The sequence below is a fragment of the Colossoma macropomum genome, unplaced genomic scaffold (genome assembly GCF_904425465.1).
Source record: "Colossoma macropomum unplaced genomic scaffold, Colossoma_macropomum, whole genome shotgun sequence".
NCBI classification, from domain to species: domain Eukaryota; kingdom Metazoa; phylum Chordata; class Actinopteri; order Characiformes; family Serrasalmidae; genus Colossoma; species Colossoma macropomum.
The window spans coordinates 30,095-102,183 of record NW_023494912.1 but is presented as its reverse complement, the minus strand read 5'-3'; the positions used below and the strand labels follow the sequence as shown (position 1 = coordinate 102,183).

Sequence of the window (72,089 nt, the reverse complement as noted above, 5' to 3'; positions counted from 1 at the left end):
GACACCAATTTATTTAATAAGAGAACTCTTAGTAGGTGCATCCAGCCATATAGTTATTCCCGTCCATACTTAGATTAATTCTCTAGAGGCTCTTTCATGTCTAAGTTTCGAGCAACTTCCCAAGAACCACACTGTCCTCATACCATTCAACTGTGAATCACTTTACTAGAGCTATTTTGTCCTTTTGACTTTTATTATTATTTTGGTTTTGTTTTTGTTTTATTTTCTGTTGGTTATTATTGAATGTAGTCCAAAAGTAGTTTGATATTTAGCCCATAAATTCCCTTTTATTGAAGCATCCTTGGTGCGAATGTTTCTCTCTCTTGCCCTGGTCTGTAGACTTCAAAAAAATCTGGGTTACCTCAAACCCTTATCCAAGGTTCTAGCAATAATAACATTGAAATTGCAAAACCCTTTACAGATTGGCACCCAACGCGGGGCCCGGTGATCTTTGATTTTTACAGATCATTGTAAGCGAGCGAAGTTTAATTCCTCCATGCTCTACATTCACCCTTCCCAGCTGGGGGCTTGTGTTATCGTGTTAGCCACGTAGCATTAGCCTTGGGCAAGCAGCTCCCGGTTTGTATTCGTTATTGTGACTAGGACCATTGTTTCATTGTAAGCTGCCCAGCGCTAACCTCATAGCTTTGTTTGTTTACGTTTCCTGCGTCCGCCATTGTTCATGCGATAGTAACGCAACATTTGCTTCGGGTTAGTGGCTGCTTGTTTACATCCAATACTGTTGTTAGCTTAGCCAAAGGCCCTTTGTTAGCTTTGCCTGCCGCTAGCATAGCCGAGGCCCCTTGTTATCATAGCCTAGCATTAGCTTTGAGTAACCACAACATCCCCTTCCTCCTCCAACTTTGGGAAACTACCTCACTTAAATTTTCCGATTTGGACGTGAGCTATTTGTTGACTGTAATTTCTTTAACATTAGCTTTAAGTAATTATAACATACCCTCTTTTCACCAATTTAGTGAAACTACTTCATTGAAACATTGGCTTGGGTGTGAGCTATTGTGGTGTGTTGTGTTATTTCTTGTTATTAGTCTGACCAAGATTTTACACTACTGTAGGCACCACCGTGTGTCCAGTGTTTGTTTAAAGAGGTACTGTACAGTCGATTGCGCCACTGTGCGCCTTATTATTGCATGCATTAGCGTATTACATGCTCTGTAAGAAGGCCTTAGTGTAGCCCGGTCACATGATATTCTGTTACCACCCACTACACTCCGAATTCCGGACTCGATCAGCTGTGAGACTCCAGCAATCAACTCCCTTTTGGAACCTCCTGTCGCCTTTAAGTTGTAGGGTCACTACCTACCCAGAGGTGGTCACTTTAGTGATAAGGGGGCATTGTAAGCTTGCATTTATTTCCAATGCCGAGATTCCTGTCCATTAAAATAGGCAAGTTCAGAAACTGCTTAGCTCAGTATCTCTATCATAAGTTGAGTAATCATTTAACTGTTTGTGAAACTCCAGCCGCAAAGGTCAGAGTGTAACCTTTTTTAAGTTTTAAAGCCTACTGCAAAAATTCCAGTATGTTGAAGTATCTGTTACTAGATATAACCTATACGTGAGGTGGCAACTACCCACAACCTGAACTGCGCTGATTGCGATAGTTCCCTAGTAAGCTCTGGGCTCAAACTATCGTGTGTAGTCCAAGTTAATTCGTGTGGCAAAGCGCCATGGAGGCTGGGGTCTGTGATTCCCAGGATTGGTCGAATGAGTTGCTATCTAATGTCCGATTCAGGGTATTGCAGATAGAGGTGCTCTCTAGCGCCCTCTGGCATTAGATTTAATGCGCTGTAAGTAGAAGTTAATCTCGCATCATCTCCTCATAAAAAAATAATAGAAGGAACTTGTGTGTGTGCTTAGCACTGCCGAGGATAAACTGAGAAACATAACTTAAGTACAGAAGTGAGTTGAGTCAGATAAGACTTAAGTTGGGACTCACACGTAGGCTTAGCTTATTGTTACGTCCTGCTTTATGGCTAGATCATAATATTTTATTCAGTTCCCTCCAAGCTAAATCACAGGTTACAGTATTTGCATTTAGTTCACTCAGCCACTACTGATAACCATTCTAACATTTCATAAGTAGAGCTTACCAGGTCAAATTGCTGTAGCATTCACTGGCAGCATCTACTAGTTGTGGCTTCCTCTAGGTCCACCGTTGTGGCTTGTCTGTCTCGTGGTGCTCAGGTCCCTTGGCCTGTGCAGCTCAGCTCTGACACTCTAGGTACTCCCATTGCTGGGGTCTCTCAGTTTTGGTGGTTCATTGTACCTGGCTCTGCTCCTTGCTGAGGGCAACCTAAAGGTGCACTGCCAACAGTGCCTCCTTTAAACTGCATTCAGCTGGGACTCAGCAACGTGGGTGTTTATCCACTCAATTTTGAGTCTCCCCCTTTAGGAGTTGGCGTTTCCATTGGTAGGAGGTTCTCAATCCTGGGTATATTGCACCTGAACCTGGTCTCATCTGAGCCTGACCCCTGAGTGGGGGCCAGTTGGATTCAGTAACATGGGTCTTTATTCCCTGATTTTGTATTCTCTCCGCCTTTGGGCCAAACCACCTGGAAGGACCCTCCCTTTGAGTTATTGCACCTGTGTTTGGTCAAGTTTTGGGGTCTCCCAAAGGTCAACATCAATATGAGTGACACCTCATTAGGGTGCCCAATTCTGATACAGCCCAAGAGGTTTTTAACTGTCAGTCCAGGGTCCCACTCATCCAGGGCTCCACCAGCCTAGAATTACTCACTGCCAGAGTGTGTTGGTCCTGGGAGGGGAGCGCTGTTGGATTGTACAACTGGAATTGTGGCACTGAGGCAGTCACAGTGGTGATTCTGATGGTGAGACTATAACCTTTTTTGGTGATAGTTGTTAAATTTTCTCCTGGCTGAGATAAAATAAAGCCCACATAAACCCAAAGTCTTATACACCAGGGTAAACGTAAGTTTAGATAATTGTGTGTAGAAGTAACTAACACCCACGCAGTACTGCTGGACATCCACCTAATAGCTAAACAGTACCAAAGCAGTTATAGACCGGTGCTTGATTTAAGTAATAGATGCCCATTGTCTTCGAACCAGCTGCCAGGGAGCATTACTAGTAAACTACAATCCATAGCAATAAACATAACTAAAGACCTGGTGACAAATCACACAACTATGATTCCTAATACTGGTGCATACGCCCTTGGAAAACTAGCGGTGGACCATAAAGCCCACCTTGAGGCTAATGATCAACAAAGTCGAGAATACGTTGACACTGTATGCAAAATAGCCATCACAGCTCTAGCTCGACTCACTTCTACTCACAAATAGTTAAAAAATGCCCACGAGCAGGCTGCAGCCACCTCTTGGGTGAGCCAAAAACAATTAGGAGACAAAGCAAGGTTGACATACAGAGCTGAGGAATTAGCCCACCTCCTCTCTGCATATGAGCAAAATTTAGATGCCGCTGAAATACAAGTTGCAAAACAAGATCAGGAAGTCGTTGAAACCCACAAACTTCTTAGTCAATCTCACACTTAAATAGGTGAGGTAAACTGCAGCCAAACCACTGAGCTAGGGATTTTCCCTGATCTGGCAGAGCCCACGTCTCCTCAGCCACTCCACCAGCCGTGGAGCCCCCTTCGCGCACAGGTTCCATCCGATGGGGACCTAGACAAAATTGCATGCAATGTAAACTATTTCGAGCCAATGCCTGATGGTTCCCATGGCATTCATAGTTACCTGAAGGATATAGACTATTATCTGCACAGGTTCCCAAATGCCATGGTAGAGGACAAAATTTACTTAATCAAAAGAACCTCCAGCCAGGAAGTCAGCAACTTTACTTAGCGCCAGCCTAGCAGTGTTAGATTTCACTATGATGTCCTTTGTCCTACATCCCATAAATCCGCCTTAGCCGGCCAGCAGAATTCCAAAATGAAACCTGCTGAGGGAAATCCATCACTCTTTCATTAAACCACTTTATCACTAATTCCTGAGTCATTACATGAAAGAGGAATCGCGTGCAAGTTCTATGCACCCACAACCCTAGAAAATTAATTTGTACATGACGCGCTTCTTGACACATAATAAGACATTACTCTAATTTCATCAACTCTTTTCCAACAAGTGATGGCCACAGCATGGCCACATCGAGACCTGGGTCATAAAAGTAGAGAACAAAAGTAGAGTTACACCAAAGGAGTTGATTGTTAGTGGTCGCATAAATCAAGTGAAATCAGTATTCCTTCAACTTCTCTCCATGTTACCTTCAAAGAATTTGCACAGAAATCCATCTATAATTAGCTGTTGGGTAACATGTAGCTCTCCATCCCTGCTTATAGGCAGTTGTACAGCCTCACGCACTGCATCATTTAAGATACATAAATGAGCCCCGGGAGAGGGGGTGACTTGTAAAATTTATTTCAAACAAGCTGAACATTTTAGTATGGACTGCACCCTAACAATGTATGTCTTTCTCACCATGATAACCTGTCTGCACACTCCTAATTGTCGGCTCATTGATCTCTTGTGCTCTGTTATTGTTGTACTAGGGCCGAGTTTAGGAATTGGTCTGAAAGTGTGATGTATAGATCCTTGTTCTCATGTGAGGTCTACAGTACTGCCTTAAAAAGACGTGTGAACTCCAAAATATACTGTGTGTTCCCTTCTTTAGTAACCTAGATACACCATGCTCACACCCAACTTGTAAAGATGCTCCTGTCTGATATGTTACAGGAAGTCAGGTCCTCAATGAAAAGCTTACCCATGGTTTATCTAGTCTTGCCTCTTGGTACAGAATGTTCTTGTCACCCCATAACCGCTACACAAACAGAAATAATTGGCCAATGTTGATGGTTAAACTCCGCATCAAGGATTAACCTATAACCAGCAAATGACCACATCAACCTTAGTCATGTTTAGTCAGTGACATCCAGGCTTATTCACCCATTATGCATACAGAATGGCATCAATCTGACTGTATAATTGTTGGTGTCCACTAACCACTGTTTACAGCCACCATCAGTACCAGCGGTCCGAAGCTCCTGGTAATAACCTCCAGACCAGAGGGGGGAGTATGTAGTGAACACCACTATCTGGTTGAGCCAAAATCACCCTGTTTAGAAGAACTCTCCACATTACCCAAACTAAAAACTTTGGGTCCACAAAGTCTGAGGTAGAAGCCATAAAACAGGATTAAGTTGCCAACAAGTTTTACAGCTTAAAAGGGCGATACCTTGGGCATCTGGACACTGGGGGAGGTTAGCAACCGCCCTTTGCTCCATATGGCATACCAGGCAGCTATAAATCTTTGCCTGGAATCCAGCTACAGGCCTCACCAAACTTTTAACTAAACTTGTGAATTACAAGAAATTCAGTTTCTAAAGTGTGCACCAATACAGAATTGCCACCATTCAACGTTTCTACATTTCGAGAAGTCTGGAGACATCAAGAACGAGGTTGTTATGAGAATCTATAACAAAGTTAGCCGTTTTAGATTTTATTAACAATTTAGATACAGAACCACAACACCCCCAAGTGGTGAGAATGAGGCACAACACACCACCACCATAAGGACGTACTTATGAAGAACCCCAGGAAACATGTTGCGTTGTCTGCTTGATTATCAACATTTATATAGTCTGTAAGCAATACTACTTTTTTTTATTAATCTTATTGTTATGTGTATTACCTAAATATTACCTGTATCTTTTTTCTACTATTAAGTGCTAGAAATACATAGTGTATAACTTTGATAACAGACAGAGACAACCAATTGATTGTAATGAGTTTAGACCACTGACAAATATGTATAAGTGGTTTTCTTTTCTTTTCTTTCTTTTGTTCCTTTTCTTTTGTTGTCCATTTTATTTCTTCATGCATTGGGTCATATTCAGATATTATAGGCAAATATTACCTGTGTTCTTTAACATGTGTTGTGTATCAGGTAACAAGGGTTAAACTCTCTCTTATAAACATATCTGAATATCCTAGTTGTTCATTCCTTGATTTTGGAAGTTAAACCAATTTGATGATATAAGAATGTTTCTTTTTCTTTGTTTAAAACTAACTGAAACAAAAAAGGCAGTGATTCTGGGGAAGGCGTTCCTAAAATTATACACAACCAATCAGAGATGGAAACAATGAATAGCTAATTAACCATTAGGTGAGGAGAACCTATCAGCATTATGGCTCCACCTCTAAAGGGTAGGGCCTACAGCCTAGCAAAACCGGAGTGCGCTGCAAATTTCGGGGAGCCCTGTGTATTCAACAAGAAGACTGCTAAATTTCTAAGTTTGTGCCGGCCTTGGTCAGAAAGACAGGTCAGAAGTATTAAAACGCTAAAATTTCAGATCTGAAACCTTTGTTTGTTTTGTAACTTGTCTGTTCATCTACACACCTTAAGTTAAACCACCCTTAGAGAAGGAAGGTGAATGGCTCTCATCAGGCCAGGAGAGGTCGTTCATGTTTCCGACTTTGCCAAAGGTAGTTAGTTAGTTAAATTAGTATCACCAGCCTCAGAACCCTGACTGCAATCTAAACTTCGCCAGCGGAGTGGGAGCAGTTCTGATGCCATGGAGACCCGGCATCGCACCCAGAGCCACTCACTAATCTGTGAGCAGATTGACCATTGAAAGGCTGCCCAAGCTCCACCCTCAAACGGCCAGGAGACGCCTCTGCCCAATCACTGACGGAAAGGCGCGTGCCCGCACAGAGATGAACCAACCCGACTAGACTTCGAATAAATCTGGGTTACCTCAAACCCTTATCTAAGATTCTAGCAATAATAACATTAAATTTGCAAAATCCATTTCAAGTCATTTGGTCACTTATTCACTTGATCACTCATTTACTTACTCAGTCACTCAATCTCTCATTCAGTCAGTCATGGACTCAGTCACTAACTTCTAGCTTACTCACTTGACTTAGTTTATTCACTTGATGACTAACTAAATCACTCACCAAGCCACCTACTTTGTCACTCACTCACTTGGGTCACTCATTCGGTCACTCACTCGCTCTATCATTAGCTCACTTAGTCACTCACTTGGTCACTAACTCATTCACTTTTTTATTCACTCATTATTCATTTATTCACTCACTGATTCATGGCCTCATTCACTCAATAACTCAATGACACACACACACATAAACACACACACACACACACACACACACACAAAAACACACATAAACATGCACACACAGTGATGTCGCCCCCACTCTCTCTCTCTCTCTCTCTCTCTCTCTCTCTCTCTCTCTCTTTTTCCCTTTCAAACCTGCAGCTGTGTGGTTTCTCTGTATGTCCAAAAATGGAAGTTTTACAGGAATTACTCAGTTTAACTTCAGCTGGCTAATAGATACTCTAACTGCACATTTCATCTAATATACACTAAATTCTAATTTAACAGATTTACTCTTATTTTCAATACACTGAGAAATCTATATAAAAAAAATAATAATTTGAGAATATTAAATATTGCTTTAAATTACTGGGCAAGACAGCATGCATTGCAGTATAATTTATAATCTCTAATGCCAGTATTTAATACAGTTTAATTTAACACAATAATCTTCATGCAGAACACTCCATATATCACTCACCCCTTTGAGTCGAGTCATTTCTTTTAGTGATGTATCTGCGGTCGATCTCCTCATAGACTGCCTCAGTCAGAGTCTTACGCCTCCTCTTAGAGAGCACTGTGAGGAAGACAGAGAGAAACATGGAGCCAGTTCAGTAGAAGAGAAGACTGATGACAGACTGAAGGACTAATGATGTTTAGAGAATGTACAGAAAGTGGATTGTAGATGATCTCTGAATCTCTCTACCTCTCCTGAGCACTCTGTTCTGGTAAAACAGCACAACCAGAAGCACTAAGGCCAGGAAGAGCACCACTCCCAGAACCAGGAGGGACACTGGATAGATGGGCGGAACAGCAGTTGGAAGAGTTTGTGGAGGAGTTATTGTTCTCTTCACTGCCTGACCAACTGCAAATAAAAATACAGAGCAGAAGCTCTATAGGGCACTGAACGACCTATTCAGAAACATTTAGAAAAATGGCCTAAGAGATAAAAATAGTACCTGTAGTAGTGAAGGTGATGGTTGTTGTTATGGGTGTAGTAGTAGAAAGCACTGATATATCTGTGAATGCAAAAATAATACACAAAATTAAACATCAACAACAAAACACAAAAACACTAAAGTGAAGTCATGTAAACTGGCAATTCTGTATCAGACTTCATAAGAACTGCCTATGTGTTACTAGCATTAGAGGATATCTGCATCAATGCAGTCTTTCAAAGCAAGAAATAGGCAAGCAAAATTGTCAGAAACTCCAAAGTCACTGACCTTTACAGGTGACTCCAGCATCCTGCTTGTGGGAACAGTCAGTGTGCTTCTTCAGGGAATGAGGACAGTCCCACAGGTGAATTTCATTCCCTCTACACTTCACTCTGTTCAGCCAGATAGGCCCTTCACCAGCACCAAAGACAGCACTCCCATCAGCACTCAGTGCCAGCCCACAGCCCAACTGCCTGCAGACCACCTGAGCATCCCTGATGTTCCACAGATCATCACAAACAGAGCCCCACTTAGCGTTATGATACACCTCCAGCCTCCCAGAGCAGCTTCTATTTCCTCCCCTCAGCCTGAGAGGCAGGTGATCTACATCACACACATCAAATATGAGGAGATACAGAAACACTGATTGTGCAGGATACTCTCAGAAAACTTAAATTTTATTATTTATTTGAAAGAGTCCTTACTTGAGCACTGCCTCTGATGGGGAGATGATGAGGAGCATTTCAGATGACTTCGCTGCACAAGATGATATTTCTTATCTATGAATGTGTCAAAATAATTTCTTTACATGGAACTGTTTACATAAACCTGTTTTGATTATACATTTTGTCACTTCAGAGTAAACAGATTTATATACATTCTGTTTGTGTCAACATAGAAAACCACCACAAGCTCCCTACTTGAACAGGTAATTTGAGCCACCTCGTTGCACTTATAATTTCCCCAGGGTGAAGATGGACATTGCCACAGAGTGGAGTCATGTTTCCTACATTTCAGATCATCCAGCCAGTTAGGAGCTGATTTCACTCTTGCTTCATCTCGATTCTCACTGCCAGATCTTCCACAGTTCAGCTCCTGACAGATCAAACTTGCTGTTTCTTCATCTATTCCATTTTCACACACATTACCCCAGGTTCCATTGTAGAACACTTCCAGATTCCCCTCACAGCCCTCGGTGAGTCTGATCTCTTTAAACTCTGATGGGAAAATAATTACTTTGCTTTAAATCAATACATTGCTACATAGTATTACTTTTAATACCTATCTATGATTAAATCATGCTACTTTAGAAATTCAGTGTTTTATCATTAATGTGTTTTGTACAAATTGTCTCCCAGTTTGCATATGAGAAGTGGTGGTGAATGTATCCTTCTAACATTTTCAAAGACTGTGTAACTAGCTACAGCTGGCCCAAATTTTAAACAGCATTTAGCACATTTTACCTGAACACACGACTCCGACATCCTCCCTGTGTTCACAATCATCCTTTCCACACAGCTGAAATCTGCAGTTCAACAGGGACGTCTCGTTCCCCTCACACTCCACCAGCCATGTGGATCCAGTTCCAGGTCCAAACCGGGCTGGTACTGGAGCACTGAGGGCCACTCCACACTGCAGCTGTCTGCAGACTACCTGAGCATCCTTAATATCCCACAGGTCATCACTCACTGTCCCCCATGAGCCATTGTGGAAAACCTCCAGCCTTCCTGCACAATCTCCCCCAGAACCAACCAGCCTGATGGAGCTGTGAGCTGAATTAAACTTACCTACAAACACACACACACCCTAAAATTATTAATATATAAGTTAACAATTACTAATTATTCATAAAGAAAATAAAGTCCTCACTATGAAATAAACAATAAAGATTACAATATATTTTGCTGAGAATTATTTTAGGAAGATTCTTAGCAACTTTTATTATTTAACTGCTGTAATTCCTACCAGAGCAGGTGACTGAGAGCTGTTCTCTCGAGCTGCAGTTGACTGCTTGTGAGCTGCTGCAGTTCCCCAGATGAGCTTCACTCCCAGTACAATTGAAACCCGTCACACACATGTGTCTGTGTTCAGGACTGGATGTAGAGGAGCTGGAGAAGCTGAACACAGAGCCACAGCCCAGCTGTCTGCAGACCACAGAGGCCTCAGACTCACTCCAGGAGTCCAGCAGAACTCTCCTCCAGTCCTGCCTGAAGTACACCTCCACCTCCCCCTCACACTCCATCCCTCCAGACAACCGCACTCTCCCCTCATGAAATGCCAGAGAGGAACCTGAAGGAATTATACAATGAAGAACATATTTTCTTTTTAACTAAAGATGCAACAGATCTAGTTAAACACTTTTTCTTTGTTAGAATAGCAGAGTTTAATAGTTTTTGTAAAATACATTAGGAGCCGCTCACCATTACAGATGACTCCGGCATCCTGTTTATGAGAGCATGCAGTTCGACTCCATGATGAAATGGGACATTTTGACAGGTGGGTTTCGTTCCCCTGACAATCAAACACATCAGCCCAGATCTGGCCACTCCCCTCCCCAAACCAGTCTGACCCCAACACAGCCACAGCACTCCCACACTTCAGCTGACCACAGAGGACACTGGCAGCTCTCATATCCCAGCTTACATCACACACTGTGCCCCACTCACTGAGGTACTGGAGCTCCACTCGACCAGAACAGGAGTCCAAGCTGTTCACCAGCCGAGCCCCTGTGTGACCTTAACGCAGAGCTGAGAGTTTAATGACGTGCAGTGATTTGCCAGCTTGAGGATAAATGAATACTCACTGCTCACATAATTTCACACGTATTGAATTGATTAAAATGCAGTCTTTATAAATAACAGATTAATTACTGATACTTAACCGGTACATGTTAGTCCCACATCGTTGTCATGGGTGCAGATGTTTTTGCTTGTGGATTTTTTTTTACAGGAGTAAAGCTGAGATTCATTCCCTTTACACTGAAACTCCTCTGACCACATCTGACCCTCCCCTCTGCCAAAAGCAGCTGCTCCCAGCACCTCCACAGGAAGCCCACAGCCCAGCTCTCGACACACAACCTCTGCATCCTGCTGGTCAAAGTCAGCATCACACACTGTGGCCCATTCATTCCTTTTTGGTACTTCTAGTCGTCCAGAACATTCGTGGGGACCATCAGTAAGTCTGGGTTTGTCACCTGTTTATTTGATTTTTAGAAACATCATAAATATCAAATTAAAGCATTAATACTTCATATTTTATGTGAGAATATGCTACATGTAAGAGTGTTTTGATGTTAACATTTTAAGTCATTTTACAGAATTGACTCTAATCACCTTCATGAATAATGAGCACCACATCAAAACAGCATGAGTCTCTTTTTGTGATATCATCAATTAAACCAGGGTTGGGTCGTGACGGAATACATATAACATGTCGTTATGCAATCTGTTACAGTTACAGTAAAAAGACAGCTTCAGATTACAGGTACATTATAAAACAGAATGATTACCAGCAGGATTGCACACAAAGCAAACTCATTGTCTTTTGATGATGAATATGTCACATATATCTTGTAGATTTAATGAGTTTTTATTTTGGGGGGAAGGGGGGTGGTCCCGCTGCCAGGAGAGATGTCTGAAGAATCCAGAAAGTGTTTTCAGGGAATGTAAGTATTTTTTTTTCAACACAAGTTGAGCTATTTGTGTAAATACAAATCCACCCTTATATTACTTTAATTAATTTACTTTAATCACCATCTTGTTTCCTACAGCGCAGAACCATTTTGAAGCATGAGTCAAGCTCACAGCAAGTGCTGGCTAGGCTTAAGTACAGCCTCCATACTACAGGGTTAGCTGTGACAGAGCGTTACAACTAAGCCACCTTTAGAAAACAAAGATAAATAAAGACATTTTGTATTTTTGTTCTATATGTTTACACAGATTTTAAAATGAAAAAGAGAAAACATCTGAAAACAGGGACTTTCTTCTACTTTATTAGTGTCTTTCAGATACCAGTATTTTGGTTTAAGTAAGTATATTAATAAAATTGACATTAATAGTTGGCAAAGCTGAAACAATGTCACATATTTTACTGAAACAATGTCACATATTACTATATGTGTGATGTTTGTATTTGCTGTTTAACCTTGTTTGCACTAATTAATCAGACTTTTCTAGCAAGTGTTAAACTGAACCTCTGTCTGTTACAGTTAACCCACCCATGGTGTAAACTGTAACATTGCATTGTCATTTTTGGTGGAATTGTGCATGAACGGTTCACAAAAAAGCAAAATGTGTTAGGTTGTGCACTGCTCTCCCTCTGTGTTATTTTTATTGGTAGTACTGAGATCTGCAGCGTTTTCCAGAAGATAATCTGACTGAGGTGTTCACTCTGGATTTCCACACCAGATTCTACAGTATCAGACTGATCTGATCAGACAGGAAACTCTTTATTCTTGTTTGTTGCTCTGTAAAATTCTACAGTCTGACCAGCTATAAATCACACTGTTGAAACCCTTAACCTGACAGGTTTAAACTGACATTCTGAAAGGTGAACAGAAAGAAATTAATTTAGTTTCGTTTCACTTTGTTTCACGTATGTTTACTGTCTTCAGTAGTTTCTAATGATGTATTCAAAACATATGTGTAAATTACCATTATGTGTAACTGAGACGATCAGCTCCCACTTAATGCCTGTTATAATCCTCATATAAACTCGTGGATATGTGTGGACAGAAGCAGCTTGAAAGTCCACCACGACGCACCAACATGAAACCTTATGATCCAGTTCAGCCTTTTAGCAGATAGGGCACACATGATGGTCAGCCAGAGGTGTTAGGATGACCTTTAATTCTGTTTATTGTTACTGAGGGGTCTCAAAGTAAGATTTATACCAGATAGATCTTTTGAGTTTGGCATGAAAAAAAGCAGGTTTTTAATAAATCTGTCAAAAATGTTCCAAGTGCAGCAGTGTAGTTTTAAACTATTTCGCATTTGATCCAGTGTATTTTATCATTCTACAGTGATTACTTGTTAAAAACACATTTGTAAGCAAAACTTAATTTCTGAATTTCAAGATTTGAGTATGCACGTCTAAACTCAAACAATTTATGCTGTTTTACAAGTTTGTATTCTATCATCTATATATTTTAAATAAATTAGGTTTCACTAAAAGTGAGATCAGTGTCTGTTTCTATGAGACACAACATTTAAGTCACCAATAATCTCTTCTTCTGTTTCATAAAACAGTTCATTTGTTTTTGTGTGTTAAGTTAAATTCTTTAAAAAGTCTTGTTTAAATATTTTTTCTCTTTTTATATTTAAGTAAACATCTTTAATTAAAGACAAGTAATCAAAAAGTAACAGAAGGTAATTAGATTACATTACTTTAGTACAGTTATCCTTTAGGTTAGGTTACAATTACATTTTTAACAGGTAATCAGTCTGTAACAGAGTACATTTTTAAAGAAACTCTCACAACCCTGAAGTAAACTAGTAATCTCACATAGAGTAATGAATATTAAAATACATATTAATATAAGTACAACTTACCTGAACAGTTGACTCCAGCATCTGCTATATTACAGTAACGGTAAGATGTATAAACGAAACAGTTCTTCAGTGAAGACTCTGATCCTCTACAGTGTGCATACCCCATCATCACTGATCCTGATCCTGATCCAAAACTCACAGTGCGTAGAGCGTCCATACAGCCCAGCTCTCTACACACCACTGCAGCATCAGTCATACCCCACTGATAACTACACACTCCTTTCCACTGTCCTTTCTCATTAACCTCCACTCTCCCAGCACAGCGACTTCCACCATCCACCAACCTCACACTGACTGTACAACAAAATAAAATATTTTTATATAATATTTTTAATAAATAAATTATCATAAAAATCATTTTGAAATCCTTAAAACACTTTTTTCTAACACTTTAATACAGAGTAAAGGAGTCACTCACTGAAACTAGACTTAAAATTATTGTTTTTAATACCATATAGTGATTTTAAAAAAGGTTGTATGATTCATGACTCACCATGATTCACCATTTACAGCAAAACATCACAACACACTAAACAAAACATTCTGCTAAAAACATGCAGTTCTTTTCATTTCAGGTATGTGAATTTATTTATATATTAAACAGACAAAATGTGTCCTTACCAGCTGTCGTGAGTGTGATTGTGGAGGACAGAAGAATGAGAGCCACACAGCTGTCCATCTCCCTCTGACCTGCACACAGACCGTTCAACTCAGCAGCAGAACAAGCTTCACCTCCACTCCCCCAGACAGACTGAAGAAACTGACAGAGAGAGAGAGAGGGAGAGAGAGAGAGAGAGAGAGAGAGAGAGAGAGAAAGAGAGAGAGAGAGACAGAGGCTACAGCCGCCAATCACACTCACTATGACCTTATTAGAAAGAGGAGAGGAAATCATCAAACATTTTCAGTGACAAATCAGAGGAGGCATTTTTTTCTTTCTCCATATTTATCAAAAGAGCGTCAGCACTGATGAACAGAACTCCACCTCCGTCTCTAGAGGTGTGTGTGTGAGGAGAGACGCTCGCAGCAGTGTGGTGAGAAACACACCAACATACAGGAGACTGACTTCAGAGAGAGGAAACACTCCAGTGTAATACAGCATTAATGCTGCACCTGCAGAGAGCTGATCCACACACTGATAACCATCGCACACACACGCACACACACACACACATACACACACACACTGATAACCAGCTCACTCACACACACACACACACACACACACACACACACATAGACACACTGATAACCAGCTCACTCACACACACAGACACAAATAAACTACTCACTCATATACATGCACTGGTAAATGACACACACACACACACACACACTAATAAATTACACACACACAGCCACGATAATAGACTACTCATAAACACACACTGATAAACTACTAACACACACATGCACACACACACACACACTGATAAACAACTTACAAAGACTGATAATTCAAACAAATCAATAAAAATACACATGCTTACACACACACACACACACACAAACGGTCTGGAACACAACGGGGAAATTTCACCTCTGCATTCTAACCCATCCATGCAGTAAACACCACATACACTCTAGTGAACACACACACTAGGGGCAGTCAGCACACTTGCCCGCAGCAGTGGGCAGCCCTATCCACAGCACCCAGGGAGGGGTTGCTCAAGAGCACCTCAGGCCCATACTGTCTGCACAGGGGACTGAACTGGCGACCTTCCGGTCACAAGGCTGGTTCCCTAAACTGTCTCCAAAACAGGTCAGTGGCCTGTACGGGTCTGAGTTATATGCAGAGTCATTCTTATAAAAGCATGTAGTAAAACCCGGCCATTTGAAGAAATAAATACAGTTTTGCTTTTATGTGTATTTACAACGATTTATTCCTTTTAGGATTTTCAGTTAGAGATTTGAAACAGCCATCATGTAAATCAAAATTCAGAGCACATGCTTCAAACTTGCAGCTGAAACCCTCAACCAGAATAATCTGCTGTTGTTAATCGACATGTTTAACCAGATTAAATCTAATCTCATCCTTTATTGATTAAGCTTTATAAAATATTTTCATTATCAAGCAATACTGTGTAAGTATTCTAATCAACCTTCTGTATGCAGAAAGCAATCAGAAAGCAATCATCTTTTTATGCAGAAAGCAATCAGAAGGATGGAACCTGTTAACATATTAGTAAAGCAATCATGGATTTCAGTACAGTTCAGTTATTTATTTATAAAGTGACAAACTGTTCATTCAGACTTTAAAGAGTTCTAAGATCAGAATATTAGAAGAAAACTTTGCTTTTATTTTATATGTAGGTATCATGGAAGAGCCTGTGCTTTCATCTTGCTGCAATAGTCTCTTTGTCTGCAGGGCTTGAGTGCAGTAACGGGCTGAGTCCTTATCTGAGCACCTACAATGCAGAACAGAGGGTTCTGCAGACACTACCCCTCTCACTTTTTGATAGAGTCAGTGAAAATGAATGTTTTACCAAGATTACTCTTTTGATTTCAATCTCTACCTGTTTTAGTACCACAGTCTTCATTCAAGCTGCTAAGAAAATGGATATCAAAATTTATTTGGCAAAACAGGAGAATAAGAATTCAATTAAAAATGTTAATGTCCTCAAAAGAGAAAGGAGGTCTGAGTTTACCTAATCTAAAACTATACTACTGGGTGATCTAGCTTTGAGCAGTGGTGGCATGGATGGTCAATGATTTAGAGAATAGATGGGTCTCTATTGAACGAAACTCTATACTAGGAATACCATTATCTACTCTTCCATTCTTAAATCAACAATCTTAGGGAAAAAAAAATAATAATAAAATAATGTATGGATTAAATGCACATTGAAAGTATGAGCTTCAGTCCAAAAGCAATTAAAGGGAGCTATAGTTTTGTCCCGGGCGATGCCCTAGTAGGAAATGTGGAATTTCTTTCTTTCTGTTTGGGATAATGTGTATAAAAGATTGGCTGAGAAGGGGCTGAAAACAATTAACCACTTGTTTAATAGGCACATATTTAAATCTTTCTAACATCAAATGTACAAATTAGACATTACATTACAAAAAACACAAACTGGGATACTGTTAAAAGAAAACCAACCAGTACAGAAACACATTTTATAAATTTGTTTGAACACCTTGCATCACCCATCTCATATCTACAAAAAAAACTAATGATTGACTTTCAAGACAACACTTTACATATCAGAGGAGAATGGGATTTGGAGCTGAATACAGTAATGGAGAACGAAGTCTGGGAAACTGTATGTTCCAGATCTGTATGTGGAAAGAATTTGATTGGAAGGTTAAAATGGGGTGTTTCAGGACTTCACTGGTTGCTTGTGTTTTTTTTTTAAATCTACCAATAAATGCTGGAAAACAGTGGTACAGTCTGTGGTCACACTCCTTTCTTCTGGGATTGTCCAAAAATATAGACATTCTGGAAGAATGTTAAAAAAAAAAGTTGGAGAAAATTCTGGAAGCTCATATTCTTCTTGACCCATTACTGTTCTTGTTGGAAGTGTTGCCTGAACACGTGTCTACCAATGACCAGTGTTAGATACTGCATGTTTTGTTGATGGTTGCAAGAAAATTAATTACTATTAATTGGATGAAGCCTAATCCCCCAATGACTGTTCAATGGTTACAAAAAGTCAAGCATGTTTGTATGATGAAGCATGACAGCCTGTGACGAGTCAAACAGAATCAGACGCTTGCAGATATAGACTACAAAGGAGGCTTTACTAGTAGAAGTGCAGTACAAGTTCGTGGTCAAAAAACAGGCATGGGTCAATTCCAGAAAGCAGACGAGAAACAAAACAAACATACACCAGGCCAACAGTCCAAACAGGAGAAGGCAAAAACGTGGTCAAAAACACAAGCAGAGGGTCTAAGTCCAAAATCCAGAATCAGGTAAACAATCCAAAGGGCTGGGCAAAAAGACAAAGTCAAAGAACAAAGCAAAGGTCATACACGATAATCAGATTTAGAAATAAACGCTCAGTAGATCAAAAAAACGGATGCAATACTTCGCAAGTTATCTAGTCTAAAGCCCGGGCTTAAATACTACACTATAGTAGTCATATGATCAAACACAGGTGACAGTCATTAGTATTCAGGAGATCGCGAACGCGGATATGAGTTTGAGGTCAGGTGGGGAGTCATGTGACCTTCCGCAGAGTTCTGGGAGTTTGAATCCGGCTGTCTATCTTCGTTGGTTGGCTGTGTGGAAGTCAGGTGATCTCCCAGAGGACTCTGGGAGATCGAGTCCGAATCCAACGAGGCACTCGGCGGATGCGTGACACAGCCCAGCTACAGTTAAAATTATTTATTTTTATTAGAACATGGAAACCTGTTATTGTTTACCTCAATTGGGTTTTTTTGAGTATGTGGATATAGAGGCATAGAATGTGTAGATGTGTTCATGTTCTGTCCCTGCAACATGTATATTAAGTGAAGCCTCAATCTCAAGGTGAATTTATCACATGTTAAATGCCTGTCAACGTGTGTTAATGGCAATAAAGTTTAAAAAGAAGTTTGCATTTAATAGTTTGAAACTACTTTTTATGTGGTCTATCCTTGTTAATATCTTTGAGTGATGTTAATGAGATTAATTATTGCATCATGGACAGGTTGGTGGTCATGATTGACAAGGTTGTCAAACAAAACTGAAATATCTGGGTGCTCTGCAGCAAATTCTTGCTTAGCTTGAGCAGTGTCTTTTTCAGATGAGAAGAAGTTGTTGCCGAAAGTGGACACTCTGGTCAGTGTGAATCCTAGCTTAACTTTGTCAATCAGTTTCTGGTCAGTGAACATGATCAGTGCCTCCTTAATCTGATAGTTTGTCATGTTAATAATATCAGCCCACATCCTCTCAATCATGTGATTTTGTTGGCAACACTTTAAGGGCAGAAGGATAATTACATTGCTATATGAGATTTTTTGAGAGATTTTGAAAAGGGGTAACTTGTGTAAATGTTGCATAGTTGTAAATAAACTTATTGTTTTAATTTCATTTTGATTATTTCTGAAAGTCACAAAATGGACCAACATTTCCTTGTAAGACCTGGTAATTCATTTTTGTCCTCTGTGGGGCACATGAGTCCCCAAAGGATATTTAACATTTCAGTGCTGAAACCTGGTGCATCATGTAGAGGACATCCTGGCCTTTTCAGTGATATATCATTTGTTGGTGTGTCAACAATGCAACAAAGTAAACTAAAAGCCCGGCCTTTATACTACTCTAACTAGGTAAACGAAGACAGAAACAGGTGAAACAGATTAGTATTCAGGAGAAGCTGAACGGTGATTGGAGGGGGGTGGAAGGTCAGAAGTCACATGATCTCCCAGAGGATTCTATGGAGTCTATGGAGGTGTCAGGGCTGGAGGGATGTGTGACATTATTGTTTTCAGTGGGAGAGACATACTGTTATTGTGTTCTGAATATCTCGTGTTTTATGTGCCCTACATGCCTCTTTGTTGTGCAGAGTGTTCAGGTCACCCAGAGTTGTCAGATCAAAGGGAAGGCGGACATCTGTAATTGAGGAAGAATTAGTGGCTACAGTTCTCCACAAAATTAAGTTATGATAAACAAAATGATTGTATTAGCCAATCCGAAGCCCGCTGCCTGTTCTTATGTTGATGCACAGAGGGCAGCAAAATAATAATGAAGACTAATTGCAGACTGAAACATTGAACTAATTTAGGGTAGCTGCTCCTCATTATTATTTTGCTGTCTCCTGTCTCTGCGTCTGTCGTGTCTCCTGTGTCTGCCCTGTACACTCTGTTGCTGACAAAGCTAATGGTAAGTGAGAGATGATTAGCTACACACTTTCACATTCTTGTACTGTTAGAGGTGAAACTTATCCAGTCCAAACAGACTTCTGCTGTTCCAGAATAAATTGACATCATCAACAATTCCTTGTGGGTAGCGTGTAAAATGCAAGCATAATGTCGAAGCACCTGCTGAAATGGCTCATCCTCCAGCCACCTTAGTGTGACCTGATATGTGTTCATGTTAGGAGTGTTTGAAAGAGGATGTTAAGATAGAGATTCATGACTGTGTTGGTTTACATCTTCAGTTAAGAACAACCTGGGTGTGTGTGAGGGTGTGGATGTTAGCGCTAGTTAGTGTGTGTGCGTATGTGTGTGTGTGTGTCTGTGTGTGTGTTTGAGCTGATTAAGGGTGTGTGAGGATGTGTGTGTTGGAGCCGGTTACATGTGTGAGAGTATATGTGGTGTAAGGATGTGTTATCAGTTCCTATAAGCTCTGTACCACACTATTTTTGAGCACACGTCTTATGTGGATAAATTCGTAATTTTTGTAAACATAACCTGCTTATATTCATAGCTATGAAAATATTTTATAGCTATGAATAAAAAAAAAAGTTAAAGGTCTTGAGACAAATATTAAACCATTTGATTTATTTCAGTCTTAAAGCTATAAATGGGATTTTGCCCAAAAATGTATGTCCAAATTTCATACATATATTATTGTCTCTTTAGTAACTCATCCAGTAAAAGTTCTACAGGTGCTGTGTGGAGCTCTAGTGTTTGCTGTTTGAGAACTATTTTGTGGTTTGGATGTGCAGTAATTTATACGGCCGTCTGTAAGTGGAACACATTCTGAAAATTACAGTTTTTCCAGAGTAGAGACTTTATACCAACTTCTGGTAATACGACTGAACTACCTCACACTGCTGAATTAGCTGATGCCCACACACGACACAAAGTTGTTTAGATAGGCTTTACTATGACAGGCTCTCAACTCCTTTAATGTTACATTCAACCAGCTTCATGCAAAAAATTCAGTGATTGACAGGTGTTGGAATAATAACTTCTAGAATTTACCTCCAGTTGGATGTGTGCCTCTAATTTAGATTCTTGCCAGAAAAGGTAAGCCACAAAATATGCAGCCACAAAACATGTTCTTTAAATGCTGAACTTTAACCAGGTCAGATGTTCAAACTAGACAAGTCTTTATGTCCAGATTGTGCAGTGCTGCAGTTCCAGAACTCCAGAATGGAAATGTGGAGTATAAACCAACGCATGGAGCATTAATGGTTTGAATTATTTACAGAGAATGTGATATTACAGCCTTAATAGACTCAGTACACTGTAGACACTGTGAGAGCCAGAGTGGACAGCCTACTATGGGGGTCATTGATGTCAGCGGGGACAGTGAAGCCAGTGATGATGGAAGTACAGACAGCAGAGTGATGTGTAGCGGTGATGACAGCAGCAGATCCAGTTTCCCCAGCAGCAGCAGAGACATCAGCTACAGCAGCAGTGCTGAGCTCCTACAGTTCAGTGTCCTGATGAGGTGGGTTAGGTTGATCTACTGGGCCATTCAATGTTATGTTCTCATTATGTTCACAGTGCTGAACCAGAGAACCACCAACTCTGCAGAGACACTGGTTGAGTTGCTCTTAGACACTCACCTTCTCTTGGAAATGTTATGCTTGTCCCTTGTAAGTTACTGGTAACTTAAGAAGAAATGTTTGTGTATGCTATGTAGTCAATAACCTACACGGCTGTTATTATAACCAGTTTAAACAGTAACAGTGAATCAATCTGTCCAAGTAACACATGACAGCTACCAAATGCACAGAGCAGCTTTGTGTGATGATTGATTGAGTTTGAGCTATTTCTGTCTTTAAATGTAAATCATCCTGTGTCTTTGCTCTCACTTGGTAAATCTGACATTACTGAAAGTGTCAGACTGACAGCAACACACATAGTGAATTATCTACCCTTCCTGATAAGGAACAACCACTATTACATCAACACTCTGTGCTGCAGAATGGAAACTTTAATCATTTCTATTTTTGATTGATCAAAGCGATTGTTCAGTGTGTAGCAGGAATCCTAATAGCATGTAGGCATTTACCAAAATACCAATATACTGTTTTAAACAATTAAACAGTGTATCGTTTTGATCATGTCCACAATACCTGATAATAAATAAAGTATTTGATCTATCAAAGATGTAAAGATCAAAATTGTATGTTTAATTCATTAACATATCTTTCCAGCTGTAAACAAGCAATTTTCTCTGTCCAGCTGTAAACAAGCAATGTCCTCTGTCCTTCAAGAAAACACAATGACAATATTCAGCAACACACACAACATCACCCGTGTGTGGACCACTGCCTTCTTATGATAAAATGGTTCAAATAAGCTTATGAAGCAGTTTGAGTCTTCATCTCTAATGTGCTTATGTTATGAAGGAAACTTAAAGAGGACAACAAATCACTTTTACACAGAGCATTTTGTATTTGTGATCATAAACATCACTTATTGCTCCTTTAAAAAATTATTTTGTAATAAAAATCCACAGATCCACAAATAGTCCTTATCTGATTTATTCAAAGAATAGTTTATATTTAAAACAGAAATAAAAGAAAAAGTGAAAAAACAAAAAGACTCTCTTTTTTATGCTCTGAGTCTTTACTCTGTGTGTCTTTATACTCTGAGTACATGATTTTAGTGCCAACACTGAAAATAGAAAACTGTTATACAAGTTATTTACAGTGAAACAGCACTGTCCTATTTCTGACTGATGATCACTGAACATTCACTTCTGACCAGAAAATCTTTCAGTTCTTTACTGAATGATCTACAGTGAAAATGAACAGCCCTTTAATTTAAGACTTTCAATCCAAAACAATAATTTCCTTAAATTATCGTTTAAAAGAAGCTTTTAGCAAAAAAAAAAAGAGGATAATTTCTCAGAAAATCTGTTAACTGACGACCTTTATCATATCAGACACAAAATGGTTTCATATAGATAAAAATGTTGGATTAAGAGATCAAAGTAAGATCATAAACATTTTAATGGAATAACTTAATCAGATGAGATGTGTCAGTAAATGTTTCTAAGATTGGAATTAATTAATTAATTAAGTAATTTGTTTAAACCACTTTATCTCATTTATTCTCCATTTTGACTTGTGATTGCGATGAAATCATTTTTTGCGTTTGAAAAGATTTGAATGCAGTTTCCTGAGGAAAGACACTGGCTGTGGTCTCCCAGTCATATAATTCATCTCTGTCTGAGGCTCCCTCCACATCATCATAGTCTGGAAAAATAAGTGCATTTAACTCAAATAACACATCTTTATTTTATAGAACACTGTATGTGTAAAACAGTAAATAGAGCACTGTGTAGGTTCTGTTTAGTACTGCAGGCTGCAGCTCAACTCATTAAACTCAACCTGTAATCCAAAAGGACCTTTTTTACCTTGTTGGTTCATGTGTCTGGTCATCATATAATTTAAAGGCAAAATTCTTGTTTTTCTGTAATTTTACTTCAAAATGTAATGACTTTTGGTCACATCTTTTTTTTCAGATTCTGATTTTTGATTGCATTACCATGCACCAGTGTGTGGGGAAAACTCATATAATAATATTGACCCTTAATATCATATTTCACCTCCCTCTCCAGCCACCCCCACCTGTCATTGAGAGAAAATGCTGAGCTATCTCAGAGATTTCCTGTGATGTGTTTCACGCAGAAATACGTAATTATTTGGAAAGAATATGCGTCATGTTTTCTGATTCACATTGACTTTAAAGTCCCAGTGAATATAGTGTAAAATATCAAAAAGAGAGTTAGATAGACAGGTTTATAGAGTAGCTACATTCCTATTTTCCTTATGTTTGCAAGTGTAGTTTCCATTTGCTAAGGTTCTTGATTAGAGTGAGACAGTGGGGAACCCACACTGTAAAAAATGGCTCATTACTTCAACCTAAAAAAATTACTTTGATTGAAAGAATTGTTTATTTATAGTATTAATTTAGGCTGAATAAAACTAGTTAATTTACTTTTTATCACACAAAGTCATGTTTTTATGTTGAACTGATCAGCGTTTTTACAGTGTAGTTGTGTTTAAGCTGTGTGGGCAGCACAAGCGGCATCAGTCTTGTGATTGTTCATGCAAGATTGTCATGTGTTCCAACAAACTTAAACAGAAAAAGAAGAAGTTCTGATGAAATACATCAGTTACTGTACATTATAAATTTATTCATTAGGCACTTTATACATGTGTAGATTCAGAAAGGACTGATTACTTTTCAGTTTTGCCAAAATGACACTGCTGCAGTAATGATATACAGTGTTGCAGAATGACCCACAAAACTCTGCTGAAGAATCATTCAAGTGCACACTTCATCATCAGTGATACAATCATCATAACTCTCTGCTGTGTCCTCTTTTGCTGAGTCACCTAAATCAAATAAAAGCAGTCTGACTTTACAAACAGTTCAATCATATTTTTACATTGTGGTTTAATGTAAAGATAAAATCAGGTGATGAATTAATAAAAGAACTCACTTATCAGACCACTAGTGGTGACATCATCATAATATTCTGCCTTTACTCCAGTCAGAGACTTTGCTGCAAAAAGAAAAAAAAAAATATTACTTTTAATTATAAAAAAACTAATCATTCAGAGCATTTTTATGTAACACTTTCAAAACCCTGAAATTCAGAATCTTCTGTGAGCTACAGTGACTACCTCCATTAAGATTATGCAGGAAATCATTTTTAACAGAAACTTCTGATCTAGAGATGAATCAAATTGTTAATAAGAAAAACAAATTAACTGATACTTCAATTAAATAGTAGCACTAAAATAATAAGCAGAAGTAAAAGTATCCAGAAAACGTCTTGAGTAGAAGTTTATATGAACCAGGTCATTTATTTAGTACTGAGTAACTGGTAAAACTGCAGTGACATTTCTTAGTTCATTCAGCATCTATCAGCATAGGAACTGTAGATTATGAGGTTCTATCATTCTCCTCTTTGGCATCTTTCTGTCTAAAACAAAATGAGAGCCCTCAGTAGTCAGAGGAGTGACCAATCACAAAGCAGTATAGATGCTGTTCCCCAAAAACTCAAACACATAAAAATAAATTAGTAACTAAATATTAAAGACTAAAATGTAAGAATGTAAAGGTAAAATGTAGAAGTAAAAGGTAGACTTCTTTACTCACTAATACCTCATTTCCAAAAAAATTGGGACGCTGTGCAGAATGTAAATAAAAGTAGAATGCAATGATATGCAAATCATTTAAACTCTATATTTAAATGACAGTACTACAAAGATGACAGGTGTTGAAACTGATCATTTTTATAGTTTTTTGAAAAATATATGCCCATTTTGAATTTGATACCAACAACACGTTCCAAAAAGGTTGGGACAGGGGCATGTTTACCACTGTGTTTCATTACCTTTTCTTTGAACAACACTTTGTAAGCATTTGGGAACTGAGGAGACTGAATGCTGTAGTTTCGGAAGTGATGTGTTTTCCCATTCTTGCTTAACATAGGATTTCAGCTGCTCAACAGTTCGGGGTCTCTTTTGTCTTATTTTTCATTTCATAATGCGCCAAATGTTCTCAGTGAGCTAAGTGATCTTTGGCCAGGAGGACACAATGTCCATGATTTCCAAAGATAATTTCAAATGTTGATTTGTTGGACCTTTTTCTACTTCCCCTCAGTCCATTTTAAATGAGCTTGGGTCCAGCGTTTCTAGATCATGTTTATATATGCTTTCTTCTTTGTGTTTTAGAGTTTTAACTTGCATTTGTGGATGCAGTTTCAAACTGTGTTCATAGACAGTGGTTTTCAGAAGTGTTTCTGAACCCATGCAGTGATTTCCTCTACAGAATCATATCTGTTTTTAATGCAGTGCCGCCTCAGGGCCTGAAGATCGTGACCAGCAAATATTGGTTTTCGGCCTTGTCCCTCGCATACAAAGATTTAATCAGATTCTCTGAATATTTTAATGCTACTATATACTACTATATTTTATGTTGAGAAACGTTATTCTTGAAGTGTTGCACTATTTACCTCTGCAGTCTTTTACAGAGTCGTGAACCCCTCCTCATCTTTACTTCTGAAAGACTCAGCCTCCCTGGGATGCTTTTTTTAATACCCAATCATGTTACTGACCTGTTGCCAATTAACCATTAAGTGTTTTTTTTAGCATTACACAAATTTACCAGCCTTTTGTTCACCCGTCCCAACTTTTTTGGAAAGTGTTGTTGGCGTCAAATTTAAAATGGGTTTTTATTTTTCAAAAAAACAATAGAATTTCTCAGTTTCAACACTTGATATGTTGTATTTGTACTATTTTCAAATACATATAGATTTAAATGATTTGCACATCATTGCAATTTGTTTTTCTTTACCTTTTGCACAGTGTCCCAACTTTTTTGGAAATGGGGTTGTATATTGTGAGCAGAAGTATAACCTATTATCATTTGAAAAAACTCAAGAAAAATACAAATCCATCATCATTTTACTGAGTACATGTGACTTGATAAATGTAATTAGTTACTACCCACCTCCAGTGCTGTGTTTCAGTTACTGGTTTTACTATAAACGTAAGTGTTCTTGCAACAAAATAAAACTGCCTTAAAAAATTCGCTTTTTTCTAAATGGTTAATATTTTTTAGTGGAATAGAGTTTAAAACACACACATGTTCTGATCCTCTTACCTGAGAGAAGCTCCTCATCCACATCCTCATATCCTGAATGCCGTTCTTCAGAGAGGATACGTCCTGTTAGAGGAGAGCAGAACAGTCATCAAACATTCAGAATGAAGAACCTCCCACAATCCTCTGAGTGCTGTGGGTCATTGTAAACTGGGTAGGTTAAAGGAAATAATACCAATGCAGCCAGTAGAGGGTGTTCTCAGGAACACTCAACATCACACACACACACACACACACACACACAACTCTCTCTCTCTCTCTCTCTCTCAATGTAGATATAGAGAAAGAGGTTTTTTTTTTAATGTGACTGAACATGCTGTTTTCATTTTTTTTTCTTTTTTCTTTTTTTTGTATTTTGTAATACAGAGAGCACAGTGTAAGGAAATCATTACAGAATATTTAAATAAAATGATACAAATAATAATAAAATAATATTTTAAAATACACATTTTTCATCACAATTAAACTTTTATCCCAATAATGTAATTTACCAGTTTAACACAGATATTTGCAGTTCAGTGTGTTTTGATCATTGCAATACATTTTTTTACCATAAGATGCACCAGAGGATCAGTAATCAGTAAATTTAAGTGCTTTTTTAATTTTACTGATAAGCTGAGATAACGGCTGGTGTATTAAAGGGTCCCTTATTATAAATAATTTGCTTCACCTTTATGAAATAAAAGAGTTTGATGTCGTATGTAAACATTGTTAAACGTTCAAAACATATTATTTAATTCCCAGTTCAAACAGTCCATTTACAGGAACTGTTCTGCAAAAACAGTTTGTTTTAAATTCACTGTTTCTGTGATGTCACGAAATTCAACACTATCATATTTCCATATATTCAGTATGCAGTCATTTGCTCCGCCCACTCACTTTGAGGTTAGAGGGAGCCCAGATTCCTTTTTGAACAACACGCAATACAGGGCAGCCAATCAAAACAGAGATTATTTACATATATCAGTCTTAAAGGTACAGTAACCAAAACAGCCCGTTTAATTCTGAAGGGATAAAAAATGGTTGGAAAGTGGTCATACAATCCTCTGAGTGCTGTGGATTACTGTGAACTGGGTTGGTTACAGGAAATAATATCAATGCAGACAGTAGAGGGCGCTCTCAGATACCACACTCAAGACTCACTCGATCACTGATGCACTAGGTCACTCAGGTACTCAGTCTCGTTGTCCCTCACATGGTCAATTAGTCACTCACTCATTCACTTTCTCGATTACTTGGTCACTTGTTTACTCTGTCACTTTGCAACTCATTCCGTCATGCAGTCACCTATTCACTCCCTTCATCACTCATTTACTTGGTCACTTACTCAGTCACTCAACCACAATTGACTACTTATTCAGTTACTCATTTAGTCACTCACTCTGACAGTGACAAACAGGGGCATTTGGGGACTCAATCACTACATCATTCACTCATTCATTCAGTCTCTCACTTGGTCACTTCCTTACTTTATCACTGTCTCGCTTGGTCATTTGGACATACACTCACTGACTGACTGAGTGGCTCATTCACTCACTCATAGATTGAACAGCTCACTGACTGACTGACTGACTGGCTCACTTATTAATTTACACACTCACTCATTCTCTCACTTACTCACTCGCTCACAGTGATTCACTCAGTCTCTGTGTTTCCAATGCAAATATGCACACACACACACACACACACACACACACACACACACACACACACACACACATAAACTCACACATACATAGAGACAAACACAAATTCAACACATCTTTCTCACACCTACACATTCATACTTTCTCTTTATCTCTCTCTCTGTTCATATTTCTCTAACTCAGGGGTCAGAAACCGAAATATTATGAAGAGCCATTCTGTCCTTTCAACAAAAATGAACCCACCTTAGGAGCCACTATCAAGTTATATTCGTTTTATCATCATGGCTGTAAGTATGTCTCAGTATGTGCTGATAGTACAGGCTAAAAGTATTATATAAACGAAACGCAGATTTACTTTGATCTGCTTTAACCTTTAGGTCAGCTATAGCTGATTTTCTTGCTTCTTCGGCAGTAAACTTTTCCTCAAAGTAGAACAATTTCTTCTAAAATGGCTCTAAACGTCCCTGCGATGGACTGGCGACCTGTCCAGAGTGTATCCTGCCTTCCGCCCAATGACAGCTGGGATAGGCTCCAGCACCCCACCGTGACCCAGAAGGATAAGCGGTTTAGATGATGGATGGATGGATGGATGGCTCTAAACGTCTGACTTTTTATGAGGCTGAAGTCGCTTCTCATTTAACATCTTCTTGTTTGAATTGTCCTGTTCCACCTTAAATGGTGCCTGAGGTGCCAGAATGTACTGCTGCTCCATTTAAGGTGGAACGGGACAATTAGAACGAGAAGCTGGCACATGAGAAGCTGACTTCACGACTTAGTGTTTGACAGTTTCTAGTTGCAGATTAAATGTATCAGGAAACCAACTGGAGTGCTTTTAAATGCAAATAAGTCCATTTGCCTCCAAATTATCAATGTTCATCTTAATTGTTTCTCTTTGCCTTTTCTTTAGCTGCTAGCTAGGCGAGATTGTCTGCGTAGCCGTGTGACCAGCAGTCTGCGCTTCAATCTTTAGCGTTAAAGGGTGAATTAGCAGTTCTACATTTACTCCAGCATTTAAGACCATTTATTATGAAAACTGTGTTAGAACTGTGTGGTATAACAATCAGCAGAGCTGTATTTTACAGCAAAAGAGGGTTATGTTATTTCACCTAAAAATCTAGTTCTGCTGTGGAGCCACAACAGGGCAGTAAAACAGCCCTGCCTTAACTAAAGGGGAAAAACATTTTCATAATAGACTATTACTAACAGTACTGCACAGAGCCAGGGTCACTGATGAGTATTTTGGGCTGAAGTGTTGCTGAAGTTTAATAAAGGACTCTGAATGTCATGTCTGTACAGATCCTGCTGAAATGTTCAAATTGGAGCAGTTTTATTTCAGCAGTTGACAACACTTTGCACAAAATTGTTTGGTTTTGTTTATTTTTGTTGATTTTTGTTAGGAAAATTTGGAATGATTGACTTTGCCTTTACTTAGTCTTTACTTGCACAACCTTAGGTTGTGTAAGTTTGATTGCTGGTTACACCTAAATTTACTTTTTGGTGATTTTTTTTTTTTGTATATTTGCAGCTTTTCAATTGTATTTTTCTTTCTGGCTCATGATTAAATGCAGTGTCTTGTTCACACTATCAGCTGGGCGTGTTTGCTGTGTCAGGTGGAGATTCACAAACATTCTGACAGTCGTGCTTTGAAAGTAGCTAAAAAGTAGTGCACTACTTTTCAAAAAGTAGCTAAAAAGTAGCCACTTCTTTTTCTGGAATTTTGGGTAAGTAGCTGCAAAGTAGCTAACTACCAATGTTTCAGTAGCTATCCCAACCCTGGTGTCATGCACTTTCTCTCTCTTTCTCTCTCTCTCTCTCTCTCACAAACACACACACACACGCACACACACACACACACACACACACACACACACACACATGCACACACACTGCTCTGAGTTAGAATAGAGATACACAGAAAAGCTATTTTATCACTCAGTAAAGTTACAAATAAACTAAACTTATTCACAGATGTTATTTTACTTTTTTGGGACAATGCTGCTTATTAAATTATTTTGTAATACAAAAAGTACTCTGTAATGAAATTATGATTAAAAACACAAAAACAAAATATTCTATAATTTAATAAATACATTGTTTTTTATCATAATTCAATACCTTTTTTGTAATAATTTAACTGATCACTCTTACACACATAATTGCAGTTCAGCTCTTGCAGAAAAATTGGTTTGATCACTGCAGTACACCGTCTTCTTCACAAGATGGCAGAAGAGGATTAATAATCGGTGAATTTAGTAATTCTCAGCTGAAGGTGAAGTGCATTTTCACTGTACTGACCAGCTGAGGTCACTGTTAGTTACTCAGTTACTCAGATATCTGAAATACGTTTACAAAATGCCTGCTCAACATCAGTTCTCTACAGTAATTGAAAATTAATAATTGGTATCTGATCAAGAATAACAGACCAATCAGCATTACTGCCCTGGAGCAAAAACCAAGTTTAATCCTTCCATCTTGCCTGTTTTCGATGCAGCCCCTAATCATGGTAACCAATGTCTTCTAAAGTTTCTTCACATAACTATAGTGAATAAAAAGCACAATTCATATTTTTTGCCCAGATGAGGCCCACACACTATTAGTACAACTAATGGATGTGGCCCAGCTCTGGCCCATATCCTGTAAAGTGAGTAGACCTAACAGATGTGGCCCAGATCTGGCCCATATACTGTAAAGTGAGTCGAACCTAGGGATCTGGCCCAGCTCTGGCCCATGTACTGCAATGTGTGTAAGTTTAATGGCTGTGGTCCAGATCTGGCCCACACACTGTAAAGTGAGCATATTTAAAAGGTGTGGGCCAGATCTGGCTCATATACGGCACACAGTTACGGCTGACTACTCACCTTGGTCCCTGGCCCAGAAGTGGCACTGCAGGATGCCACACTCATTTATTGCAGAACATGCAAAATATTATTAATTATTCCTAATAATCGATAGGTTTTGACAAAAGCCATTTCAGAATGAAAACTCCATGTTGATTTTGGTTAAATAAATAAAAATAGAATCTTGACCTATGTGACAGGTCATTATCTGCAGTCTTTGTATGTACATCTTCAAGGACATATACTGCTGGTCGTTCCGCAGACCATCTGCCTTGTATCAAAGAATATAATGTTTTCCACATTTATAAATATATTTCTCACAATATTTCTGCATTAATTTTAAACCATGGTGGATGAAAAATTCTTGAGCCAAGTGGAGAGGCTAAATCTGACAGCTACTTTTTCTGATTCTGTATGCAATAATTACTAGAGTTTTTAGCACACAAATACAAAACTGGATAACCTGCTGTATCGCTAATGATTTTAAATGCATGATTTTATTCTATGTTATGTTAAACATGGGCCCGTTCTGGGATTTGCATTGGATCCCAATTAAGTAATCGGTTCCATCATGAGCTTACGTGGGTATTTTATGATCATTTTGCTTTGTTTTGCATACATTCTTTTTTACCAGTGCAGAATCCCTTAAACAAAACAAAAAGCAAAAACATTTAGCATGTATTCAGATTGTTTATTGTGTATCACAATTAGAAACATTTTCAAAGTAGAAAAAATACTGATGCACAAAAGCAAACATACAAAATAGAAGTGTCTTGGTCTGTTGTATATTAACCTCAGACAACGGCTAGTGAATACACAAGATAAAACAAGCAGTGTATGTTTTTTGTTAATTACATAACCTATAGTAATATATAATAAATAATCTAAGTTTGAAGTGATTTGTTGTTCAAAGATGTATTTAAAATACTATATAATGACAGTTATTCAGTGATCTTAATAATAATAATAATAATAATAATAATAATAATAATAAAAGTTTTCAAAATACTTGTTCTAAAGTAAAAACATACCATTTATAAACATTCCTAAAATTCTACATCAGTCAAAACCTGTCCACTTCCTGATGCCTGAGGAAAGAAGAAAAGCATTCAGCTATCATTTACTTCTTTAACGGATTTCCAGATAACACAGTTTTTGTGTTAAACTGTACAACAAATCCCTTTACCTGACAATCTGGAGCAACACCATGATCAGCATTTCCAGAAGTTCCCTCTGCAGACTGAATGAGCTCTGTCACTTTGGAAGTTGTTCCACTGTAAGCAGTCACAGAACCCCAATACCAGCTGGTCTGGAACAGAGGGTTTTACTTTAGAAACTTAATAATGAGGCAAGAACTCCACAACTGCAAGATCTGTGATCAACAAGAAAGGTTTTGTTCTAAGAAACATTAAGAAACCCATAATCAATAATAAGCTACTTAAGCTACAGGTTGAACTAATGTAAGGCACTCCTGACAATGAACACTCATATGAACAAGGAAATATCCCCTCAGGTGAACAACCACAGCACCTGTTTTTACTGTTTTCTTCTGGTTCTACTGACTTACACAGAAGGGTGATGTGTGTAGATGAGAGGACTTAACACTGCTTTCAAGACAACGTGCTAGCTCCGAGCTAACGTGCTAACCGCGAATGAACATGCTACACCATTATGGCATAACACTTAAAAAGCACTGGCTATTCCAGAGAACTTGTAGAGTTCATAATCCAGCTCTGGCTGTTCCTTTGAATGCTCAGGGTCGTTCTCTAACGTTAACTTGCGGTTAGCACTTTAGCTCGCAGCTAGCGCTTTAGCTTGGGTTAACGCGGTTAACACGTTAGCTCCAAGCTAACCCGCTAACCGCGAGCTATTTAACTACTCTGAACATTTAGCTAAAAGGAATGTTAGTTAACATTATTCACGACGAATTAGCAACGAAGGACAACGTAACTAAACCTTAAACTGATCGCCGTTTCATTAATCTAGCTAGCCTGTGTTTTTCCAGTGTTATGCCAAAATGGCATTATTTGCTATAGTTATAACTTTTCATTTTCCATACTGGGACAATATTTCTAAATAGTTAATCTCACTGAACTAAACTTACACATCAGTAATCATGTTAATGTAGGCCGCAGTTCCTTTTCCCTGCGTTTTTGCTTTAAGCTGTTAGTTAATTTGCTGCACAGGAAGCAGGAAGTTACAGTCTTGTGTTGTGCTTTGTGAAGGTAAGATGTTAAGTTCTGCATCCAGCTAAAATTATTGCTTTATTAAGCCATCCATGTTCAGATTTTGCTTAAAAATCCTGGAAAATGTATTGTGACTCATCTACAAAGAGTATTTTGTTCCTTTTACGAAATGATGTATGTTATTTTTTCTAGTTTAGTAAAATATGTCTCAGTAGAGGCAGCCACATTAACAAGCATGGTTATGAGGCACTAGAGCCATTGTTTTGCATAGTATGGATGCTTTGTTTGTTCTAATATTTATTTTATTTTATTAAGTTTTATTTAACAATATCCAAAAAAATGACAGTCTTGTGTTGTGCTTTGTGAAGTGACTCTGCTGGCTGCTGGAGGACTGTGCCGTGAATTTGTGCCTAGCTGCTATTGAGGGTTATATGGATGCCGAGCCCAGGTTTCCCAAAGTGCTGCATGTGAAAAGCCAGTTGTCGAATAAACTGCTGCTACTGTGCTGCGTTAAAAGAACTTCTGGTGTCCAGTCTCCCTCCTTTCCCAAAAGAAACAACATACACAACGCAGAGGAAAAGCTCCATTGAGGGTGGACTGAGTGTGCAGATGGTGGTGCGCACGTGACACACAAGGGTTACATCTTTGGTGCCATGACCCGGATGGCAGCTAACAGTGCTCAGATACCCAGACAACTAGAGGAAGGGGACCTCATCAGAAAAGGAAATTATATCCTTTGGACTTTTAACCCCCCTTTTATTATTTTGAATTGTCTAGACAGCACAGTTGATGACAAATATGCTGAATTGGTAATAAACCTGTTGTGTATGTTGGGTGTAAATAGTGATGATAGCTACTTTCACCTTTAGCTGTGTTATAACAAAGTGGTTGCTGAATTGCCTGATCAGTGGTTTTAACTGCCTGGGATTTTCTTTTTATTAACATTTCTGCTTTTATACTGGAGAGCAGTTTGGTATTGGGGTCCTTATAGTTTCATAGTTTGTTTTTTTATATATTGCTTTAGGTTTTTGTTTTGGTAAAACAAAGTACATAGACGTCAGCTTTGTTGTTTTGATATTTAATTAACTATTTACAGTTCTTTGTTTTCCTTAGCCACACCAGCCACATACTAACACTTTTCAGCACACATTAGAATCCACTTAAGTGTCTAAGCAGACCCACACAAAATACAAATGGCTAGTGGTGACACACCTTACAGACCAACCACAGTAAGACAACGGCTCACCCCTGAAACTCTGTGGCTCTCGGTCAGCCATGAAAGAGCCCAGCCTGACTTGGGGAGCACCAAACCTGATCTGTCAGTATATATTGTCGAGGATACAGTTCCCCCACCAGCGGTGGGTTTATCCATAACAAACCAGCCGAGCCAGGTTAATGCATTACCATATGCCAGCCTAACACCTGTAGCCATTCCAGCCCATCAGGGTCCAATCAACAATCATGTACATCCAACAACCCCACAGTTTCACCACAGTTCTCAAACCCAAGCAGCTCCTTATGGGCCTCAACATGGGCCAGCCTCAGTTGAGTATCCAGGGCACACCGCTACCCAACAGGCCCATGGCAGCCCTCCAGCCAGCCTCCACGCCCCTCAACAGGTGCCGGCCCCCATTCAGCAGCAGGCCTACGTCACACTTCCACAGCATCACAGTCATCCCCAACCTCTCTATAGTTCTTCTATCAATCATTTGCCTACCTCAGACACCTTTCCAGGGCCTGGTTTAAACGTCTCATTGCAAAACCCTGGCAGGCCAATTCAGTCGTGTGGATTCACTCAGACACACCAAATTAGAAATGTCCAGGTGTTCAGTGGTAGTGCGGATTGCAAGCTCTTGGTGGATGACTGGATAAGGGACATGCAATATCTTTTGAATGCTGGAGGCCTCACCCCTGACCTTGCCTTTGCTACAGTGGTTCGACATTTAAGTGGAGAGGCCAGGAAGCTGGTTCTAAATTTGCCCACCCATGAGCAGACCTCAAGCAGAGCATTTGATGAGCTGAGGGCAGAATATGGTGATATCCAGTCGTCTCTTGACCCACTTGCTGATTTCTATGAAAGAACACAAAAGCCAGGTGAGACGCCATGTTCCTATGCCATTGCCTTAGAATCCATTCTCCGCACTGTGGAAGAAACACAAAATGGCGGTTACCCTTTTGCAGACAGAGATGGAAAGCTGACCCGCCAGTTTCTTAGAGGATTAAGTGATGAAGAGGTGTATATGCGTATTGCCCCAATGAAGCCGAGGCTTATGAGTTTTCGCGAACTCCAATCTGAACTTCGTCATCTTGCAAGGGAATCAAAAAAATTTCTGTCACAGCCCAGAGCGAAAAAGCCAATCAGTCAAGTTCAAATGGTGAGCACAGAAAACATACAGAAGCCTAAACAAGAGTTTCCAAGCAAGCGTGACTCTGAATTAGCTGAGTTGACAGCTTTGGTGAAAAAACTGGCAGCGACGCAGGAAGAGCAGATCTCCAGAATGGTGGCATTGGAGTCTAAGATTGGTGCTACACCACACTCAAACCGTGCGGTAGCCCCACAGAAGAGTGACAAAGCCACTTTAGTGTGTTTCCGTTGTGGTAAAACAGGGCATGTGGCTAGAGTGTGTAGGGCTGTTCTGACCGTTGAAGATCTTCCTCGGGGAGATAGTCAAGTTGGCCAGCAGTTAAACGCTTAGAGCCCGTGGTGATAGGGGCAACTGCGGGCATGGTTCAAGAGCCCCAAAAGGACAGTCAACAGCAAGGTGCTACTCCTCTAATTGGCCCAACCAACGAAGGTGAGGTCATGGTAAATGGCATGAAGTGTAAAGCCCTGATTGATTCTGGATCACAAGTAACGACAATCACTGATGAGTTCTGGCACCGACATCCTGAACTGCATTCTCAGATTCTTCAGCCTGCAGCTATTCCTATAGAGGGTGCTGGGGGCCAACAGGTGCCTCACCTGGGCATTCTGCACATTGACCTTACATTCCTTGAGAAGTCTTATCAGCGAGTACCAGCCTTTGTAGTTCCCACTTGTGACTATCGAGCCACTGTCCCGTTATTGATAGGCACAAATGTGATACGTGCTGCACAAGAACACCTTAAATTTAGACTTGGTGTACAGTACCTGTCTACTGTGAAGCAATCTCACCCTGAATGGTACTCCGCCCTCGTAGAAATGAAAAGAGCGGGGTCTGATAATGGAACCGGTAAAGTGGGGCCTGTGAGGTATACCGGGCAGAGGGCAAAGGTTGTTCCTGCAGGGCAAGAAGTTAGCGTGATCGGAAGAGTCTTTGGAGGTCCTCATTGGCGAGAATACACTGCCCTGGTGGAGGGTTTGCCCTCACAACACCTCCCTGAAGGCCTGGCGGTCGCCCGGGTCCTGGCAAACATGAGGAAAGGCTGTGTTCCTGTTCGCATAATGAATGTGTCTGGACAGCCTCTAAGGATTAGGCCTCAGACTCCCATTGCTGATGTTTTCCTTGTAAAACAAGTGTCTGAGAGGTGGGAAGAGGGGGGATTGGAAGGAAATAATCTGGCGTCTAGGAGCCTCAACCCCCAGGCCCATACTCTCCAAGTAACTCCAGCTAAGGACTGGCTCCACGATAAGCCTAATCAGGATATGGTGTCCTTATTGGATCTCAGTGATGCCTGTTTTGAGACAGAGGACCAGTATTTACAAATGATAGAGGTGATCAAGCAGCACAGTGATGTGTTTTCTAAACATCATTTGGACTATGGGCACACTACGGTGGTCAAACATGAGATTCCATTGGTGGACCCCAGGCCTTTTCGGCTTCCCTATAGGAAGATACCCCCATCCCAGTACCAAGCAGTGAGAAAGGCCATCACAGAAATGGAAGAGGCGGGTGTGATACGTCCAAGTAAGAGTCCATATGCCTCACCTATCGTGGTTGTTACAAAAAAAGATGGGTCCTTGAGAATATGCATAGACTACAGGAAACTGAATTCCTGTAGCACCTGTGATGCCTTTCCTCTTCCTAGGGTGGAGGATGCTCTGGAGGCCTTGGGGCAGGCAAAGTACTTTTCTACACTTGATCTAACCTCTGGATACTGGCAGGTGGAAGTAGCAGAAGCTGATAAGCACAAGACAGCATTCAGCACGCCTATGGGGCTCTTTGAGGCAAACAGGATGCCTTTTGGGCTGCAGAATGCCCCTTCAACATTCCAAAGGCTAATGACATGCTGCTTTGGTGATCTCAATTTTGAAAGCCTGCTTATTTATTTAGATGATATTGTCATTTTTTCCAGAACATTTGAGGAACACTTAAAGAGACTGCAGATGGTCTTTGCTAGACTAAAGAAGTACGGCCTCAAGCTGAAGCCTCAAAAGTGCCACCTGTTGAGAAGAGAGGTGCGCTACTTGGGCCATGTGGTGTCCAGCGAGGGCATCAAGACCGACCCAGACAAAATCAGTAAGGTGGCAGAATGGAAAACGCCAAAAAATCGGCGGGAGCTACTGCAGTTCCTGGGCTTTGCAGGATATTACCGCAGGTTCATTGAAGGATATGCTTCGATTGCAGCACCACTGCGCCGGCTAACCTCAGGTGATCCTAGAAGAAAAAAAGGGGGCAAAAATGGGCCGCCCGCAAAGGAGATGCCATTCGTCTGGACAGAGGAGTGTGAGAATGCCTTTCAGGCCTTGAAGGCTAGGCTTACTACAGCTCCAGTGCTTGGATATGCAGACTATAGTCTGCCTTTTGTCCTCCAGACAGATGCGTCCTTGGAGGGGTTGGGTGCAGTGCTGGCCCAAGTACAGAATGGCTGTGAACGGGTGATTGCATACGCTAGCCGTGGCTTGAATCCTGCTGAAACAAGATACCCTGCCCACAAGTTGGAATTTTTGGCCCTGAAATGGGCAGTGACAGAAAAGTTCTATGACCATCTGTATGGACATAAGTTTTCATGAATATGTTGGGTACATTGCCACCACATTCCAAAGCAAACTGGCATGAGTATGTTGATGCCTTGACCTATGCCTATAATTGTACTCGCCATGACTCCACAGACTACACGCCTTACTATTTGATGTTTGGCAGGCACCCACGGCTTCCTGTTGACCTTGTGTTTGGACTGGCTTCAACTGCTGAGCGTTGTGAACACTCAGAGTATGCCAAAACACTCCAGGACTGTCTCAGATATGCTTGCGAGCAGGCCAGCCTCTTCTCCAGGCGTTCCAAGGAAACCCAAAAGAAGCATTACGACTTAAAGGCGAAGGTCAGACAGTTCATGCCAGGTGATCGGGTACTAATAAAAGTCTGTCACACTGAAACCAGACAGAAGCTAGGTGACAGTGGGAGCCAAGGCCTTACCTGATCATAAAGAAACAGCCCGGGATACCTGTCTACATTGTTCAGTCAGAAGATGGTGCTGTGGAAAGGGTGGTTCATCAGAATCTCATGACCCAATGCATGTTCTTTCCCCTTGACCATGAGCAGACGCAGGAGAGTGAGGAAGTGGAGCAGGTGTTGAGTGACACTGAAAGCTCAGAAGTGTGTGGTAATGATGAGGACACTATGGTGAACTGTGAAGAGATGACCTGCAGGCATGGAGAGGAGGGGACTGATGTCTCTGAAAATGATACAGACTTAATAGGTGGCATGGAAGACAGTTTAGATCCCAAAGATTGCTCTTCCCAGGTGCAAAGCCAGAATGATTGCCTGCCTAGTACAGAGTCAGAGGCCCCCCGCCGGAATCCTCCAAGGAAGAGACAGGCGCCAAATAGACTGTCCTATCAACAGCATGTTATTGGAGCCGAGACAGTGGAGGACAAAATACAGAGAGGGCGCAAAATATGGCAGCTGGCCAGAACGAGGAACAGCAGCACCACTGCATCACATGCATGACACATATAGGCATTCTCACGTTCATTAAAATAAACTACAAACACAGTTAATTTGTTACATCTTAGGGTATTTACTTATTTAGATGGCGGGGACGCCATCACACTTAGTAGGGGCGGGTGTAGGCCGCAGTTCCTTTTCCCTGCCACTGGGTGGCGTTTTTGCTTTAAGCTGTTAGTTAATTTGCTGCACAGGAAGCAGGAAGTTACAGTCTTGTGTTGTGCTTTGTAAAGGTAAGATGTTAAGTTCTGCATCCAGCTAAAATTATTGCTTTATTAAGCCATCCATGTTCAGATTTTGCTTAAAAACAAAGAGTATTTTGTTCCTTTTACGAAATGATGTATGTTACTTTTTCTAGTTTAGTAAAATATGTCTCAGTAGAGGCAACCACATTAACAAGCATGGTTATGAGGCACTAGAGCCATTGTTTTGCATAGTATGGATGCTTTGTTTGTTCTTATATTTATTTTATTTTATTAAGTTTCATTTAACAATATCCAAAAAAATGACAGTCTTGTGTTGTGCTTTGTGAAGTGACTCTGCTGGAGGACTGTGCCATGAATGTGTGCCTAGCTGCTATTGAGGGTTATATGGATGCCGAGCCCAGGTTTCCCAAAGTGCTGCATGTGAAAAGCCAGTTGTCGAATAAACTGCTGCTACTGTGCTGCGTTAAAAGAACTTCTGGTGTCCAGTCTCCCTCCTTTCCCAAAAGAAACAACATACACAACGCAGAGGAAAAGCTCCATTGAGGGTGGACTGAGTGTGCAGATGGTGGTGCGCACGTGACACACAAGGGTTACATTAACGTATGTCCTTGTGATTTTAAAATATATAAATAGTTACCCTCTTAATGTTCTTTGTCTTTTTCGAAGAGAATTTGTCTTCTCTTCAGCCCTGGCTGCTGGCTTGTCCATTTGAAAGTGATAAACTTGGGCGGAAAAAATTAGTTAAATGAGGATTTTAACCCTTACAGTGTGTCGGCTGTTTTCTGTAACTTCAGTAATGGGCCAAAAGTTCTGAGACGCAAATCAACGAGCATTGGTGTGCCACAGCATTAAGGTGCAGCCCTCTTCCTTTATCCACACTGTTGGGCCACAACATTTATGCCAGAAATGGCCCTTAGAAGTAGACATGAGCTAAAACCATACACAACTGTCCAGCATCTGGCCCAATTCTAGCCCACATGCCTAATATTCATCCTTTTTTGTCTCATATCCTCATCAGTCTCGCTTAATTGTGTAAACAGATTTGAAACATTTGTTGCTGAAATAAACCGCACTACACAGCACAGTAATTAGTCTGTGTTATTATTGTTAGACTACTTATCTCAGTGCACCTAGGAAGTTAGTTTCCCTATAGTCTTTGAAGTTAAAGTCTTACTGTTATGGTACTAATTGTCTTTACAGTAATTTTTATTCATATTACCACCTTTAGAACTGAGAATACAGGGGGAACATCTTTAACCAGAGCCTGAGAAAAGTGGTTTCCCCTTGTATATTACATCTGGAGTGGATTTAAAGTACAACAGTGATGCTGATAATCTCTTTCTGTGCATGATCATTTCACTCAGTAACTTTTAGTCACACTGTACCACCTTTACACTGACAATACTGGAGTAACATCTTTAACCAGGGCCTGAGAAAAGTGGTTTCCCCTTGTATATTACAGCTGGAGTGGATTTAAAATACAGTAACAATCTGTGCAAGATCTTTTCACTCAGTAACTTTTAGTCATATTATGCCAACTTTACACAATAACACAATTATTATAGTACTTGTATAACCTGTTATAACATAAGGAAATGATAGGATTATTATAGTGCCTTTTTGCCCCGTTGTAGTGTAGGGAAAGGAAAACATTTACCAGGAACACTGATGAGCAAATTCAGTCCCACTTGTTTACTTCCATTAAACATGGTAACATGGTAACAGATAACATAGCTGTATCAAGAAACATTACAGTGTAGTACACCTGCATGTAGTAATCATTCAATTTGAGTAAATGGTAAAATATATGATGTATGTTTTTTTTGCATTTCATTCACCACAGTTTAAAAAGTTTGACACATTGCAGTTACTGGGAGAACTGAAAAAGCAAAGAAAGCATTATAGTATATTAAACTGATCCTAATTGTCAGTTTTTACTGGAAATTACGTTTTTTAGGGGCACTGGGTAAATCTGTTCTACCAATTACTCTCTGTATAAAACAATGTTAATAGAATAAAGCAGGTGGAGTAAAATTAAAAAAAGGAAAAATTAATATAATAGTGCATTAAATCTTTAACAGCTGTAATCGACTAGTACACAGAGAATGCTATTCCATCTGTATTCTCAGTGTAAAGTAGGTATAATATGAATAAAAGTTACTGAGTGAAATGATCATGCACAGATATAGATTATCAGCAACATTGTTGTACTTTAAATCCACTCCAGCTGTAATATACAAGGAGAAACCACTTTTCTCAGGCCCCGGTTAATATAGTAATTAATTGGTAAATAAATAAACTTATACAGGGTAACTGGAGTTTAATCAGTTTATGGAAGAGTAATAGCAGTTGGAAAAATGGAAGGATGGGGAAGGAACAGAAAAGGAAAAGGTGCATATTAGTTATGGATGGGTGAAAAAAAGGAGCAACAAAAAAAATAAATAAATGAATAAAAAACTCTAAAAGAGAAACTTATGGTTGGTGTAATTCTAATTTTTGGCAGTTATTCACTATGAGATGTAGGTCACATTTCTGCAAAATGGACCTCACTAAAATTTCGATCCTAGTTATGGCCCTGATCACTGCGCCACAGCATGAAAAAAACCCTTGGGCCGTTAACGCAATAATCTTTGACACTCATGCTGGTTGCATGGACCACCGAGTGTATTGATAAAGTAAGAACCTGTTTTTTGTTTAAACTAAGGGGCTGGGAACTTTTGTTGTTAGCTAGAATTAGGCTGTTCAGCTATAGCTATAGTTACATCACTTGAATGACTTACACACTTTAAATGTTCATGTTTCAGTCAGAAGTGCAAACCCAGGCTCAATCCCAAACGGCTCTGTATTGCCTAAATAGTGTGCTATGAAAGTTTAGAAATTCTAGCCTCTACAGCCAAATAGTGCATTATTTATCCAGTATGGATGTGGTTGAGTCCCAAATGACTATTTCTTAGCTATATTTTGCACTGTTGGGGTGCAGGATGCAGTATTTAAATTCCCACATAGTGCACTATGTAGGGAGCAGGGAACCATTTGAGATTCAGCCCCAGCACGAGAAGAGGGGCGCCGCTGGTTTGGTGCTAAATAAGATTTGTGTAATTTGGTGAACAAAAATGTACTTATAAAGTGAAAGTTTTTGTACTTAACAGTGCTGTGTTATCATATGTTCATTGTTATACCACGAAAAGTTTAAAAAAAAAAAAATCATGAAATGACCTCAATATACATGGGCAAGCAAACTCCTCATTCAGTGGTCCAGGATTGCTTAGCAATGGTACCATGCTCTGATTATTATTAATAATAACTTAAATTACTTTCTATAAAAGTGTGTATATAATCATATTTCACATTGGCTGCTGTTTTATGAAAGCAATAAGCCACTTGAGGCTGTGTTACTGCGATTTTATTAAAGGGAGTTTTAGGCACACCCTTTCCATGATAAAATCTCAGTACCCCACAGCCTCTCATGGCATATTGTTTTAATAATACCTGTGTCCACAAGGGGGCAGTAATAAAAATCACAGGCCTATCCTGCACTACACCAGCCCAATTTATCAAGGGTAAGTGACCCCACACAAGGTAACTCAAATACAGTGTTTTATAGAATACAGTACAAAGTAACATTACAGTAATGTGATGAATTTGTTCCTGTAATGAAGCAGTGTAACGCATTACACTTTAAATTCTTGTAATCACATTACAGTTACTGACTTAATGAGCTTTTGTTTTTCAGAGACAGCAGTAGTATATCTGCACAGTTAATTAAATTGTAAATTTCATCTATCTAGATTATGAGTCTGTCTGTGCATGTAATTTTCACAGAGGTATGTAAGCTGTTTCTGCTGACTGTGTGACGTTAATGTGAGCACCGTAGTACAAGCACAGGACGCACTGTAAATACATCAAGCCATCTCATCATGCTAACATAAACTGCTGGATAAAAGTCTCTCTGCAGAACAAGAAAATAACCCCAACTCTCCTAAACAGACCAGACTCAATTTTCATTCAGAAACAGATCTGTAAGTGTTGCATTTTATTCATAAAGATTTTATTTATTTGTTTCTGGACAGTTTCTACTGCCTTTTCATACAGAATCAGGGCTGTATTTTGTTCAAATACAAAGAATGTTTTTTAAATGACATTTACTGTGATTGGCTGTTTCTTTCTGAATAAATTACTCAATGGACTGCAGGGTTTCACTTTTATGTTCCAGTTGGTACAGATGTGTATGTGTTTATAGAGTCATGTAGTAGTAGTTTATTGAGTAATGAGATTCATTTTTCCAAGAAGAGTAGAACAGCAGGGAGCTGGTACAGATGTTGGTTTGGCCTCATGCATAGGCTGCAGAGATTGGACATTGGTCATTTTAAGGCTGGCCAGCTTGGCACTCCACAGTACCCTCATCAATCGCTCCTGTGAGGACACTTTATAGTCTCTCCAGTCTGGTGCCCAGATAGAGTGGGTGGTGGATTTGATGGTCTGTTCAGCGCTACATGACAATGTCTATGACTGAAGTTGGTTAAAAGGTGGTGCAAAATATTATTTTGTAATAAGAAGGAGCGACAAACATTCATTCAAATTGATTTATTAAACCCTTAGAACCTGAAGCCTGCAATTTGTAGGCAAAATGTATTTGAGTTCTTGCCTTCATAACTTCAGAATGATTTAAGCTACAGACATGGCATCATGGTATCACATAACAGACCATTCAACAGACCTGGCCCTAACTAGCTACCATGACTAGCATTGAGATGTGATGTCAGCATCAGTGAGTAATTCAGCTTGAAAAATCACCCAAAATCCTAATATTATTGCTAGGTTTTTTGGCCTTCATATTCCAACAAAGGGTTAAAACAGCGACATGATTCACAGATCAGATCACACATCAGACTCTGCTCTCAGCATCCAGAGTGATTTCATCCACCTGTGACCATCCATCAGACAGAGATCCAGCTCCAAATTCACCCACAACCCACTCGCTACTGCTACTACTGCTTTTAGCCTTCATATTATAAACAATGATTCACACATCAGATCACTTAGAGGACCATCACTAGCCAGAGTAAGAGGCACCAGCTCTAACATCCCACAACCCAGAAATACAGCACAGTTCAGCAGGACTTACCCTGTGTGCCCAGAGTGACTTTATATAGGTTCAGCAAAGAAATCCAGCCAGTAATCCAGAAAACATTCAGATCAGAAAACATTCAGATCCTGCTTATACGTCCATTTAAATGCCCCATTTAAATGGCTGACTGCATGTGTATGAATCTAGAACTTTCCCTCATGTCTCAAATAGTCCTCTGATTGACTCAGACTCTGCGTTTAGTGCTGATAATCAGAAATTTACAGCTAAAAGTACATAATGACACAAATGCAGTCATATTTATAAAACTGAGGCTACACGCTAACCACGCGGTCTGTGCAAGCTGACTGTGTTGAAAGAGGTGGCAGGGCAGAAGAACACGATAAAAGGTACTGTTCCAAACCACTACACTGAGTGGACTTAAAACTGGCCCTAAAACACATTTTAACACATGAATAACACATATAATTATAAAGTTATATTTAGCTCTGTTTCAGTTTACATGGATAGAGTGATTACACTGAGTAAAGGCATCTGATATTAAATATGCAACTCAATTTGTAATTAAAAATAAAGCCAGTCTTGCTGTGTATCAGAGTTTTAGCACTTAGCTCCTATCATCAGGAGATCGCGAGTTCTATCCCTGGTGATGCTACAGAGAGCACAATTGGCCTCGCTCTCTCTGGGTGGGTAGGATGGCCCCTCCTTCTCCCCCCATCACTCAACGCGATGCTAGTCAGCGCAGGCGTCTGTTTGCTGACGTAACAGATCTGGCGGTTGGCGCTTTCCTCCGAGCGCATTCAGCTGTCCAGTGGCGCTGCGTGAGTGGCAGTTCGAAAAGAAGCGGTAGCTGGTTTCACAGGTCTCGGAGGAAGCTTGTGTTAGCCTTCACCCTCCTAGCGTTGGTAGTATTGTGTGATTCGGGGAGTCCTAACTAAAGGGTGGAATTGGAGACGACTAAATTTGGGGAGAAAATCGGGTAAAAATCCAAAAGAAAATCAATAAAAAACATGACCAACATCACCATGAAAATTCTTGCATTTACAGCTTACAGGCACTTTCTGAAAAGGTATCTGAGGTACCATTTGTTTTCAAGGCGCTTGGTAAATTTTTGATTAAAAAATGAGTCAAATTCATTAAGATATCAAAATTCTGTTAGCATTCACCTGTCAAATAATGACATATCTGAGCAGCCCACGGTCTCCTAAAAATAACAACATATGACATGTGTGAATGTCTCATGTAAATACTTCAGAATTTCAATTGTAATTGTAATTGACCCAAATACAAAACAATCACCCCAAATTACCCTAGGGTTCTGAAGGTTAATAAAAAGTTGTTTTTTTTTTTTTCAAGGAGGCTGTTTCTGAACAGTTTATACTGGCTTATCAAATAGCATCAGCTGACCATAACTAATCAGCATTATTGGCTGTATCTTGCTCTAAAGTAGGTAATGTCTTTAAATGATATTTCTTTTTTAAATGAATTACTTTAATGTGTGTTTAGAGAGTAATGTGGAAACATTAAGTAATATGTTTCCAGGAAGAGCAGAATGACAATGAGCTGGTGCAGAGGCTGGTTTGGCCTGGTGATGAGGCTGTAGAGGTTGCACATGACGTTGGTCATTCAAAGCCCAGCCAGAAAGGCTTTCTGAGTGGGGTAGCTAGGCACAGTAACCTCCGGGAGGAGACTTTGTCCACATGCCGATGGGAGTGAGCCAGTGACCAAAATTCTGTGGGGGCTACATTAGCACCCCAAAAAACCGGCTGTAGACAGGACATCAATTTCCTCATGAACTGAACTGATGAACTGTGATAGCACACAAGAGCCTAACCAGTTCCAACAACCTTTTCAAAGGGTGGTGTAAAGTTATTTTATAATAAAAAGAAGTTTACAGAATGACATGCAATAATTTATTTGAAAAAATGTTGACAATAACACATTTATAAAAAGGAAAAATAAAAAGGAAAAGGAAAGAGAAATTGACACTCTAAAATGAACAATTCCACCTTTGGTCTGAGAAGTCCTCTCTCTTAACATTCCTTTATGACTGTTGGACTTCATTGAGCTTAATGTGCATCACAGGTGTCCTCTTCCCCAAACGCCCTATTTAAATTTCAGAAAGGCCATCTTTATACTCTGTTTATCTTTATATTCTGTGTATAATGATCAGCACTTAGAAGCGAGGAGTATAGAATTATTTCTCAGACCACAGTAACAGATTTCATATACTACACACTAAAATCACACACAGTCATTATGCCTTTGTGGATCCAATCTCAAGATAAGAGCTTAATAATCACATGATTATTACAGGCTTGTACATGGAATGATAATATATATATATATATATATATATATATATATATATATATATTAGGGGTGGGAATTTTTAGGCGCCTCACGATTCAGAGGGCTGCGATGCGATTATAAAACGATTATTGATGCATCTTTTTTTTCTATACAGAATTTCTATTTTCCTACTGTCTGAATACTTGGCAGTTTTAAAGCAAAGTATTTGTAATGATCCATAATGAATTTACTTCCAGTATCTTTTATTAATAAAATAAATGGTAGTGATGTGGCAAGTAAACTAGAAGGTTCTCATTCACTGCTCTGGTTTGGAGCACATGAGGCGCTGTTGCCACTCATCTGTGATAAAATGTGCTGTTATGGTGAATCCAGTGGTAATGGATGACAAGACTGAGAACTGGTGTGCAGACTGCAGGTCACATAGCAATGAAGTCTTGCCGAGTGAATAGCAAATGAAAAAGGAAAAGAGCAAGACAGACAAACATTTGGAGATGAACTAAAAAGTTGCGAAGATGAAATCAGCTTCTTGCTAATTTTCCCGGTCCACCTTTAATAGTGTCGCATTTACATTCTGCACCTCAGGCAGAATTTAAGGTGGAACGGGAAAACAGGAAGCTAGAGAATAAGAAGCAACTTCAGCCTCGTAAAACAGCCAAACGCTGAGAGACATTTTACAAGAAGCTGTTCTACTTTTGAGGAAAGGTTTTCTGGCGGAGATACGAGAAAAGCGGCTATAGATAAAGCTTAAAGCAGAGCAAAGTAAATCTGCGCTCTCGTTTATATTGTTTAGTCTATACTAGGACATTATCACATACTGACACATACTGGACATTAAATGTTGTGGCTCCCAAGGTGGTTTGATTTTTGTTGAAAGTACAAAATGATCCTGATCTAACCTGGCTTTTAATGCAGAGGCCACCAGTTGGATTTCTCACTCATCCAGAAGTGTTTTTGTAATGTGCCATCACAGACTGTCCAGGCGCTGCACTTACCCACTTAAAGGTTCCACCTTTTGCGTTCTGTCAACATTACGTTATAAATTAAATATTTAGAAAATTGATTTTTGACGTTTGTGAATCAATTCAGAATCATTCATGTCCGCGTCACGATGCATGTAAGAATCTATTTTTTCCCCCACCGCTAATATATACATATATATATATATATATATATATATATATATATATATATATATATACACATATATATATATATATATATATATACATATATATATTATGTTGATAGATAGATAGATAGATAGATAGATAGATAGATATTATTTTTCTGTAAAAAAATTAGTCTTTTTCACAACATGTACAAAATAATGTTTTCAAGAAGATAAAAATATCAAAGTAAGATAATAATCATTTTGATGGAATAACTACATGAGATGTGTCAGTGAATGTTTCTAGCTGACTAAGTCTGTTATCACTCACAGTACAGTGTTAAAAATTTAATATTTGTATATATAAACTTTATCTTGTTTGAGAGCAAATCTGTAATGAAGTGTTTCTGCTCCATTCTGAACTGTGATCCAAAACAAAGTTACTTGTTGCGTTTGAAGAGGTTTGAATGTACTTTCCTGAGATAAGACACTGGCTGTGGTATCTCAGTTTCATGATTCATCTCTGTCTGAGCCCCCCCCCCACGTCATCATAATCTGTAAAATGAATGATATTTAACCATTTTAAATGCAAATATACAGTTTGCAAATATACAGTTTATACTGAAGTTTGTAACTTATGATCAAGTTGTTCAGTTCTGCCAGTGAAAACCAAGTGAGTCCATCACTGTGATTCCATTCAGTAGATCTATAAATCTCTACACATACTGTGTCTATTCTCAAATACAATTAACTGTTTAAGTTTCTAGCATCTGCATTGTCCCATCATTCTTAGAACACGTTTGGAGGGTTCACACTATACATGTTTTGTGTAGAGCACTCCAGGCGCCCTTTAAAGCCGTTCACCTTTTATCCCTCCTACATCCTGTTCAGCTGTGATGACGTCATCATAGTCCTCTGGTGTGTGCACTACACAAACAAGGATAGATAAATGATATTAAAATCCAACAAATCTTGTTATTACTGTTTTTACTGTGCTGAAGCTTCAGCTCAATGAGAATTATCTACATTAATTAAAACCTACCTGTCATAATGTTGGAGTTTGGTCCAACAGCAACAGCATCATCATAGTTATCTGTCATGTCTTCTGTCAAAATGTAGAGATAAATGTCATTAAATCAGCATCAGTATCATCAGTGACTGTGTTTATGTTTGAGATCACAGTATTGTTATATTACAAGTCAAACCTGTTACAACAGCTAAGCTGTGATCAGCAGTGATGACATCATCATAATTCTCTGCTACTTCCTCTACACCAAAATACAAAAATATTCATTTAATGTGACTGTTAATTAATGTGATTCAACAATTGGGTCAGTAAGAAATAAGGACTCATGAACAATTTATTGAGGTCTATAATAATGTCAAATGAGGTCTTAATATAATCTAGTTATATTACCTAGTTATAATACTTTGTAAGTAAACCATTCACCAAAACAATCATTATAATTAAGCCATCATGTAGCCATTAACTAAAGTCTCATGATAATATGTAGCATTTGTTTAAATGTTATGTAAGTTAACCGAAATACTTGATAAAGATGGCAAACTGTGACATAGATGTGTAATTCAGCGACTGTCTAAACTCCGGGAACGTTGCTGCTCTGCATGTTCAGGTGTTTCCCTGCTCCAACTATTCAGGGCCAAGTTTCCTAAAAGAATCTTAGAGCCGAGATCATGTTAACTGGTAGAGAGAGTGTACAATGTAATACTTGCTTTACTTTTTAACAGTCATCTAAGAGCTAAGAAAAGGCTTCTTGGTAGAGACTGAGATCTGTGGACAGTTGGCACATTTCTTTACTTCAAACATATTAGTTTCAATAATTAGTTTCTTTTTGAATGTATTACTTACGCATGTATGTGTGTATATATATATATATATATATATATATATATATATACACACACACACACACACACACACACACACACACATATATATATATATATATATGTCTGTGTGTGTGTGTGTGTGTGTGTGTGTGTATGTGTAATTTGTAAGTACTTTATAGGAGAAAAAAAAAAGGTTCTTGACTTTCAATGCAAATTAATGAAACAACATTGTTTTTGGAACATTTCAATTATTCCACCAGACTTTTAACATCATAAAGGATAGCTGTCATATTGAAAAAAAAAAAACAACATCAAAATGGGGATTTCTAAACCAAAACCCCAAAACACAAATAAACCTCCTACACTCTCAGAGATCTGTCCAGCAGTGATGACATCATCATAGCTCTCTGCTGTGTCCTCTTTTGCTGAGTCATGTAAATCAGATAAAGGCAGACTGACTTTACAAATAGTGCAGTCATATTTTTACACTGTGGTTTAATGTAAAGATAAAATCAGGCGATTAATTAATAATGAAACCTACTTTTCAGGCCACTGGTGGTGACATCTTCATAATATTCAGATTTTACTCCAGTCAGAGACTTTGCAGGAAAAAGAGCCAATTTTATAATTTTGAATTACATTATAAAAATAAAATACTTGTTTAAAGAAGCTGGCCACTCGAGTGCACTCAGTGGTCCTAAGGTATGTAACCTGGTGGGTCCATTTTTTATTTATTTTTTTTTGAATAGGGTTAAATGTTAGGAAAACTCAGCTCCCCGCCTGATCAGAACTGAGTGGACATTTCGGACTGCACAGTGATAAACACTGGTTACATGCCACAGCAATGAAAGTAGCCATATGGCTGCAGGCTTTTTTCATTTTTTCAGGTTATTTTCTGGCAGGGTTGGAATCTGTGTGAGATATCAAATTATAGAGACAAATACTCAACTGGTAATGATCACCAGGGTTCGTACACGTTTTAAACAGTGGAAATCCATGACTTTTCCATGACATAAAATTAAATTTGCATGCCAAACATCTTGCATAGGGCTGGGCGATCTAACGTCTATACCAGTATACCATGATACTGACATTTATATACAGATATCTGCACCAGGTTTAACACTCCGATCTCTAAGAATGGATCTGTCATTCTGCTCAATACATTAATGTTTCATCATTTCAGAGCCTACTATTTTGTTTTGACTCCTTCGACATCACATATTCTCACGTAAAAAGTACGTACATCGGTTCTGTTTGTTAAGAGTGGTTTAGTTTCTCTTTGTAACACAAACACATGCATGCACATCATGATTAGGTGGACATTGTTCTTCATTTCATTATGTCTAGCTCAAAATCAAATGAGTTAACAATAACAAAGACATTTATTTAGCCAGTGAAATGTTTTATCTAACTGAAGTTCAGTTTGGGAGGGATTAGTTTTACATGGTGTGGGGAGGTAATGTATTATACCAAAGTTTCTCAGTGATTTAAGTACTATCCAAATCCCTAATGGCAGTATTTTTGATGCTGAAGAGGAATGTAACAAGTCAGTTCACAACTTTGAGTACCTAGAGTACAACAAAGACTGTATGAACTCAAATCAGTGAGAGTACCACAGCAGTTAGTTCATCATTTCTTAATGTAGCTGCAGTGATGCTTGTTGTCTAACAGTGAAGACGCTAATTACTCACACAGGTCTTGGTGTGAGAAGCAGCAGTGATGTGTTTTCCTCTTACATTTGGCTTTTTAATTCATCTTCTGTAGTGTTCAAATGTCAAACCATCTTCCACAACACACGTGTCCCGAACACCTTAGCTAGCTGAGATTCACTGTTACGACCCCTAGTCGTAATAGCCTTTCTATGTGTGTGTCTGCCACCATTTTGTGTGTTCCCTTTTGTATGTTGCTCTATGTGCAGGTCTGTAATTGACCACCTGGGGGCAGCCTCCTGTATAAAAGGTTGCCAAGCCACCATCTTGGGAGACATTCAGGGCTCTCTCCCCTCTGATGTGACCTGGAAGAACACCTGTCCAGACCAACCTGGCATTTCTTCACTTCACTCCGTTCTGCTTCACTTCGCTTTGATTGTCTGGTTCTGCTAAACTCTGTGAACTTTGGAAAAAGTATGGATTGAGTGGCATTTTGTTTTGGTTACCTTTTCTCCTGGTTTTAAAGCAGGGATACAGGGTAGCCTTTTGTGTTTTTGTTTTATTTTGCTCTCAGGTTCAGTTTTTGTACTCATTTGTAGTTTTGTTCGTTATTTGGCATATGCTTGTCCCTGAAGCCATCATAGCATTCAGCTTAGCCTCTAGTCATAAAAATAAACATGAGCTATTTTTTGGTTAAATAGTGTCGGGTGTTTGGCATGGCAGCTGAGGAGAGAGCCCACTCTCATTTTCTTTTATGGCTTGACTCTAGACTGGGTCGTAACATCCATATTAACAACGTGTTAGTAAAGCTAGTCCATTTGCAGATACATTAGTTATGGGTCTTGGTGTTTTTTACAATTTAGACTCTTTAGTGCTTCAAATGTGATTAGATGAGGGACCACGTGAGGGAAACATTCAGGAAATTCCATGATTTTTCCAGCACTTATTATTTTCCATGACTTTTCCGGACCTGGAAAACCACATTTGTATATTCCATGCCTTTTATTGCAGGATTTTCATGACTTTACAAAGTCTGGCTTACAGAAACTGCAGTTTAAAGTGTTAGCAGGAGTTTAACCAATCATCCATTTTCCAAAGTAAAGTAAAATTTGTCTTTGTCAGCATAATGTTGTTTGTGCTAAGTTTAAAAAAAATACTTAACCAGCTAGGATTATATGAAATGTGACCTACATGTCATGGTGAATAAACTAGGTATTACACCAACCATAAGTTTCTCCTGTAGGTTTTTTTTTTTCTTCAAATCATTGTTATTTTATTACTAAAAGCTATGAGGTCCAGACCTCAGTGTTCTCATCAAGTCAAGTCAAGTCAAGTCAAGTGGCTTTTATTGTCATTCCATCTATGTACAAGTATACAGTGGAGTGAAATTACGTTCCTCCAGGAAGAAGGTGCAACAAGGAACAAAAAGTACAAAGTGTGAACGTGCAGACAGTGTGCAAACAAAAGAATTAAGCGAGAAACAATACAATAAATAAGATAAATTAAACAGACATTAAGCACAGTAAACAGACAGGACAGTGCAGCACCAACACAGCACTCATTTCTGAGCATGAGGTAGTGGAATAAGGTGCAGAGGTATTTAACATGCTGTGATCTGCAAGTTTACACAGTCAAATAACATACGTGAGCACAGCAGTTACTGAGGTAGTAAAACAGTGTAAACACAGCAGTAGCAGCAATGTTCCAGATAGTGCAAGTAGTGCGCATCAAAAGCAGGGTGTTGTGGGGGGGGGGTTAGTTCAGCCCTTGTGAATTTAAAAACCTGATTGCTTGAGGGACAAAGCTGTTGCAGAGTCTGGCAGTGATGGCATGGATGCTCCGGTACCTTCTGCCAGACGGCAGCAGTGAAAAAAGTCCATGTGAGGGATGAGTTTGGTCGTCCACAATGCCGGTGGCTTTCCGGATACAATGTGTGGTGTAGATGTCCATGATGGATGGGAGAGAGACCCCGATGATCCTCTCAGCTGTCCTCACTATGCGCTGTAGGGTCTTGCGGTCAGAGGTGGTGCAATTCCCAAACCAGGCAGTGATGCAGCTGCTCAGGATGCTCTCCATGGTTCCCTTGTAGAACATGGTGAGGATGGGAGGGGGGAGATGAGCTTTCCTCGGTTTCTACAGGAAGTAGAGGCACTGCTGGGCTCTCTTGGCTATGGAGTTCGTGTTGAGGGACCAGGTGAGGTTCTCTGTGATGTGGACACCGAGGAACTTGGTACTCTGGACGATTACCACAGCAGAGCCAGTGACGTTAAGTGGCCGGTGGTCACCTTGCACTCTTCGGAAGTCAACAACCATCTCCTTAGTTTTGTCTACATTCAGAGACAGGTTGTTGGTTCCGCACCTGTCTGTTAGCCGCTGCTAGTTATGGCCATGAGTAGTACCAAGCTCAAAACTGGACTGTCCAAAATTAGACATTTAGTAACCCTATCAAGTAAAATTATCTTTCCACAAATATAGAAGTGCAAAAGTATGATGTTAAAAATACTACTTAAGCACTGTTATTTAAGTACTCAGTACTCAACTACTACTATTACTATTTATAAATACTACTATAACTGCAGTGGAGCTTCTTAGTACATCAAGCATAAAAAAGCAAAAAAAGAATGCGCTGAACAGTTGGCAGATAATCTCACAGACATCTTTAACTTCTCTCTGAGCACTGCAGTTGTTCCCACATGCTTCAAGTCCACCGCCCTCATCCCTGTGCCAAATAAGTCTCCAGTGTCCTGCCTCAGTGATTACCATCCCACTGCACTCAATCCCATCATCATGAAGGGCTTCGAGAGGCTTGTCATGAGGCACATTAAAGACCAGCTCCCCCTTCACTGGATCCACTGCAATTTGCGTATTGCCCCAGTCGCTCAACAGATGATGCCATCCCCACCACACTCCACCTGGCTCTCACCCACCTGGACAATAGAGACACTTATATCAGAATGCTGTTCATAGACTTCAGTTCAGCATTCAACACCATCATCCCTCAGCAGCTGATTGGAAAACTGAGCCTGCTGGGCCTGAACACCTCCCTCTGTAACTGGGTCCTGGATTTCCTGACTGAGAGACTTCAATTAGTGAGGATCGGTAACAACACCTCAAGCACCACCACACTGAGCACCGGCGCCCCTCAGGGCTGTGTGCTTAGTCCACTGCTGTTCACTCTGCTGACTCATGACTGTACTGCAAATTACAGCTCAAACCACATCATCAGATTCGCATGACTGTGATAGGTCTGATCAGCAAAAATGATGAGTCAGCATACAGAGAGGAGTTGCAGCAGCTAACGGACTGGTGCAGAACCAACAACTGTCTCTGAATGAGGACAAAACTAAGGAGATGGTTGTTGACTTCAGAAGAGTGCGAGATGACCACAACCTTCTGAACATCGATGGCTCTGCTGTGGAAATCGTCAGGAGCACCAAGTTCTTCAGTGTTCACAACACAGAGAACCTCACCTGGTCCCTTAACACCAACTCCATAGCCAAGAGAGCCCAGCAGCACCTCTACTTCCTTCAGAGACTGAGGAAAGTTCATCTCCCCCCTCTCATCCTCACCATGTTCCACAGGAGGACTGTGGAGAGCATCCTGAGCAGCTACATCATCGCCTGGTTTGGGAATTGCAATCCCTCTGACCGCAAGACCCTACAGCGAATAGTGAGGACAGCTGAGAAGATCATCAGGGTATCTCTCCCCTCCATCATGGACATCTACACCACACGCTGCATCCGCAAAGCCACCAGCATTGTGGACCACCCCATCCATCCCTTACATGGACTTTTTTCACTACTGCCGTCTGGCAGAAGGTACTGGAGCATCCGTGCCATCACTGCCAGACTCTGCAACAGCTTTTTTCCTGAAAACCCCCTCACACACATATTTTACACTCACACACACACCTCTTTTGAATAATACTGTATATTGTTGCTAATACCTTGTTCTACTCAAGTACTGTATATTTCTACCTCAGTAACTGCTGTGCTCACATATGTTATAATCTGACTGCATATACCTACATATCATAGCATGTTAAATATCTCTGCACCTTATCCTCACTACTCATGTTCAGAAATGAGTGCTGAGTCAGCACTGCACTGTCCTGTCTGTTTACTGTGTCAAATGTCTGTTTTAATTATCATATTTATTGCATTGTTTCTAGTTTAATGTTTGCACACTTACGTCTGCACATTCGCACGTTGTCTGTAATGTCTTATTTTGATCCATGTTGCATCATGGTCCTGGAGGAACGTAATTTCATTCCAATGTGTACTTGTACACAGATGGAATGACAATAAAAGCCTCTTGACTTGAGAAAGAAAGAGTACAAGCGAACTTCATCTGTCACAAAAAAGGGAAACATTTTATTGCACTCATTAAAAATAAACAAATAAATAAATAAAAACATTGATACTGCTCTGAACCTCAGCATTTACTGTGCTGAGAAATGTGATAATCTTACTTCTGTTTAATGTAAAACAACTGGGTCCAGCTTCCTTTCTTGCTTTTATTTTTAAATGCACCCAAGAAAAAAGGAGAGCTCATGAAGATTTTTTTTTCAACAACAGCGATATAAAATGTAAATTGAGTTTTGCTAAATGTTTGTACCCATAAACATACTGTACTTTCACATTCTGTGTCATGATGGAGACTAAGTGAAAGCTGATAAGTTTTGCTCTCATTCAACACTGATAATTTGTTGCTGGCTAACTTATCTGCAGACCCAGTCAATCAACTCTGTGAATGGAATACACACACACACACACACACACACACACACAAACACACACACACATCTTCTAAGCTGCTTATGCGTTTATTACTTTAAGGCTAGACTACTGTAATGCCCTGCTGGCTGGATGTCCCAGCAAAAGCCTTAACAAGCTTCAGTTAGTCCAGAACGCTGCAGCCAGAGTTCTTACTGGAACCAGAAAGTTCGACCATATCAGCCCAGTTTTATCAACCTTATCCTGGTTACCAGTTAAATTTCGCATTGATTATAAAATTCTCTTACTGACTTACAAAGCACTAAACGGACTTGCCCCTCTGTACCTGAGGGAACTTCTCTCCCATTATGAACCATCCCGCCTACTTAGATCACAAGGTGCTGGTTTACTATTAGTACCTAGAATTAATAAAGTTACGTTAGGGGGGAGAGCTTTCTCATACAAAGCCCCCCGCCTTTGGAATAATCTTCCTGTTAATGTTCGGGACTCAGACACAGCCTCAGTGTTTAAGTCTAGGCTAAAAACTTACTTGTATAGTCAAGCCTGTAATCTATGATCAGTCACCCATTACAGAACTGACTCTCTGTGTGTTTTTCCTTTCTTTCTTTTCTTTGCCGAGTTGAACAGCTGCCCATCCTGTGCGTCTGATGCTGCTGCCTCTTCTGCCTTGATCGGGTGCCACTGCTCACCAGCCCTCTGGACCGTCTTGACCAACATTGAGCTTCTTGCTGTACAATGTTGTGCAAACCTCACCCTCACAACCTGACCCCACTGATGCTACTGCTGTTGCTGCATGAACTAAACTAATCAAAATTAATCACTTGAACTAATCAAATTAATCAAACACCCATTACAGAACTGACTCTCTGTGTGTTTTTTTCCTTTCTCTCTTTTCTTTGCCGAGTTGAACAGCTGCCCATCCTGTGCGTTTTGATGCTGCTGCCTCTTATGCCTTGATCGAGTGCCACTGTTCGCCAGCCCTCTGGACTGGCTTGACATCATCAAGCTTCATGCTGTACTACGCCGTGCAAACCTCACCCTCACAACCTGACTCCACTGATGCTGCTGCTACTGCTGCTGCCGCTGCTGCTGCATGAACTAAACTAATCAAATTAATCATTTGCTCCAACTGTCTTCCCCGTTTTTGTACTATATTACTTTAAACTAACAATGTTTACTATCCGGTGTCGACCAGAGGAGGGTGGGTTCCCCTTCTGAGTCTTGGTTCCTCTCAAGGTTTCTTACTGTTCCTAGGGAGTTTTTCCTTGCCACTGTCACCTCTGGCTTGCTCATGGGGGCTGGGACCCGGATTTCTTTCAGTAATGCTGACTTCCGTGTAAAGCTGCTTTGTGACAACACCTGTTGTAAAAAGCGCTATATAAATAAACTTTGCTTGCTTGCTTATCTTTCTGGGTCGCTGGCAGAGCTGGAGCCTATCCCAGCGGTCATTGGGTGGAAAGCAGGATACACCCTGGACAGGTCTGAACAGAATACAGACCAGGTATAATAATAAGATGTTAACAACAGCCAGCAGTGCAGCACTGTCAGATTCCGATTTCAAAGCTAACAATTACACTGTAGATGAGTAAAGACAGACTTTTAGCGCTAGTTATTCTTAGTAGCGTCAGCTTGTTAACTCGTTCACTGTGGACTAGCAGCAGGAAACTTCATGGATTATTAAATTCATTGTGAGGTTGTTTTGAAGGTGAATGTAAAACTGTGTGAGAAATATAAAAGTGTGGCCTGAGACCTGCTAGAGATTAGATCTTGCTGTGTGAGTCATGGCCAAAGTTGCTATGCCAACCTTGTCCTACACTCCACCACTCACAAACACACATAGTTACACACACACACACACACACACACACACACACACACATAGATATGTCTCTCACTGTGTCTCTCCCTCTCTCCTGCGTGCACACACACACACATAACACCGGCAGCTTTGTGGTTTCTCAGTATCTACTAAAACAGAAGCTTGACAGGAATGATAAAGTTGACTAACAGATACTTATCAGCTGAATTACCACACAACACTAAATGTAGATTTGCCCAAACTGCACATTTCTAATATAAATTTCACTTTTTAAATGAATTAACCAATGTTACAGTCAGCTCCACAATTATTTATACCCTTGGGTGGGTGAAGGTGGGTAAAAAAGGTAATGAAAAATGTTTTTGTGGTTAATTAACTCTCACACTGAAGATATCCAAGAAATCTGATCCTTAATTAAATTAAATGTATTCTAAGAAACCAAAAACCATTATATTAACAAAATTACCTGTGTGTCACAGTTATTGGCATCCCTGTACTAAGTATTTTGTGCAACCGCCCTTTTCCAAGATGACAAATCTTTTCTTTTAATGTTCGATAAGATTAGAAAATAGGCCCTTTTCACAAGAAACGGAAGTGCTTAAATGCTGGGTAAAACAAGTTCTGCTATTGCCTTTCAAAGAGTTACTAACCTCAGAAATACAGGTGTTTGTATCACTTCAGCTCACCACAGAAAGGTGTGTCACTTTGTCTTTGTCATAGTTGCCAAGATCGAAATTTGAAGATGTGTCCAGAATAGTTGGAGAACATCAAACCCACAACCGTACAGTCCAGACTAAATAAAGGATATAAATGATTCAAGGAAAAACTACAGCTATAAGAGTAAAATAACACTGGCTAACATCTATAGAGTAAGAAATTGATGGATAAGTGTATTTATATAACTATATAAATAATAAATAGGTAAAAAATAAAAAGATGTGCCATTTTAGCTGGAGATGTTGAAACAGCTCAAAAACAATAAATTAGTTAAAGCAGCAAACAACTAAACATGCACACATGCCAGGTCGTCATAGTGCCACTGTAGACGTTTTCTTATTTGCATTTATAATCACTCCAGCTGGTTTCCTGATACATTTAATCTGCAACGAGAAACTGTAAACCACTAAAAGTCGAGAGGCCGAAGTCAGTTTCATGTTCAAATTTTCCCGTTGCACTTTAATTGATGCAGGAGCTACATTTTGGTGGCTCAGTCACCATTTAAGGTGGAACCACTGGCACTGGTGAACGAACATCTACTCTCCACCGAGCACTCGCTCTCTCAGTTGCTGATCATTTTTGAGGGAGAAAATGAAAACTATTCCTCTGAAAGTGGCTGTACCAGCAACTTTAAAGCACAAACTGCATTCAGTGTAACACTGGTCAGCAGTGGTGAAATGCAGACACAGAGGCTCTTTTACTCTGTATGACAAAGTTTATTCCTTTACTAACTGCACAAACTCGTTTTCCTCTGCTCATCGTCAGCTGACAAACCACTGAAACTGAGATAAGGCTGTTTTTGCTTCAAGTTCTAATACTTGAGTAAGGTGTACACACTCAACTTGTCATTGTTGCTGTTGTAATTGCTTTAGTGGAAGCCACATTACCCTGCAGCATCTATTTCCAGCAGAAAAATGCAGAAATGTGAAAAGGGCCTATACAGAGCAGGAAATATCACACCCCTCATAAATACAGAATCTAAGCAGATCTTTCATGTTCCCAAATCCTCTTTTTGGACTCATGTCTTCAACTCACCCCAGAGCTCAGATTACCATGTTAAAAGCTTGATTCTGTGGTGACTGAATTTTTTTTGGTCATATGGTTCGCATCGATGTCTTGCTTACCTATTTGTATAAAGGGAGTCAATAATTATTGAACTTACTGTAGAATATATTACTCACCCTTTTGTGTTGAGATAGTTGTTCCTTTAGTGTTGAATCTGTGGTCAATCTCCTCATAGACATCCTCTGTCCCTCTACTCAGGCCTTCATAGACAGCATTCTGCCCCTTCTTAGAGGGCACTGTGAGGGGGAGAGAGTCAGACAGAAGACTGATGATGGACTGAAGGACTGATGATGTTTAGAGAATGTATAGAAAGTGGATTGTAGATGATCTCTGAATCTCTCTACCTCTCCTGAGCACTCTGTTCCGGTAAAACAGCACAACCAGAAGCACTAAGGCCAGGAAGAGCACCGCTCCCAGAACCAGGAGAGACACTGGATAGACAGATGGTACAGCTGGTGATGGAGTGGTTGTTGGCTTTGCTCTCTGACCAACTGCAAATAAAAAAGCACAGGCAGATGAAATAATTAGTGGAATTCAGTGTTTTTTCTTGCTGCATTATTTTTTTTTCCTGTTTCATTAAACTTGCATTAAAATTAAATTTCATTAAAATTGCAGATAACTTTTAATAGATTAGAATGTTAGCATTTTGTTAGGATTTCTTTATTATTAGCTTATCTGGTCTAAAATTGTGAATATCTGCTTTAGAAATGTCTGAAGTAACGTTTTGTGTTGTAGGTGAATTACCAGAAGCATCAGATATGTCTGTAAAAACAAAAGACAAATGAAAAAAAGCAATCACTGGGCAACATTAACTATCATTAGGCAGCTTTAACAAAACAACATTAATGGAATTTTATTACAATTCTGCAGATTATTAAAATAAGATAAATGAGATAAATGTGATTTAATTGGAGTTAGAACCTTCTGACCTGCACAGGTGACTCCAGCGTCCTGCCGGTGGGAGCAGTCAGTGTGGTTCTTCAGGGAATGAGGACAGTCCCACAGGTGAATCTCATTCCCTCTACACTTCACTCTGTTCAGCCAGATATTCCCTTCACCAGCACCAAAGACAGCACTCCCATTAGCACTCAGCGCCGGCCCACAGCCCAGCTGTCTGCAGACCACCTGAGCGCCCTTGATGTCCCACAGATCATCACAGACAGAGCCCCACTCAGTGTTATGATACACCTCCAGCCTCCCAGAGCAGCTTCCATTTCCTCCCCTCAGCCTGAGAGGCAGGTGATCTACATAACACACATCACACATGAGAGGTTACAGAAACACGGACTATGCAGGAAAGTCTCAGAATAAATTTATAATACAAATATGAGGTAATGTTTAGGACATGATCATCACAGAGAGTGAAACAAAGGCCATGTAGACACAAGCGAAGAGGGCAACTAACGTGATTAATGCTGTCTGTAATATTGAAAATAATAACTTTTTTTATTTGTAGGAGTCCTTACTTGAGCACTGTCTCTGATGGGAAGATGATGAGAAGCATTTCAGATGACATGAGCAGGTAATGTGAGCCACCTCACTGTTTTTATCACAGTAGTTCTGTCTCCAGGGTGAAGATGGACAGTGCCACAGAGTGGAGTCATGACTCCTACATTTCAGATCATCCAGCCAGTTAGGAGCTGATTCCACTCTTGCTTTGGCAGGTCTCTCACTGCCAGATCTTCCACAGTTCAGCTCTTGACAGATTAAACTCACTGTTTCTTCATCCATCCCATTTAAACACACATTACCCCAGGTTCCATTGTAGAACACTTCCAGATTCCCCTCACAGCCCTCAGTGAGTCTGATCTCTTTAAACTCTGATGGAATAAAGATTAGAAAAATATTTCTTATAACCATATAAATATATATCGTTATAAAATATAAATCAAATAATTTAATATAAAAACGTAATTGAAAAAGTAACATATGAATTTTGTTTTATACATTTCATGCTTCAACATAAATTTTACATTTTTATGAACAGCTTGTAACAATAGAATTCCAGTATTTAAATATGCACACATTTAACATTGTTTTAAGAACATTCAAACAGTCTTAAACCTGACAACAGCGCTATGTTAAAAAACTGTAACCTTAAACAGGCTTCAAAAACAGAAAAATCAACCAGTAGCAATCCGCACACTTACCTGAACACACGACTCCTACATCCTCCTCGTGTCCACATTCATCCTGTCCACACAGCTGAAATCTGCAGTTCCACAGGGACGCCTCGTTCCCCGCACACTCCACCTCATTCAGCCAGATGGGTCCAGTTGCAGGTCCAAACCGGGCTGGTACAGGAGCACTGAGGGCCACTCCACACTGCAGCTGTCTGCAGACCACCTGCGCATCCTTAATATCCCACAAGTCATCACTCACCGTCCCCCATGAGCCGCTGTGGAAAACCTCCAATCTTCCTGCACAGTCTCCCCCGGAACCAACCAGCCTAATGGAGCTGTGAGCTGAATTAAATTTACCTACACACACACACAAACACACACACACACACACACACACACACACACACATATAAACACACAGCAGTTCACCCTAAAATTATTCATACATTGTTCTTGACCTAAAGCAGCTGTAAAGTATTAATCATTGATCTTCTACATAATAAAGAAAACTAAATGTGAGATGAACAATGAAGATTACAATATATTTTAGTGAGAATTATTTTAAGAAGATTCTTAGCAACTTTTATTACTCAACTGCTGCAATTCCTACCAGAGCAGGTGATTGAAAGCTGTTCTCCTGAACTGCAGGAACTCTCCATAACTTTTGCACTGCCACAGTTCCCCAGATGAGCTTCACTCCCAGAACAACTGAAACTCGTCACACACATGTGTCTGTGACTGGATGGAGAGGAGCTGGAGAAGTTAAACACAGAGCCACAGCCCAGTTGTCTGCAGACCACAGAGGCCTCAGACTCACTCCAGGAGTCCAGCAGAACTCTCCTCCAGTCCTGCCTGAAGTACACCTCCACCTCCCCCTCACACTCCATCCCTCCAGACAACCGCACTCGCCCCTCATGAAATGCCAGAGAGGAATCTGAAGAGGAAAATATACAATAAAGTACACATTTTCATTTTAACTAAGGATCCAACAGACACAGTCAAACATTTTTCAGAATGCAAGAGTTTGACAGTTTTAATGAAATACATTACGAGTCACTCACCACTGCAGATGACTCCAGCATCCTGTTTATGAGAGCATGCAGTTCGACTCCATGATGAAATTGGACATTTTGACAGATGTTTTTCGTTCCCCTGACAGTCAAACACATCAGCCCAGATCTGGCCACTCCCCTCCCCAAACCAGTCTGACCCCAACACAGCCACAGCACTCCCACATTTCAACTGACCACAGAGGACACTGGCAGCTCTCATATCCCAGCTTACATCACACACTGTGCCCCACTCACTGAGGTACTGCAGCTCCACTCGACCAGAACAGGAGTCAGAGTCGCTCACCAGCCGAGCCCCTGTGTGACCTGAATGAACATTACATTACATGAATCAGCATATATACAGCAAGTCATTACTTATATAATGAAGACAAGCGACAGCAAAGATAATGTAAAATTTAAAATGCTTTTTAAAGAGAACTTAAATATACATTCTTTACCAGAGCACACCAGTCCCACATCACTGTCATGGGAGCAGTTGTGTTTGAGTGAAGATGATGTTGGACAGAAGGAAATCTCAGATTCGTTCCCTCTACACTGAAGCTCCTCTAACCACACCTGACCCTCCCCTCTGCCAAAAGCAGCTGCTCCCAGCACCTTCACAGGAAGCCCACAGCCCAGCTCTCGACACACAACCTCTGCATCCTGCTGGTCAAAGCCAGTATCACACACTGTGGACCAGGTCCCTCCACGAAACACCTCCACTCTCCCAGAGCACAGATGAGGACCATCAGTCAATCTGGAGATGCGACCTGTGAGTATTTGAATAATGTCAATGCATACATTACATTCATTAAGGTGTTAAAATGTGTGTGTATATATATATATATATATATATATATATATATATATATATATATATATATATATATGAAAGAAATACAAATGATCAAAGCAAAATTCTTCATTTAAGATATCCAGACTGAAATCTCCCTTTGAAATCTCACGATGATGTTCATTTTAGTAACATTTACAAATTCATTCATTGATAGCTAAAGTCTTCTCTTTTCTTCTCTTTTCTTCTAAATGTCTTCTATTTTCTCACCCACCTCCATTTAGGAACCTCTAGGGCATAATATAAAGCTAATTACAAGTTAATAGCATTTGAAATTTTGATCAAAAAGCTGGTGTGATGATAATAGTGATTATGTGTAGACAGACTGTCATTCATGGATTACCTGAGCAGATGACTCCAGCATCTTCATAATGATTACAGTCAGATACCCCCCATCCTCCTGAACTACAATGCTCCAGTGTAGACTCTGATCCATTACAGTCCACATCATCCATCCAGATTTGTCCTGATCCTGGTCCAAAGTGAGCATCACTCAGTGCAGCTACAGCCTCTCCACAGCCCAGCTCTCCACACACCACTGCAGCATCATTCATATCCCAGTCATCACTACACACTGTTCCCCACTGATCATCATGAAGAACCTCTACTCTCCCAGCACAGTGACGGCCTCCATTTACCAACCTCACACTGTCTGTACAGAGAAAGAGAGAGAGAGAGAGAGAGAGAGAGAGAGAGAGAGTAACAGGTAAATCGCAATAGGACTAGGTTTTGAAAATTGTAACATGAAAACTTTTAATTATATCTCCTAAACTGTAACCTGCTAGTTCCGAGAAATAATACACTGCCTTTGCAGGACAAAATGTGTTACTGACATTCCTCTTACATAGTAACAATTAAATAAAACACATACCAACGAGACCTCAAAGAGTAAAAAATAACTATGAATTTACAGCACTTGTTTGATTTTTATCATTTTAAGAATAACAGCTATTTTTCATTTTCTTTTTAAATATTGATATGTTTTGCTTTACAATGCCATTCCTAGTAACTAAAAACACAAAAAGGAGGGGGGGGGGGTTATATACCTTTAAATCTTTGATTGGGAAAGTAACCTTACCAGATGTCGTGAGTGTGATGATTGTGGAGGACAGAAGAATGAGAGCCACACAGCTGTCCATCTCCCTCTGACTTGCACACAGTCCGTTCAACTCAGCAGCAGAACAAGTTTCACCTCCACTCCTCCAGAGAGACTGAAGAAACTGAGAGAGAGAAAGAGGGGAGCTCCCCACAGCCACCAATCACACTCAATATTACCTTATTAGAAAGAGAAGAGGAAATCATCAAACATTTTCAGTGACAAATCAGAGGAGGCATTTTTTCTTTCTCCATATTTATCAAAAGAGCGTCAGCGCTGATGAACAGAACTCCACCTCCGTCTCTAGAGGTGTGTGTGTGAGGAGAGACGCTCGCAGCAGTGTGGTAAGAAACACACCAACATACAGGAGACTGACTTCAGAGAGAGGAAACACTCCAGTGTAATACAGCATTAATGCTGCACCTGCAGAGAGCTGATCCACACACTGATAACCATCACACACACACACCTACACAAACACACACACACACACACACTGATAACCAGCTCACTCTCTCTCTCTCTCTCTCTCTCTCTCACACACACACACACACACTGCTCTGAGTTAAAATACAGATAGATAGAAATAAAGAAATAAATTTCACAACAAAGTGAACTGACTGACTAAAAGCTAGTAAATAAATGATCCAAACTGCCAGTAGAGAAGTGAAATGTGAGTAAAGTGAGAGTTGTTCAAATATTTTGTCATGAAAAGAGCAAAATGTAAGTAAACCATAAATAAAAAATAAACATACAGAACAAACTATAATTTAATAAAGAGAACACAATATGTTTTAACGTAATAGTTTACTTTAACACTTTTACCCATATACGTGTATATAAGTTCTTGGAGACATTGTGCATTTATCACTGCAATGATAATTTTTCTACACAAGATGGCAGCAGAGCACTAAACTCCGTCTGTGACGTCTGTTTTTACTACACTATTTTGACATGACTGCTGACGTCCTGTCATGATTACTGTGTCCTCCAGGATATACGAAATTTGAAAAGAAAAAAAAAAAAATTAAATATGTATTTTCTTAATATTTCGTGTCAGTTTCATTTTCCCCTTCAATATAATTTAAATAAACTTCCAAGCAACAATTTTCAACAGGGCACAGTATCACTGAAATAAAGTATAAAACAAATGTATGTATGTGTGAGTGAGAATTTTATGAGTGAGTGAGATTTTAAGTTATGTAAACTAAAAAAAGAAAATTTTGAATCTAGGCAGGAATCACAGACTAACTTTAGGACAATCAGCACAACCTTTTATTGCCTTGATTTTGATAAACGAGTGATGTAGAACACTGATAATAATAATAATAATAATAATAATAATAACAATAATGATAAAAACAATAATAAAAACATGATCATTGCAAAATGTTTCATAATAAATTATAATAAGGAAAGAGCATCGGTCAAATACACTTCACTGAATCTAGAACTAGAATCTATCACTCATGAACATCTTCAAACAGAGAGCTGTTTATGATCTGACATTTCTGAGGAGGAACAGTTCATTATTTGTTGCTGAACTAATTAATGTGGGAGTGAAAACAGTTTACATTAAAAAAACAATAATGACAAACAATCTATGATAATTTCTCTTTCATGGCATTCACTTCCTGGACAATCCTTTCAGGTTTTGGATATTTTGCTGAAAACATTTTACTCAAAGCATCTCCTGTCAGTTCACACTTAAGTGTGCTGTAAGATGACCAGCAGGATAATTTATCTGCAGAATCTTCTCTCAGATTACTGAAGTGAACAGCAGAACTGACCAATTATGATAATCACAAATCTGGCCTCCAGAATAACTCACAATACACAGAAACTCCTTTCCTTCAGCTGTGTGTCATTCACATTGGACGTTTTTAGAAGTGAGTTTAGAAGTTTTAGCCCTGAGGTTCAACAGAGCAGCAGCATACTGAGAGAGAGTGAGACCAAATGATTTAGTGGTCAAGCTGAAAAAAAAGTGATTTTTTTTAATGAAAACCATTTTTTGTACTTCTTGTTTCATATAAAAAAAAAACAACAGTTGGGTGTAATGAATGTTTATAGAACTGACAATAAACACTGTCTACACCTGGACTAAATATGTATGTGTGTTTCTGTGTGGATGTGTTCTGTTTTAAACAGTAATGTACCCATCCCAAACAACACCTTTGACCTTCACCCCCAGAGGCCACCCCGGAGGTCACATAACTCCCCCATCCCAAACTCCCCCTGTCCCCCGGGGGTCATCCGCTTCACATACCTCCATCAGGCATCTGGTTTAGACATCTGTTTTTGAACAGGAAACCTGATCAGAAACCTTCTGCTATTTTGACCCCGTAACCCCACCCTTTAACCCATAACCATAACCCATAACCTGATGGGCAAATCACCTATTGATCAACTTCACATACCTCCATTAGGCATCTGGTTTAGACATCTGTTTTTGAACAGGAAACCTGATCAGAAACCTTCCGCTATTTTGACCCCACCCTTTAAATCATCTGGTTTGAACAAATAACCTGATGGGCAAAAGACCTATTGATCAATTTCACATACCTCCATTAGGCATCTAGTTTAGACACCTGTTTTTGAACAGGAAACCTGCTAATATTTTCCCGCCAAATTTTAAAAGATGCTGTTACGTTTCCCTCAGATGTAGCTAGGGGTGAAGGGGAAATAACATAGCATGTGATGGAGACGGAAGGGAAGAACACAAGTACACAGTAGTGGCGTTTGCAATCAAATCTTTACTTTGCTTCGCACTTGCAAAAAAGTGTCTGATACAGGAATAACATATTTACAAGGAAAGAGGGATAATACAATAAGCTGAGCTGAATGTGTATAGATGTCGATCAATATGCCGACCAATCAGACGTTGGTTTTTATAACTATACGTAGGATCAAACTCCCCCCCCTTCTGTGAGCAAGAGTATTTAAGAGTTGGTATTTCAAGAGATGTATATGGAGCTAAGCAGCTAAGGAGCTAAGAAGCAATGGCCAAAGCCCCAGCTGCCCCTAAAAAGCTGGCGACAACTTTGTCTAGATCAACCTTGCGACTCAATGAGTCGGAAAAATTTCACGTGTGGCGACTATCGAACAGGAGCTACTTTGACGGGAGACTGGAAGGTAGCTCTCACAGAAGTGCAATATCCCCATACTTGGTACTCGTTGATGGAGTGGGAAAGCCTGTTTTTTGCTCGATGGAACAAATAAAGAATTTTATACCTGTCAAATCAGTCAAGGGTATTACGACAGTAAAGAACAACTTGTTCAGGAAATGAACAGAGTTGTAAAATATTTAGCTATTGAAATAAAAATTGATTATAATGTTAAGATCAACAAAATACATATGGTAACTGACAAATCTTATTCACTGGGTGCTAAGGGAAATTTATCACGTATCTCCCTGAGCCTCCCTATCTGGCCGACGTTCATGCAGGATTTTACACCATGTTTGTGTATACAGATATTATTCATTATCAAAGGGTTGGGACAGTTTTGTGCCTTTGTTGAGATGTGTACATATAACTGATGAGAATAACAAAGTCATCACATTAGCCTATGACAAGCCGCACTACATACCTGTGAGTAAAAGTCTTATTAGCGATACAGTCATTGAAGTCAAATCTGACCAGGATAAGCATTTCTCATTTCTATACAGAAAATGTATTGTTGCTAAACTTCACATTAGACCAGTAAAACATTCTTTTCGTGTTTGAAAAAAAATTGGAGCAAGCTACATCGACCCTCACCTCTACGTGGACTACTACAAACATCAGGCCGGCGATGGACTTCTGGGGTTCCATGTATGGGGCGGGGTTCGGCGGAATCTTCAAATCACTTTTTAGGATGGCGGTTCCTATTATTAAAAGGGGTATATCTATCGTAAAACCCCATTTAAAAACAGCGGCAAAAGGCATTGTAAGTGACGTGGTGAGTAACATCATCACCAAGACGCAAGAGCAGCATGGGTCGGAACTCGCAGAGATTACCTACAAGAACACTAGGTGGCCTCCTGGGAGGCAGGTAGTATTTTCAAATAAAAAACATAAGATCGCCAAAGGTAAGGTCAGAGTGAAAAAAGAGCAAACGAAGAAACAAGCATTGTTCTTCCTCCTCCTCTAACAAACGAAGAAGACTGAACATTTTCTAATGCCATGGCCTTTAAGCACAGTTTTTCCACCGAATTCGCCAAGTCGGAACTGGATATTTTTACTCTACTCTACACTCAAACAAGTATTCAAAAATATACTTATGTTGAAATACCGGCACTTTCAGCCGTGACTGATAATGGTCCCTTGGAGTTTTATGTGGCCGGCAACAGTGAAGATTACCTAGACCTGAACAACACCTTTTTACATCTAAGGTGTAAAATCACAAACCCTGACAGATCCAATATAGCTAATGATGCTAAAGTCAGGGTTGTAAACTATCCTATAGCATCTGTATTTTCACAAGTAGACGTTATGCTCGGGGACCGTCTCATCAGTCAGTCCAGTAAGACATATGCATATAGCTCTATTATCGAGATCATTTCTAGGGAATTGTTAGACACACAATTTTCAGCAGGATTGTTTTACAAAGACACGCCGGTCAGATGGACGCGACGGATCCTCAAAGCCGTAACAGTGGATTCAAGTCCAGGGCCCTTTTCAGCACAGAAAGCAAAACCTTTGACTTGTTGGGGCACATTCACTCAGATATATTTTTTCAGGATAAACTTTTACTGAACAAAGTTTTGAAAATTAAAATGGTTCGAAGTAAAGATGAATTTTGTCTAATGAAAGAAGGAGCCAGGCCATAAGGTTGAGCCATGCGCAGGCGCTGCTCAATGCCACCGCTAAATACCCAATCGAATGAGTATGTATAAAGACTTTCGGTCTACCGGCGGGCAGCCGTATATGCACCCAAGAGAACCTGTTCCTCGGCCCACTTCCTAAAACACTCATTTTTTGGAATGGTTGACAACGACACTTTCAACGGAGCGTATAGTAAAACCCTTTTCATTTTAAACATTACGATGCAGAATTTATAGCTCTCTATGTAGACGGAACACAATATCCTGCGAAACCGTTTCAACCTAATTTTCAATCCAGTAATGTGGTCCGTGAATATTATTCATTAATTTTAGCTTCAAGAAAACAACTTAAAAATCAGGGTTTGGCAATAAACAGACAAGAGTACATACAAGGCTACACGCTGTTCGCTTTCAACCTGAGCCCTGACGATGACTGTGGACAACATCTATTGTTAATAAAGTCAGGTAATATGAGGCTGGAACTCAGATTTTGAAACCCTCTTCCGAGAATGGTAAATCTAATTGTATATGCCAGTTTTGATTTGATTCTGGAGATCAACAATCGTCGAAATATTCTCATAGATTATCAGTAATCATGGACACCAGAGAACTTACAGAGTTGATGAGAAATTGTCCTCCTCTAAAAAGTTTTTTTTCACGGTGTCTTGGCCTGTGATTTCTTACCCAAGAACAGATTACTGCTCTATACATCGTAAACACTCACCTGAGTCACATGCCGGGGGAACACTGGCTGGTGTTATGTCTCAACGATCAAACATCTGGAGAATTTTTTTTATTCGTACGGAAATTCACCGGACTTTGATCTCTTTCCTGAACCTATTTATTCGTTTTTAAAAAAGAACTGTCTTGAAATAAAACATTAAAACAAGTTCAAAGTTTTGAATCAGTTTGCTACGGACAACATTGTGTATTCTTTTTATGTCACAGAGCTAAAGGATATTCTTTTAATCAAATTATGTCTATGTACACCGATGACGTGAAGAGAAACGATAACATGGTTGTGTCGTTTGCCCAAAAATTGTATCCTAGAGTAAATAAAATGCATGGCATGAACTATATTCAATGTGCTAACTCTGGTGAAAAATTTAGATTGTACTTGTAATACATTTTAAAATAATGACTCAATACATACAAAACTCATTGTAATAACATTTTATTTCAATAAAAATAACATTACAAGACCAATCATTACAATGTGTTATCATTTGTTAATTATCATCAATCTTAATTAAAACTTTAACCAGTTTGAAGGGTCAAAGCTAGGAGATTTAAAAAAAGGTTCAAAAGTATCAAGACTAGAGGAGTCAGACATGCTACTTTTAGGGGAGGATGTTAAAGGAATCGAAGCGATGGGAGATTACATAGTTTTAGATTTTTTAAGGTCAGATATTTTACGTCCAATCCCAACGTTAGGAATGGTTGAAATGGGAATTACAGTTTGTAAGATTTCAGACCATCCTAGGGGTCTCCGGTCGTCAGATACTTTATGAGGTGCTGTGAGATTTTTAACCAAGTCCAACATGCGCGATCCTTTAATCGTTTTTCCTTTGAAAATAAACTCCCCTTCATCATTCCATGAAGCTACATCGCCAGACTTTAATATTTTATCCATGATATAAGAAGCATTTTTTTTTCTGGTTCAAACCAGAATGTTACCGATAACCTCTTTAGCAATTTCATCTTTGATTGTTTGTTGATTGTCAGTCAGCCCAGTCACCGTCTGATTTTCAGGTTCAACAGGTAGGGATAGGGTTAGTTGAGCTGTTTCTTCATCTCCTTGTTTGACTATGTTTAAAAACCTTTGTAGGGCTGATGCATAAAGTTTGGCCTCTTCATAAGGATTCAAGTCAGACCTGTCCCCAAAGGTTTGCGAAGACTTACTTAGTGGATGTGGTAAGTTTGAAGGGAAGCACTTATCACAACCGTGCTAAAAACAACCAAAAAACTCCAAGCTTTTCGAATACTACCATCTTTGAAGTAAGCATCCACAAAGTAGTTTCCAAACTTGGAAGGACAGACGTAGGATGTACCTAGTACACCTTTAAGATTTTTCACTCCGTAATAATGGTTTTCCTGCAAGAACAAGTAAATGGTTTTGTCATGGGGTATCTTGGTGTTTCGAAAACAGAGTAAATGTTTTTTTTAAGCGGCTCAGTACAACGTGTGACGATGCAACAGAATTCAGACGCTCGCGGATAAAAAACGTACACCAGGCTTTATTCGAGTGCGACAAAGAAGAGGTCAAAAAACATGCGTGGGTCGTAACCAGCAAGCAATACAATATCACCGAAGTGATCATAACCAGAGCAAACAACACCAAGGGAGAGATCCGATATCGTAGTCAAAAAACCAGGCCAAAAAGTCAAAACACGTATCCAAAAACAGTCAGCAAAAGTACAAGAAGGGACAGGCAAAAATCAAGGTCAGTGAAACAAAACGTAGGTCATAACAGGTAGTGGCAAACAGATAATAGAACCGCTCAGCAAGTTCAAGAAGAAACAATACCTCACAACGACTAAGCCTAAAGCCCGGGCTTATAAACTATACTAAGTGGGTCATACGACAATAAACACAGGTGAATGTATTTAGTATTCCGGTGAATGTGAGCGCTAATAGGTGCGTGCACAACCATCCAAAGTCATATGATCTCCCGAGGTGTTGTGGGCAACAGAGTCCCTTCTGGACTCTGCGTCAGAGGGAAGTTGCTCAGTCACATGATCTACTAAAGTATTGTGGGAAATGTAGTCCGAGTCCTCCTGAGGCGTGACACAACGCTACAATTTTGCAGTTCAAACGTTGCTTAAAACGCAATACGTCAGCAAAACTAACCATATCGTTTACACATAGCCCTACATCATGTTGCAGTTGCCTTGCAATTTGTTGTACTTGAAAAATGTTTTCATCATGATTCAATAATTGGGCAACGCATAAGGCAAAGCATAGGTTGTC

At 39.6% G+C, this 72,089-nt stretch overlaps 2 protein-coding genes across 2 annotated transcripts in view; both read right to left on the bottom strand.

The window, feature by feature from the left end:
• Nucleotides 1–15,157, bottom strand: part of LOC118800580 (scavenger receptor cysteine-rich type 1 protein M130-like) — a 25,075-nt gene extending 9,918 nt beyond the window's left edge. Inside the window, exons 1-13 of the mRNA XM_036560854.1 lie at nt 15,142–15,157; nt 14,226–14,364; nt 13,605–13,898; nt 10,937–11,248; nt 10,476–10,790; nt 10,021–10,344; nt 9,519–9,842; nt 8,976–9,272; nt 8,760–8,834; nt 8,344–8,658; nt 8,077–8,136; nt 7,824–7,982; nt 7,599–7,694 (exon numbers count right to left, since the gene is read on the bottom strand). Coding sequence (XP_036416747.1) covers nt 7,599–7,694; nt 7,824–7,982; nt 8,077–8,136; nt 8,344–8,658; nt 8,760–8,834; nt 8,976–9,272; nt 9,519–9,842; nt 10,021–10,344; nt 10,476–10,790; nt 10,937–11,248; nt 13,605–13,898; nt 14,226–14,283 — 2,629 coding nt within the window. The 5' untranslated portion in view covers nt 14,284–14,364; nt 15,142–15,157. The remainder of the gene's footprint in view (nt 1–7,598; nt 7,695–7,823; nt 7,983–8,076; nt 8,137–8,343; nt 8,659–8,759; nt 8,835–8,975; nt 9,273–9,518; nt 9,843–10,020; nt 10,345–10,475; nt 10,791–10,936; nt 11,249–13,604; nt 13,899–14,225; nt 14,365–15,141) is intronic.
• Nucleotides 15,158–47,652: 32,495 nt separating this feature from the next.
• Nucleotides 47,653–64,405, bottom strand: LOC118800581 (scavenger receptor cysteine-rich type 1 protein M130-like). Its single transcript, XM_036560855.1, has 13 exons — nt 64,298–64,405; nt 63,563–63,871; nt 62,825–63,136; nt 62,376–62,690; nt 61,925–62,248; nt 61,342–61,671; nt 60,658–61,011; nt 60,121–60,435; nt 59,536–59,682; nt 59,308–59,427; nt 48,394–48,456; nt 48,216–48,278; nt 47,653–47,906 (listed from the first exon to the last, which is right to left on the bottom strand). Exons 1-13 carry the CDS (start codon nt 64,356–64,358, stop codon nt 47,869–47,871), a joined length of 2,751 nt encoding a protein of 916 aa, XP_036416748.1. The 5' UTR covers nt 64,359–64,405; the 3' UTR covers nt 47,653–47,868.
• Between the last annotated feature and the right edge of the window lie 7,684 nt (nt 64,406–72,089).

Excerpts from the sequence above, each read along its gene's own strand:
- LOC118800581 (XM_036560855.1), bottom strand. The coding sequence starts at position 64,358 with ATGGACAGCTGTGTGGCTCTCATTCTTCTGTCCTCCACAATCATCACA. Across the intron at positions 61,672-61,924 it reads GCTTTCAATCACCTGCTCTG|GTAAATTTAATTCAGCTCAC; the intron begins GTAGGAATTGCA and ends GTGTGTGTGTAG. Across the intron at positions 60,436-60,657 it reads CCATCAGAGACAGTGCTCAA|ATCACCTGCCTCTCAGGCTG; the intron begins GTAAGGACTCCT and ends TGTGTTATGTAG.